The sequence below is a fragment of the Muntiacus reevesi genome, chromosome 9 (assembly GCF_963930625.1).
Source record: "Muntiacus reevesi chromosome 9, mMunRee1.1, whole genome shotgun sequence".
NCBI classification, from domain to species: Eukaryota; Metazoa; Chordata; class Mammalia; order Artiodactyla; family Cervidae; genus Muntiacus; species Muntiacus reevesi.
In genome coordinates this window covers 10,290,943-10,352,962 of record NC_089257.1, presented here as the reverse complement: position 1 = coordinate 10,352,962, position 62,020 = coordinate 10,290,943, and the positions used below count along the sequence as shown (strand labels likewise).

Below are 62,020 nucleotides of genomic sequence, written 5' to 3'. Positions count from 1 at the left end.
CAACAATAAAAGAGGCGACTCTACACATGGATATCACCAGATGGCCAATACTGAAATCAGATTGATTATATTCTTTGCAGCTAAAGATGGAAAAACTCTATACAGCCAGCAAAAACAAGACCTGGAGCTGACTGTGGCTCAGATCATAAACTCCTTATTGCCAAATTCAGACTTAAACTGAAGAAAATAGGGAAAACCAATAGACTATTTAGGTATGACCTAAATCAAACCTCTTACAATTGTACAGTAGAAGTGAGATATAGATTTAAGGGACTAGATCTAATAGAGTGCCTGATGACCTATGAATGGAGGTTCGTGACATTGCACAGTAGACAGGGATCAAGACCACCCCCCCCACCCCCACCCCCATCCCGGCAAAAGAAAAGCAAAAAGCAAAATGGCTGTCTGAGGAGGCCTTACAAATAGCTGTGAAAAAAAAGAGAAACAAAAAGCAAACGAGAAAAGAGAAGATATACCCATTTAAATGCAGAGTTCCAAAGAATAGCAAGGAGAGATAAGAAAACCTTCCTCAGTGATCAGTACAAAGACAGAGGAAAACAATAGAATGGGAAAGACTAGAGATCTCTTCAAGAAAACTAGAGATACCAAGGGAACATTTCATGCAAACATGGACTCAATAAAGGACAGAAATGGTATGAGCCTAACAGAAGTAGAAGATATTAAGAAGAGCTGGCAAGAATACACAGAAGAACTGTACAAAAAAGATCTTCACCACCCAGATAATCACGATGGTGTTGTCACTCACGTAGAGCCAGACATCCTGGAATGTGAATCAAGTAGGCCTTAGAAAGCATCACTAAGAACAAAGCTAGTGGAGGTGATGGAGTTCCAGTTGAGCTATTTCATATCCTAAACGATGATGCTGTGAAAGTGCTGCACTGAATGTGCCAGCAAATTTGGAAAACTCAGCAGTGGCCACAAGACTGGAAAAGGTCAGTTTTCATTCCAATCCCAAAGAAAGGCAATGACAAATAATGTTAAACTACTACACAATTGCTCTCATCTCACACACTAGTGAAGTAACGCTAAAAATTCTCCAAGCCAGGCTTCAGCAATACTTGGACCGTGAACTACCAGATGTTCAAACTGGTTTTAGAAAAGGCAGAGGAACCATAGATCAAATTGCCAATATCCACTGGATCACTGAAAAAGCAAGAGAGTTCCAGAAAGACATCTATTTCTGCTTTATTGACTATGCCAAAGCCTTTGACTGTGTGGATCACAATAAACTATGGAAAATTCTGAAGGAGATGGGAATACCAGATCACCTGACCTGCTTCTTGAGAAATCTGTATGCAGGTCAGGTAGCAACAGTTAGAACTGGTCATGGAACAGCAGAATGGTTCCAAATACGAAAAGGAGTACCTCAAGGCTGTATATCATCACCCTTCTGATTTAAGCTATATGCAGAGTACATCATGAGAAACGCTGGGCTGGAAGAAGCACAAGCTGGAATCAAGATTGCCAGAAGAAATATCAGTAACCTCATATATGCAGATGACACCACCCTTATGGCAGAAAGTGAAGAAGAACTAAGGAGCCTCTTGATGAAAGTGAAAGAGGACATTGGATATGTTGGCTTAAAGCTCAGCATTCAGAAAACTAAGATCATGGCATCCAGTCCCATCACTTCATGGCAAATAGATGGGGAAACAGTGTTAACAGTGACAGACTTTATTTTGGGGGGGCTCCAAAATCACTGCATATGGTGACTGCAGCCATGAAATTAAAAGATACTTACTCCTTGGAAGGAAAATTATGACCAATCTAGATAGCATATTAAATAGCAGAGATATTATTTTGCCAACAAAGTCCAGGTAGTCAAGGCTACGGTTTTTCCAATAGTCAGATATGGATGTGAGAGTTGAACTATAAAGAAAGCTGAGCACCAAAGAAGTGATGCTTTTGAACTGTGGTGTTGGAGAAGACTCTTGCAAGAACCTTGGACTGCGAGGAGATTCAACCGATCCATCCTAAAGGAGATCAGTCCTAGGTTCATTGGAAGGACTAATGCTGAAGCTGAAACTCCAATACTTTGGCCACCTGATGCAGAGCTGACCTATTTGAAAAGATCCTGATGCTGGGAAAGATTGGAGGGGGGAGAAGAAGGAAACAACAGAGGATGAGATGGTTGGATGGCATCACCGATTCAATGGACATGAGTTTTGGTAAACCCCGGGAGCTAGTGATGGACAGGGAGGCCTCACGTACTGCAGTCCATGGGGTCACATAGAGTCGGACATGATTGAGCAAGTGAAGTGAGCTGAACTGGTTGTCCAGTGGTTGAGACACTACACTTCCAATGCAGGGGGTGCAAGTCTAATCCCTGGTCCAAGAATTAAGATCCCGTGTCACACAGCACAGCCAGAAAAAAAAGTACTGATATTGTTTCAGGTTAAACAGTGTGATTTGAGAGCCAAAAGCAGAAACAATGATAAAGATGTCAGGTACCAAAATGAATCTTGTAAGACAAAAGATCAAAAGAGAATGAGGAAGAGAACACAGGTGGAGCGTATGAAGACATTATGGTATAATAAGTTCTATATTATATGCATTCTCAACCTACAGGGGAAATATTGTATATATTCAGAGCCTAAATATTCTTAGGAGAAGGAAATGGCAACCTACTCCAGTATTCTTGTCTGGAGAATCCCAAGGGCAGAGGAGCCTGGTGGACCACAGCCCATGGTTTCCCAAAGAGTCGGACACGACTGAGCAAGTAACACACACAAACATTTTTAAGGACTGTATATAATTACAAAGATGTAATGCAAGAGCAACATATTACAAGGACATGCAGTGTGGTGCAAGAAGACTGTGTGGTATTTCTGAGTGGTGAATTGAGCATATTAACCATTTGTCATTTAGTAGCTAAGTCATTCCCAACTCTGCGACCCCATGGATGGCAGCATGCCAGGTTTCCTGTCCTTCACAATCTCCCAGACTTTGCTCAAACTCATGTCCATTGAGTTGGTGATGCTTATCCAACCATCTCATCCTCTCTCACCCCTTTCCCCTACTGCCTTCGGTCTTTCTCAGGATCAGAGTCTTTATTATATTAACTGTAGAGTAAGCAAAAAGTTAGACACCAACATATCCCTACTTAAAAGTCTTCCCTACAGCCTGGTAGCTTCTGATATTCACTGGAGACTGACACCGTTCACCATGACTTATTTGTGACAATACAGATAAACCAGAAAGACCTTTAGCATGCAAGAATAAGATTACCATCCATGAAAAAGCAAAGTTGAACCAAGTCCTGGACAAAGAACAAGTGTCATCACAATTCCTAAAATAGGAAGATATAAGAAAAGATAATTAAACATTTTATGTGATCTATTATGACCATAATTTTGAGACAAAAAATCCATTTCTGTTTGTGAATTAATTTATGTGAAAATAATTAAAAGAAATAACAAAAATGGGAAGATTAATTTGTGGTTGCTATAGTTTTTGTGAAGTACACTGTTATTGACAGTGTGTTAAGCAATCTATAGACGTGGTGGTGGTTTAGCCGCCAAGTCATGGCTGACTATTGCGACTCCACGGACTGTAGCCCCCCAGGCTCCTCTGTCCATGGGAATTCTCCAGGCAAGAATCCTGGAGTGGGTTACCATTTCCTTCTCCATCTATAGACATTATTTACTGCTAAATAGTTACATTAAATCCATTTTTTAAACTCAAAACAAACAGCACTTAATTTGAAAAATATTTTCAGATAAGATGACTATGACTTTGAGAAGAGTATTCGTCAAAAACTTCCAGCTAATAAATGATAAAAGTTGAGATTCAAAACAGAAATTTGATCAAAAGCTCACACTCCCAAGAACTAAACAAAATTGCATAGCGTCAAAACATGTTTAGTTCATATTTTCATTACACAAAATTCAACTAAATTTAAATATTTATAGTGCATACATAATTGATCATACAGGTTGTATAATGACTGAATAAATTTGGACTTAGCCACAAGATTAAAAAAAAAAATACCCTATATTGAATTTGATGATGTTTTAACAGCTTAATTAAAGTAGGCATATACAACATAAAATGCACCTATTGTGAGGAAATAAATAGTAAGTGAATTAGTAGTTTATTTTAGTAAATTTATAGCAATTGTGCAACCATATCATTATCCAGGCCATTCCAGGCCATTTCAAAGTTGCAAGTTTATAAAGTATATGTTTATAAAGAGTTGAGCATATACAATCATGTTCTAGTTGTAAATATTTATTTTGTCACCTAATAAAGTTCCTTTGTGCCTGTTTCCAGGTAATTTTCACGTTCATGCATACCCCAAGGCAGCTTGTGATCTATATTCTGTCTCATATATTTCCCATTTTAGGAATTTTCATTTAAATGTAGTCATACAATGTACAGACTTCTGTGTCTGACTTCTTACACTAATAAAAGATTTTATGTTTTGTTCATGTTGTAGCATCTATTAGAAATAATATTATTTTGTTTCTGAATCGCATTTGCTTATATGAATATGACATATTTGTTTATTCATTTATTGATTGACAGACATTTGGGTTATTCTATTTTTTGCTTATTATGAATACTGTTGCTATGTATATTTGTGTAACAGTCTCATGTTCATATTTTTATTTTTGTTGGATTGCTACTTTGGAGCAGAATTGCTAGGGTGATTGGAGAGTCTATGTTACCTTTTATAAAAATACCAGAAAGTTTTCCAAAGTTTTTATTCTTACAGAAATATAAGGGTTCAGCTTCTTTGTACCTTAGCACTTGCTATGGACAGTAATTTTGGTTAGTGTCATTCTAGAAGGTTCGTAGTGACACCGTTCTGGGGTTTTAGTTTGCTTTTCCTTAATGTCTGATGATTTTGAGCTTGATCTCACTATTAAATCTGCAGCTGAGCTGCTAGTCTACTGGTTTTACCAACCAGTACTGTGACCTCACATTATCTACAATTTTAATGTTTCTAAGAAAAGTCACTGAGATCACATTTGCTTTGAAATTCATCTCTAGAAATGGATTTTTTCAAACTCCACATCAAATCAAATCATCCCACATCTAGCAGCAAAGCTGTAGATCCTCATGATGCTTCCAAAGTGACATTTCTAAATAGCCAATAGATTTGATTTATTCAAGCTATAATTTTACTTATTGTAGCCATATTTATAATTGATAGTGAAAACAACCAAGTATCCTCTAATAGGTGAATGGATAAACAAATTGTAATACATCCATACAATGGAATACTATTCATAAATATAGGGGATTGAGATATCAAGGTACAAGTAGAGATGGGACATTTGTTTAGTTGTAGATCCACTTGTAAATTTAATTATTTAAAATAAAAGAGGCATTGTATATTCCTAGAATATTTAATATATCCAAAATACAGTTTCTGCCTATATAATTCCTATTCTGATCATCACCTATAGAATATAATCAAGCTGCTATTTTTAAGTATTTAATGCCTTCATTGGAAGGACTGATGCTGAAGCTGAAGCTCCAACACTTTGGCCACCTGGTGTGAACATCCAGCTCATCGGAAAAGTCCTGGATGCTGGGAAGATTAAAGGTAAGAAAAGAAGGGGACGACAGAGGATGAGATAATTGGATGGCATCACCAACTAAATGGGCATGAGTTTGAGCAAGCTCCAGGAGATGGTGAAGGACAGGGAAGCCTGACATGCTGCAGTTCACGGAGTCACAGAGTTGGATATGATTGAGTGAGTGAACCACACCTTAGATATTTCAGTGAAATTTTTAGCTGTAGATATGCACTTCTTCAAAAACAGCGACTCATGTTATTAAATCTTCAGTTAGCCTTCGCATGCCAGTAGAGCAAGACTGTAATTTTTCTGATGATCTCCCTTACATTATGCTCTGAGGTAAACTCCTTTGGGACAGAGATACTGACAAAAGCATGCAGTCATCTGTTACCCAAACCATTAGGAGGAGAAATTGGTGCGGCCTCCACTCAGGTCGGTTAGAAGAATGACGCATTTCAAAATGTTGGGCTATGACTCATAGATGTGTAATAGTTCACATCTCAAGGTAACAATCTTAAAAATTAAAGAGCATAATATCAACACGCTAGGCTATAGTAAAACAATTTGAAATACATTTTGTAACCTAAAGATAATGCTTTATCTGTATTTATATTAGTTTTGGTGAAATTATCAAAAACATCTAGTTTTCAAGTGAACAATTAAAGAACTAGAAGGAAGTGAAGAGATAGTTTAGTGCCTTTTAAAATATATATTGTGGTTGTGAGTTGTTCACTCACTAAGTGGTGAATGACTCTTTGTGACCCCGTGACTGCAGCATGCCAGGCCCCCCTATCCTTCACTATCTCCTGGAGTTTGCTCAAATTCATGTCCACTGAGTTGGTGATGCTATCTAAACATCTCATCTACTCCTGCCTTCAATCTTTCCCAGCATCAGGGTTTTTTCCAACAAGTCAGCTCTTCACATCAGGTGGCCAGAATATCAGAGCTTTAGCTTCAGCATCAGTCCTTCCCATGAGTATTCAGGGTTGATTTCCTTGAAGATTGACTGGTTCAACTTATATACATGAATCAATTAAACTTCAAAAAGTTCAAGTGAGCTTCCCAAGCTCATGTAGCTAATTAAAGACAGAAACACGTCTAGAAGGTAAGGTTGAATAAGCATGATGTATGTATATGTCTAGAATTTGTAGAAATTATGCATGTACTTAACTAGTTCTTGAGCACCTAAGCTTAACTAGAAGCTGAGCATGGAAGAATTGATGCTTTTGAACTGTGGTGTTGGAGAAGACTCTTGCTGTCCCTTAGACTGCAAGGAGATCCAACCAGTTCATCCTAAAGGAAATCAGTTCTGAATATTCATTGGAAGGACTGATGTTGAAGCTGAAACGCCAATACTTTGTCTACCAGATGCAAAGAACTGACTCATTTGAAAAGACCTTGATGCTGGGAAAGATTGAAAGGCAGGAGGGGATGACAGAGGATGCGTTGGTTGGCAGGTATCACCGACTCAATGGACATGAGTCTGAGTAAACTCTGGGTGTTGGTGATGGACAGGGAGGCCTTGGGTGTTGCAGTCCATGGGGTCTCAAAGAGTCAGACACGACTGAGCGACTGAACTGAACTGAACATTAGTTGCTTTTTTACATATTCTCTGCTTGAAACTTCCCTTGTCTTAAATCCTTCCTTGTTAATTTTGACATGCATATCCAGGGAAATCATCCCTTAACCTTCCCCTCCTCAAATCTTCTAGGTTTCAGGCCTCCTCTCATATATGTTTTGGTGCACCACACTGAGCTCCATGAGGTTATTACACAGCAGCTCACTATTCTGAACAGGCTTGACTGCTCTCTTCCTGTCTTTACTCCCTGATGTCTGAACTCTGACTTTTATTTGATGTCACCTCAAAACACAGAAAGATATTTAATAATATGGAGTCAGTAAATATGTTTTAATGCATTCAAATTGCAAATTAATGACTTATGTTGCTCTTATATATGTGTATATATTTATTATTAAAAAATAAAAATTACAGTTTAGACTCTATGAGGAGATTTGAAAAAAGCAGGCGCATGATTGACCACATTGCCATCTATGTCAAAACTATGCTTTCTATGTTGGAAGGATTATATCAGATAATTGTCATCATTATGTGCTTAGAGATATACTCCAAAATGAAGGATATAACTTAAGAATAAGGGGAAGAAATGGTTAAATACAATTAGCATGGTATGAATCTTTAATTAATCCAGATAAGATTTAATTTCCTGTTACCCTTGTGGCTCAGTGGTAAAAGAATTGGCCTGCCAATGCAGGAGACCTGAGTTTAGTTGATCCCTTGGTCAGGAAGTTCCTCTGGAGGAAGAAATGACCCTCCACTCCAGTATCCGTGTCTGGGAAATCCCATGAACAGAGGAAGCTGGCAGGCTACAGTCCATGGGGTCACAAAGAGTCAGACACAACTGAGAGACTGACAATTTACCTAACATTTAGAACAGACTTCCCTGAAAAATGATTTTAAAAAAATAACAAAAACAAAAGCACAGAGAACAAGGTTGTAAAGCACAAAGTATCAAAACTCTATCAATGAAAATGGTATAGAAACATTTTGGTTTTGTAAATTCAAGAGAAAATATAAATGGAGTATGTCTGAACGGATTTTACAACACAAATATGAAATATATTAACTAAACTTGGGAAGCAACTTCAAAGAAGAGGTGATAATTAAGCAGTTTTCCCTTTGTATATTTTTCTTGTGGGGAGGTTTACTAGGAATGGCAAAGGCAATGGAAAAGAAGCATGGCAAATCACGTTTCTATTGACAAAGAGGCCAGGGGGCATCCCTTACTGGTTGGGAGAGTTGAATGGAATCCGAACAATAAGACTATTTTGGGACAAGATTATGAAACATCACATATGTTTTAAAATATAATTCACACCTTACTTTTGATAGACAGCAAAATGATATCTATATATAAATGTCACAAAGTTTTGTGTTTTGGAAGGAGGGAAAGATGAGTGAGAGGAAAAGAGGCCAGAAAAATTTAAAAAATGTGAATAAGGCTTTTTTTTTTTCCCCCTTCTGGTCTAGTCTACTGTCTTTTCTTTCAGAATCTAAGTAATATTTGGAAATTAATAATTCTCAACATATATTCTTGAATGAGGGAATGAGTGAACTGAAATAGGCTCCTAAAGAAGCAGCAGTTAGACATAATCAAGACAAACACTAAGGATAGGATGTGCACAGTCTTGGGTATAGATCAGAGTGGGAGGTGTAGCCTACCTAGATCTGTTTATCGATAAGTTGCTTATCTGTGTTTGTGAAAATGGTGATGGTGGGGATGGGCTAGATTATAGTTTTTAATATTGTGCTTGTAACGGCCTCATATAATGAACTCAGTTTTTAGACTCTTGGCCTGTATAATTTGGACAAAATAAAATAGAACAGATTACAATACAACACAAAGGACCATGCAAGGTAAGCGATGCCAGGCAATGAGTATTATTCTAGATGTAATTGTTAGCTCTACATCATAATGTAAAAGGTATTTATTTCTGTGATTTGTAGTCAAAAAGTTTAAGTCGGAAAGCTAGTAGTCTAGAGAAGTGGCTTGGTCTGGGCAGTTCTATGAGCAAAAACATTATTTTGTCTCTTTTCCTTTCCTTTTTTTATTTACTAAAAAATTATATTTGCTGTTTAAAATGCAAATTATTTTCATTTCTTTTGATCATGTAAATTCCTGCTTTAGAGATAAAAATGTGCAATATTATAGCAAAATATCTGGAAATAATTTGCTTCTTACAATAGATCTAATAAGATATACTATAGTGATAGCATAATAATAAGGTGTAGACTCAAGTCAGAAACACACAGATTTGAAGCACAACTAATCATATTCAGACCAGCCTGCTGACTTTGTTTGGGAAGCTTGTTTTGATCTACTCTTCTTCATATGCAGAGTGAACATAATGATATGATTTTAGGTTTAAAGTTTTGGTAAAACAAATGAAGTAAATAAATTCTTCATTGTAGCTTCCATACTTACCTATTTTTAGTATTGGCATTATTAACATAACTATGAAGAGAGTCTGTAATTGATAGTGACCTTTTAGTGATAAATTATTAAAGGAAAACATAATGCGGAACTATGTTTCTGCCAGCCTTGGAATAGCATGGAGTTCTGTCTGCACAGGTGCAATGACAGATACATCAAAGAAAAGTGCCACTGCAGAATATTTCCTTTATGCTGTTAGTGCTAACAGCTTCTCAATAAAAACATAATAGCCATGGACTTCCAGTGGTTAAGACTTTGCCTTTCAATGCAGGGAGTACGGGAACCCAGATGGCGCTAGTGGTAAGAAATCTACCTGCCAATGAAGGAAACTCAAGAGAAGTGGTTCTGTCCCTGGGTTGGGAAGATCCCCTGGAGGAGGAAATAGCAATCCCCTCCAGTATTCTCGCCAGGAGAATCACATGGATAGAGGAGACTGGCAGGCTTCAGATAGTCCACTGGATCACAAAGATTCAGACATGACTGAGAGTCTGAGCAATAACTGGATACAATGATATAGAACAGATTAATTAGGTAAGATACCACTTGACTCGAGGCCAAAAAAAATAAAATAAAATAAACATAAAGCAGAAGCAATACTGTAGTGAATTCACCAAAGACTTTAAAGAATGGCTGAACATTTTAATAAGTCAGATTAAAGTTGCAGATAGCTCAATGTTCAGGAAATTTCAACAGAAACCAGGCTGTTCCACAGCTCCCATTTCTGTATAAACAATGAATCCAGGAGAAGAGAGCTATGCCTTTCCCACATTTATCTGCTTCTACTCTCCATCCCATGCAAAGAGTTGACTCATTGGAAAAGACCCTGATGCTGGGAGGGACTGGGGGCAGGAGGAGAAGGGGATGACAGAGGATGAGATGGCTGGATGGCATCACCGACTTGATGGACACGAGTTTGAGTAAACTCCTGGAGTTGGAGATGGACAAGGAGGGCTGGCGTGGTGAGATTCATGGGGTCGCAAAGAGTCGGATAGGACTGAGTGACTGAACTGAACTGAACTGAGCTCTCTATCCCATTCCCAGAATCCCTGTATGCTAACTATATGTTAGCATTACATCTCCTTCAGTTCAGTTCAGTTCAGTTCAGTTGCTCAGTTGTGTCCGACTCTTTGCGACCCCATGAATCGCAGCACGCCAGGCCTCCCTGTCCATCACCAACTCCTGGAGTTCACTCAGACTCATGTCCATCAAGTCGGTGATGCCATCCAGCCATCTCATCCTCTGTCATCCCCTTCTCCTCCTGCCCCCAATCCCTCCCAGCATCAGGGTCTTTTCCAATGAGTCAACTCTTCTCATGAGGTAGCCAAAGTATTGGAGTTTCAGCTTCAGCATCAGTCCTTCCAATGAACACCCAGGACTGATCTCCTTCAGGATGGACTGGTTGGATCTCCTTGCAGTCCAAGGGACTCTCAAGAGTCTTCTCTAACACTATAGTTCAAAATCATCAATTTTTTTGCACTCAGCTTTCTTCACAGTCCAACTCTCACATCCATACATGAGCACTAGAAAAACCATAGCCTTGACCAGACAGACATTTGTTGGCAAACTAATGTCTCTGCTTTTTAATATGCTGTGTAGGTTGGTCATAACTTTCCTTCCAAGGACTAAGCCTCTTTTAATTTCATGGCTGCAGTCATCATCCACAGTGATTTTGGAGCCCAAAAAAATAAAGTCTGACAATGCTTCCACTGTTTCCCCATCTATTTTCCATGAGGTGATGGGACCAGATGCCATGATCTTAGTTTTCTGAATGCTAAGCTTTAAGCCAACTTTTTCACTCTCCTCTTTTACTTTCATCAAGAGGCTTTTCAGTTCCTCTTCACTCTCTGCCATAAGGGTGGTGTTGTCTGCATATCTGATGTTATTGATATTTCTCCCGGCAATCTTGATTCCAGCTTGTGCTTCCTCCAGCCCAGTGTTTCTCATGATGTACTCTGCATATAAGTTAAATAAGCAGGGTGACAATATACAGCCTTGACGTACTCCTTTTCCTATTTGGAACCAGTCTGTTGTTCCATGTCCAGTTCTAACTCTTGCTTCCTGACCTGCATACAGGTTTCTCAAGAGGCAGGTCAGGTGGTCTGGTATTCCCATCTCTTTCAGAATTTTCCACGGATAGTGATCCACACAGCCAAAGGCTTTGGTGTAGTCCATAAAGCAGAAGTAGATGTTTTTCTGGAACTCTCTTGCTTTTTCGATGATCCAGTGGATGTTGGCAATTTGAAATCTGGTTCCTCTGCCTTTTCTAAAACCAGCTTGAACATCTGGAAGTTCTCGGTTCACGTATTGCTGAAGCCTGTCTTGGAGAATTCTGAGCATTACATCTCCTTACAAGATATCAAAGCATAAAAATATCACTTATATAATGGCAACTTGAATTTAACTCTTTTTTTTCCTACTTCCTCATGCAGATGTCTGGAAGAGATATGGCACAAATCAACTGCACTCAGGTAAAGGAGTTTATTCTCGTGGGCCTCACGGATCAAGAGGAGTTGAAGATGCCCCTCTTTGTCCTGTTCTTATCCATCTACCTCTTCACAGTAGCAGGCAACCTGGGTCTGTTCCTAGTCATCAGAACAGATTCAAGACTCCACACGCCAATGTACTTCTTCCTTAGTAACCTGGCCTTTGTTGATTTCTGTTATGCTTCTGTCGTTACACCCAAAATGCTTGGAAATTTCTTGTACAAGCCAAATGTTATTTCTTTCAACTCATGTGCTGCCCAGTTAGGCTGTTTCCTCACCTTCATGGTATCCGAGTGCTTGCTGCTGGCTTCCATGGCCTACAATCGATACGTAGCCATTTGTAGCCCTCTCCTCTATATGGCCTCAATGTCCCGAGGAGGAGTCTGTATTCGGCTCGTAGCTGTCCCCTACAGCTATGGCTTTCTGATGGCGCTGTTTCACACCATCTTCACTTTTCGTCTCTCCTATTGCCACTCGAACACCATCAACCATTTCTACTGTGACGACATGCCTCTTCTCAGGCTCACTTGCTCAGATACACGTTCCAAACAGCGATGGATTTTGGCCTGTGCTGGTGTTACCTTCATCTCCTCTGTTCTGATTGTCTTTATCTCCTACATGTTTATTATTTCTACCATCCTGAGAATGCGCTCAGCTGAGGGAAGATGCAAAGCCTTCTCCACATGTAGCTCCCACATGCTTGCAGTCACCATATTCTACGGGACCCTCATCTTTATGTACTTACAACCAAGTTCTCAGCATTCTCTTGACACAGATAAGATGGCCTCTGTCTTCTATACAGTGATCATTCCCATGTTGAACCCTTTAATTTACAGCCTCAGAAATAAGGATGTAAAAAATGCCCTGAAAAAAGTCATCACCAGGCTCTGTGTTCACAACATCTAAAAATGATTTGAATAAATGAACGTGGACTTTCTTTCATGGTACATTTTTTTTTTTAGTTAACTATGAAAAACTAGTCAAATGACTTGACATTATTTGGTGTTCAATAAAGATTTTTTCAAACTAAAATAAATTCATTCTCTGAATTCTTTGTAATCAAATGACTTAGAATCATTAACTTATATGTAGAAAGTATCATAGAAACTTACATGCCATTTCTCAAATTTTATATAGGCATATATATATATTTACACATAAAAGTATATATATTTATATATTTATAAAAATTCATTTCATCTGATATCAACATAACTAGATATATGCCAAAGGTAGACAAAACTGAGTTCCCTTTAGTACTCAGTTTAAAATTATAAGAATGCTTTAATAATGTATCTTAGAATGCTTTTGTAATGTATCCTGAATTAAACACTAATTAGAGACAACTGTATATCAGTGATTTCAGTCTGAATTGGTTTTTCACCCAGGGGCTATTTGACAATGCCTGGAAATATTATTGATTTTCTCCATGACAAGGTGGTGTAAACGAGTAGCCTTGCTATGTAGACAGCCAAGGGTGTGGATGTGTTAGTCACTCAGCCGTGTCTGACTCTTTGTGACCCCATGGACCATAACCTCCCAGGCTTCTCCATCCATGGAATTCTCCAGGCAAGAATATTGAAGTGGGTTGCCATCTCCTTCTCCAAGGGTGTGGATGCTGCTACTATAGTGGACGTGAAAAATTCGTCACACACAAAGCAATTATACTAAGTTTCAGTGCTTCATTTATGCTAAGTTTCAATGCTGAGAAAGTCTGCCCTCAAGTGTTTCCTAAGAACTGCAGGCTTCATCCTGGTCAGACTGGTGAATGGCGTTACTAAAGCCTCCGACGTGCTTGGCCACTCAGTCGTGCCCGACTCCCTGTGGCCCCGTGGACTGTAGCCCACCAGGTTCCTCTGTCCATGGAATTTTCCAGGCAAGAATACTGGAGTGGGTAGCCATTTCCTTCTCTTGTGTCTCCTGCCTTAACAGGCAAAATCTTTACCACTAGTCACCTGAAAAGTCTCCTATAGACTTGCTGATTTTCCCTTTTATTTTTTCATCAACTATTAAGTGCCATTAAACTCCCAATTGAATTATGCTTTTCTGTTCACATCTGTCACTTTTTATTCCATAAATCTTGAGCTGACTGTGTCACTTGTTCATGAATTTATAATTGCTAAGTTTACTGTGTTTTCCTGTTATTATTATTAAAAATCCAACTTTGTTTACTGTAGTCCTATTTTTCTATGACTTTAATACAAAATTTCAGCTCTTCTATAGCTACTATCTGTGTGGAATCATTTTCTATCATTTTACTTTTAAAAATATATGTTTATGATTTTTTTTGGCTGCACTGGTCTTCATTGCTGTGAGCTGGTTCTCTCTGGCTGTGGTGAGGGGTGCTACTCTCTAGCTACAGTGTCCAGGCTTCTCACTGTGTGACTTCTCTTGTTACAGAGTTCTGGCTCCTGAGTGCAGTATCAGAAGCTGTAATGCACAGACATAGTTGCCTTGAGGCATGTGGAATCTTCCTGGAACAGAGATTGAACCCATGTCTCCTGCATTCGCAGTGGCAAAAACTGAGTAAAAATTGTGTCTCTTTTAGACAGCCAATAGTTGGATTTTGCCTTTTTTAAGTAACTAAATATATACGCCTCTTGATTGGTGTAATTAGTACCTTTCTCCTTTATGACATCTGGAGGGTTTGTTAGAACACATATTGCTGGATCGGCGTTTATAAGTCAGTAGGTCTGATATAGAGCAAGAAAAAAAATTGCATTTTCAACAGTTACTTATAGTTTCCAAGTGTTGAATGAGGTCACTGGGAGGATTTGACCTTTGGTTGACTCTTGATCCGGACCTGGACAATCAGAGGGTCCTCACTATCAATCCCTCCCTCCATCTCTTTGCCTTTTCTGTCTGTCGCTTCCATGGCAGGAGCCATTGTCAAAGATGCAGCCTGGAGAGCCTGAGGTGTTGAAACCATCTGGATGGTCTGCATGAGTGAACCCTAAGTCTTCTTTATGAACTTTTAAGAGTCCAGGGATGTTGAACATCTTTTCATGTGTTTGGATAAGGAAGCTGTGGTACATATACATCATGGAATATTACTCAGCCATTAAAAAGAATTCATTTGAATCAGTTCTAATGAGATGCATGAAACTGGAGCCCATTATACAGAGTGAAGTAAGCCAGAAAGATAAAGAACATTACAGCATACTAACACATATATATGGAATTTAGAAAGATGGTAATGATAACCCTATATGCAAAACAGAAAAAGAGACACAGAAGTACAGGACAGACTTTTGAACTCTGTGAGAGAAGGTGAGAGTGGGATGTTTCGAAAGAATAGCATGTATATTATCTATGGTGAAACAGATCACCAGCCCAGGTGGGATGCATGAGTCAAGTGCTCGGGCCTGGTGCACTGGGAAGACCCAGAGGAATCTGGTGGAGAGGGAGGTGGGAGGGGGGATCGGGATGGGGCATACGTGTAACTCTATGGTTGATTCATGTCAATGTATGACAAAACCCACTGAAAAATTAAAAAAAAAAAAAAAAGAATCCAGGGAGTCTTTGTAGAGATTTACTCATTTTATAACCACCCAAACCAAGACTCAGGTATATTCCCTTGCTATTTAAAATCGCCACTGACCAATATGCGATGATCTGCTTCTTTCGTTTCGCCCCACCCTCCATGTATGCTTGTCTAGTTTCAGATTTCACCTGGGAAACTCTCATGTTTGCAAACCAATACCAAGTTATCTTGATGTTGCTTGTCCAGAGCTCCACTCTGATAGCCATTGCCTCAAACGATCTCTTTACCATATCTGTATTCAGCTGGTGGCTTTTCTCTCTTAAGAGTAAGAGCCTATATTTCTTTATTGGAGAACTGCATCAGGTTTTCTGAAGCTGTTATACCTGCTTGCCATGTAAGACAGAAGCAACTGGAAATTTACATCCCACGGGGAGTAGCCCTTAGCCAATGATTGATATGGGCACAGGAGTATATAGGTGGCCCTTGGACATTGCAAGTTTGAACTGCACAGGTCTACCTACATGAGAATAACTTTCCCTTAGTAAAAATATCACAGTACTACAAAGTCTCTGATTGTTTTAATCCAATGATGAGGGGAGGAATCATTGATACAGAAGGCCAATGCTAAGTTATACACAAATTAATCTATATATTTATGAGTTACAGGTTGTTCAGGGTCAGCTGTATATATTCAAGCTCCTTTGCCCACTCAGATCAACTTGAGCTATCTCTCTCCAGAATTCTTCCCTGGAATCTACCCAAAATTCTTATCATGGGGACTTTGATACTATATCCTTGCTTGGCTTACTTTCTTACCAGGTTCCACTTCCCGTTCAATACAATAGCTATTCTTGGGAAAAATTCTTAGCAAATCACGTTTACACCAATCATTGATTCAGTGTCTCATTTTGGGGGAACCCAAATTAAGATGGTATTATGAATTTTTGCAATATATTATTTGTGTAATTCTCCAGAAAGAAAAGTCCTCTTGATAGTCATATATGTTGAACATTAAAATTGTTTAACATTCATCAACTTTTTCAGCCTACTTAATATGAAGTACTTCTAGCACCTCTTCTTATCACAAAAAGGGCTCAGAAGTTTAAAAACAAAGCTTTGAAAAAGCAAACATCTGAAGAATTATTTAGGCTATGTTGACAAATCTAGTTTCCTCTTAGCTATGAAGTTCTGAGTCCTTTTTCTTCTGGAGCCTTCCTTGCTAACTCAGATGGTAAAGAATTTGTCTGCAATACAGGAGACACAGGTTTGATCCCTGGGTCAGGAAGATCCCCTGGAGAAGGGAATGGCAACCCACTTTAGTATTCTTGTCTGGAGAATCCAAAGGATATAGGAGCTTGGCAGGCTGTAGTCAATGGGGTCTCAAAGAGAGACTGAGACTTCATGACTCTTTATTGACTGAGTGACTTCATTTTCTTTCTTTTCCTCTGGAAAAAGAAAGCTAACTGAATGGATATGGATATCAGGAGGTATGAATTTGACTTCTGATAGAACCACTAACTTTATTTCATATTTAAGATGCGAGCTTTCTCATTGGTAAATGGTTGGGTTGTGTTAGAAACATGATTTTATTTTTTGTAGAATTATTTTGGTTAGAGCTTTTTATGTTATTAATAATAATATCAGTGTGTGCATGTGTGCTAAGTCGTGTCTGACTCTTTGCGACCCTGTGGACTGTAGCGAACCAGGCTCCTCTGTCCTTGGGATTCTCCAGGCAAGAATACTGGAGTGGGTTGCCATGCCCTCCTCCAGGGGATCTTCCCCACCCTGAGATCAGACCCGCATCTCTGCATCTCCTGCATTGGCAGGTGGGTTCTTTACACTAGCGCCACCTGGGAAGACCTGATAAACAATAATAACTAAAATTAGTCTGGTGGAGTGGGGTGATAGAACCGAAGCTCTGACCAGTTGTTCCTCTTAATACATTTTCCAGAGATCTTCCTTCAGGTCACTCAGAAACAACGTGAGTCACTGCCACGAGACCAAGCTGCTTTCACAGCACTGTCTGAAAGCTGTGAGCCTAAATATAGTCTATGGTCCCACGCTGCTTGCTAGCTCTCTGATTTTCAATCTTTTTACAAGCATCATAGGAATTCTGTTTTGACAAGGGAAATCTCTCTAACCAGTGCTGTTTCTGACCTGTCCTTAAATCTCCTCCAATCCTCGCAATATTAATGTTCAGTTGTTCTTCCAATTATAAACTTTCTTAAATGTAATATCATTCATAAGGGTGTAAATTCTACCAGGACTCCTACCAGCCTGAAAATTGCAAAACATAAATTTGAAAAAGAAACTTTAATTTTTTTTTTTTTTTTGCTTGTTTGTTGGCTTTTGGCCATATGGCTTGTGAGATTTTAGTTTCCTTAGCAAGGATTGAATCCAGGTGCTCAGCAGTGAGAAGCCAGATCCCTAGCCACTGGACCCACCAGGGAATATCAGAAAAACCTTATCTCTTGAAAACTCTGAGATCTAGGTGACTAGCACTGCTTGGAAAACAGTTGTGATTTTCAAACTGTTAAGTATAATTTGCTTTAGTAATGCTGTTAAGGAAAACATGAAATTGTGAAAATTGCTGTGTGGGTCTGATTTAAAATGTGTTATTGAAATGAGGTTAACTTTATTGATGTGTTTTTGGGGATTCAAGGTTTCAATGGTCACCATCTGTCGTAATTTTTGTCATGATCTATTCCACAAAGAAGTTTCTAAATAATTGTTGTGACACATTTGCTTTATTTACAGAGGCTCAATTCCCAAGTTCTCCCAGATCAGTCTCTTGTGACAACTCAGAAAGGAATGTGAGATGAATTGAGTCCCCATGGTACTTTCTCATGGAGAGGGTATGAAATCTTTTTTCAGGTTCTAATGGGCTTTCACATGAAGATCTGGGGAGAAAAAATAAATAAAAAAATCTCCCAAACTTTCTCTATACAACTGAAAATCCCATTGATGAGGACTGTTTTCCAGGGAACAGTTGCTAAGAGCACTGTCGAATTGCATGTTTATCTGTAAAACTCTTGCCTCAATGGCATGCTTTACTCATTTTCAAGCTTATTTGTCAAGTTTCTCTCCAGCAGTGAGAAATCTTGTTTTACTACTTAAAAGTCATTTAATTACTGTTCAACTCCAATATGCATGTACAGCACTTTCAGAATTAACTTGAACCACCATGAGAAACAGATTTATAAACCATAATGCAAAGTTTATATCCAGCTCCTTTTGTTTGTAATTTTACAGTGTCTAATCAAAGAATCATTTTCCAAAGTTACTCATAACAATAAATCCCCCATCTTGACTGTGATTAAGGCATACATTTATAATGCAGCTAAATATATTTGAGTGCATTTCTTCCTGGCATTGGCTGACAATCTCATTAACTTTTTATTAATTTACATATCATTTAGTTTTTGCAATATACAGTTCTATGAATTTATGATAATTGCATAGAATCAAGTAACAACCTGCTAGGTAACGTGCAAAACAGTTCCTTCACCTTAAAAATTCCCTTAATGCATCTCCTAGTCAAATACTCTCCCCTCCCCAAAACTTTGATCAGCTGAACTGAACTCTTTCTCCTAAAGTTTATGAAATGGAAAGATAAATCTTTCCCTGGGAAGAGTCTTTGATGATGTATATTTACACACATATAGATATATACATAACTAATATTGAAATAGCACTATAAAAACCCAATACTAATAAGCTGTAGTTAATAACTCCTCTTTATTGTCATTTGAAGTCAATCTAATGTATTTGCATGCAGAGATTTATACAGATTTCTACTTAGTTAATTTTCCAACATCCCTATACCAAGTAGAAGTCAAGCCATTTTACAGTAAAACATAAATGAAACCAGAACATTTTTTCAACTGTATTAAGTATGTTTGTCATTTAAAATAAAATTAAGTATGGCATAGTTACAGAATAATTATGCAATTTAATAAGCATAATTCATGATAATTCATATAATCCTGATTGATGGTGACAAATCGTGATCATGTCAAGCTGTAAAATGCAAGGATTTGCTGCTTTTCCTGTTCACTGAACTACATATGTTAATGCAGTGTACAAACAATGTTAGATACTAACACTGCCACTCCCCAGCAGCCATTTTATTAAAGTCCATATTATCACTGGAAATTTATTTCATAGAAAACTACATGGTAAAATTTATATACAAAATCACTATACAAAGCGGACTAATCCCTCCCTGTGTCCTCACAAACCATATGCAGGATAATCTGGTTATCCAACATTAATCCAGAATCCTTAGGGACGCAAATTTTCCTTGCTTTGGAGATCACCTTTTGCATCAAATGTCTTACTGATCCTCTCATTTATGTCTTTTAGTTTCACTATGTGTAGCAGTTTTGTTTTTCACCTCCTATCTATTTGAAATCTCTGGAAGATATAATTAAATTATCTGGTGCATCCTCCATTAAATGCTGGACATCATAAATTACTGAGAAGGCAACAGAAATTGCACTATATTGGAAAAATAAATATAATTCTATAATTCCTTTCTCTTTCATCACCCCCTCCCACCAACCCAACAAAAACTTTTTCAATGTAGAGAATTATTGTTTCCATAAACATGCTGTCTTTGTCCATTCAAGCTACCATAACAAAATACTATAAAAATGAGTGTCTTTTTTTTTTAACAATAGAATGCTATTTTCTCATAATTTTGGAGGCTGGTAAGTCCAAGATCAAGGTCCTCACCAATTTAGTTCTTTGTAGGAACTCTCTTCCTGGATTGTATGTGGTTGCTGTCTAACTGTGTTCACGTGGCTTCTTCTGTGTGTTTGAAAGAGTGTGATGTTGTGTGTGTTTATGTATAAAGAGAGAGAGAGCAGGCTGGAGTCTCTCCTTAAAGGCCACTAATTCTATCATGAAGACACCGTTCTCATTATCGTACAACCCTGCCTCCCTAAAGACCATCTGCAAATACCATCACCCTGGGTTTGGGGCCTCAATCTATGAACTCAGCTTATAGCAGACACACTGTTCCCAAATAAATGTTAAAACCATTTTCTATCTGTACACCTTTGTTATTGACACAGAAGAGCTAAGAAGGCTCTCTGGGAGAGTGCTCTTAGACTAGGTCACCAAGGAAATCAAGTGATGATGGACAGAGACAACTGAAAGAGGAAATGAACACTTCATGAATATTTCAAAGAATAGGACAATGATTTTCAGAAATAGATTCTTGAGGGAGTTCTCCAAATTCTTTGAAAGAAATGTAGTTAGAAAGTTCACAAGGTAATTTTTATCTTTCTTCCAAGGATAGATTTAAACCCTTTTGTTGAATAAAACAACAATGTAACAATTAAAACAACAAATAAGAGTAATTCAAAAGCTAGAAAATCTTAGGGCAATAATATCATAGGCGGAAGTGTAGACCTGAAGTTCTTCAAAACAGGATATTAATGCTAATTGATCTCCAGCCTGCCTTGGAATTCATTTCAGGTATTGGCTCTAAGCTTTCCGATTATTTTACTTGCATCATACTCTAAGTAAGAAAGATCCCTTGGGATACATCAGTGGCAAAACCTTGCAGTTTGCTGATGCCCAGACCTATGTGGAGAAGAAATAGGAACACGATCTACCCAGGTATAGTTTAGAAGAGTATATTTAAAAATTGACATAAAAATGAACAGTTTTAAAGTGAGTTAGAATAGACTCAATTTTAAAATAAAATATTTTGGATGGCATTTTGGAAACAAGGGAAAATAATGTTTCCTCGAATCTTACTTTAGTTATGCAGCCATGTGGTCTTGTATAAAATGGATTTTTAGTAGCTTGGAATGAAAAATTTATTTAAAATCTTTGACATAGAATCTATTCAAACATTTAGATGTTAGGCACTTAACTGATTAGATTGTAAACTATGTCAAAACTCTCCTTTCCATTTTAGCAAATCTAGTCATTTTACCCAGAATGAGAGATGAGCACTTTAAAATTAAATCATCAAGGTGACCTTTAATATATTAGATACAAATAAAATATTAATTATGAATGGGAGCATAAATTGAAATAGTATGACAAAAATTAATATTTATTTATTTATTTTATTTTTTTGTATATATATATATATTTTTTTTATTTTTCAGTGGGATTTGTCATACATTGCTATGAATCAGCCATAGAGTTACACGTATTCCCCATCCCGATCCCCCCTCCCACCTCCCTCTCCACCAGACTCCTCTGGGTCCTCCCAGCCCACCAGGCCGGAGCACTTAACTCATGCCTCCCACCTGGGCTGGCGGTCTGTTTCACCACAGATAATATACATGCTGTTCTTTCGAAACATCCCACCCTCACCTTCTCCCACAGAGTTCAAAAGTCTGTTCTGTACTTCTGTGTCTCTTTTTCTGTTTTGCATACAGGGTTATCGTTACCATCTTTGTAAATTCCATATATATGTGTTAGTATGCTGTAATGTTCTTTATCTTTCTGGCTTACTTCACTCTGTATAATGGGCTCCAGTTTCATCCATCTCCTTAGAACTGATTCAAATGAATTCTTTTTAATGGCTGAGTAATATTCCATGGTGTATATGTACCACAGCTTCCTTACCCATTCGTCTGCTGATGGGCATCTAGGTTGCTTCCATGTCCTGGCTATTATAAACAGTGCTGCGATGAACATTGGGGTGAACGTGTCTCTTTTAGATCTGGTTTCCTCAGTGTGTATATGTACCACAGCTTCTTTATCCATTCATCTGCTGATGGGCATCTAGGTTGCTTCCATGTCCTGCCTATTATAAACAGTGCTGCGACGAACATTGGGGTGCACGTGTCTCTTTCAGATCTGGATTCCTCAGTGTGTATGCCCAGAAGTGGGATTGCTGGGTCATATGGTAGTTCTATTTCCAGTTTTTTAAGAAATCTCCACACTGTTTTCCGTAGTGGCTGTACTAGTTTGCATTCCCAACAACAGTGTAAGAGGGTACCCTTTTCTCCACACCCTCTCCAGCATTTATTGCTTGTAGACTTTTGGATAGCAGGCATCCTGACTGGCGTGTAACGGTACCTCATTGTGGTTTTGATTTGCATTTCTCTGATAATGAGTGATGTTGAGCATCTTTTCATGTGTTTGTTAGCCATCTGTATGTCTTCTTTGGAGAAATGTCTGTTTAGTTCTTTGGCCCATTTTTTGATTGGGTCGTTTATTTTTCTGGAATTGAGCTTCAGGAGTTGCTTGTATATTTTTGAGATTAATCCTTTGTCTGTTTCCTCATTTGCTATTATTTTCTCCCAATCTGAGGGCTGTCTTTTCACCTTACTTATAGTTTCCTTTGTTGTGCAAAAGCTTTTAAGTTTCATTAGGTCGCATCTGTTTATTTTTGCTTTTATTTCCAATATTCTGGGAGGTGGGTCATAGAAGATCCTGCTGTGATTTATGTCGGAGAGTGTTTTGCCTATGTTCTCCTCTAGGAGTTTTATAGTTTCTGGTCTTACATTTAGATCTTTAATCCATTTTGAGTTTATTTTTGCATATGGTGTTAGGAAGTGTTCTAGTTTCATTCTTTTACAAGTGGTTGACCAGTTTTCCCAGCACCACTTGTTAAAGAGGTTATCTTTTTTCCATTGTATATCCTTGCCTCCTTTGTCAAAAAAAAGGTGTCCATAGGTTCGTGGATTTATCTCTGGGCTTTCTATTCTGTTCCATTGATCTATATTTCTGTCTTTGTGCCAGTACCATACTGTCTTGATGACTGTGGCTTTGTAGTAGAGTCTGAAGTCAGGCAGGTTGATTTCTCCAGTTCCATTCTTCTTTCTCAAGATTACTTTGGCTATTCGAGGTTTCTTGTATTTCCATACAAATTGTGAAATTATTTGTTCTAGTTTTGTGAAAAATACCGTTGGTAGCTTGATAGGGATTGCATTGAATCTATAGATTGCTTTGGGTAGAATAGCCATTTTGACAATATTGATTCTTCCAATCCATGAACACGGTATGTTTCTCCATCTGTTTGTGTCCTCTTTGATTTCTTTCATCAATGTTTTATAGTTTTCTGTGTATAGGTCTTTTGTTTCTTTAGGTAGATATACTCCTAAGTATTTTATTCTTTTTGTTGCAATGGTGAATGGTATTGTTTCCTTAATTTCTCTTTCTGTTTTTTCATTGTTAGTATATAGGAATGCAAGGGATTTCTGTGTGTTAATTTTATATCCTGCAACTTTACTATATTGATTGATTAGCTCTAGTAATTTTCTGGAAGAGTCTTTAGGGTTTTCTATGTAGAGGATCATGTCATCTGCAAACAGCCAGAGCTTCACTTCTTCTTGTCCTATCTGGATTCCTTTTACGTCTTTTTCTGCTCTGATTGCTGTGGCCAAAACTTCCAAAACTATGTTGAATAGTAGTGGTGAGAGTGGGCATCCTTGTCTTGTTGCTGATTTCAGAGGAAATGCTTTCAATTTTTCACCATTGAGGGTGATGCTTGCTGTGGGTTTGTCATATATAGCTTTTATTATGTTGAGGTATGTTCCTTCTATTCCTGCTTTCTGGAGAGTTTTAATCATAAATAAGTGTTGAATTTTGTCAAAGGCTTTCTCTGCATCTATTGAGATAATCATATGGTTTTTGTCTTCCAATTTGTTAATGTGGTGTATTACGTTGACTGATTTGCAGATTTTAAAGAATCCTTGCATTACTTGGATAAAGCCCACTTGGTCATGGTGTATGATTTTTTTAATATGTTGTTGGATTCTGTTTGCTAGAATTTTGTTAAGGATTTTTGCATCTATGTTCATCAGTGATATTGGCCTGTAGTTTTCTTTTTTTAGCATCTTTGCCTGGTTTTGGAATTAGGGTGATTGTGGCCTCATAGAATGAGTTTGGAAGTTTACCTTCATCTGCAATTTTCTGGAAGAGTTTGACTAAGATAGGCGTTAGCTCTTCTGTAAATTTTTGGTAGAATTCAGCTGTGAAGCCATCTGGTCCTGGGCTTTTGTTTGCTGGAAGATATTTTATTACAGTTTCGATTTCCTTGCTTGTGATGGTTCTGTTAAGATCTATTTCTTCCTGGTTCAGTTTTGGAAAGTTATACTTTTCTAAGTATTTGTCCATTTCATCCAAGTTGTCCATTTTATTGGCATAGAGCTGCTGGTAGTAGTCTCTTATGATCCTTGGATTTCAGTGTTGTCTGTTGTGATCTCACCCTTTTCATTTCTTATTTTGTTAATTTGGTTCTTCTCTCTTTGTTTCTTAATAAGTCTTGCTAATGCTTTGTCAATTTTGTTTATTTTTTCAAAAAACCAGCTTTTAGCTTTGTTTATTTTTGCTATGGTCTCTTTAGTTTCTTTTGCATTTATTTCTGCCCTAATTTTTAAGATTTCTTTCCTTCTGCTAACCCTGGGGTCCTTCATTTCTTCCTTCTCTAATTGCTTTAGGTGTAGAGTTAGGTTATTTATTTGACTTTTTTCTTGTTTCTTGATGTAAGCCTGTAATGCTATGAACCTTCCCCTTAGCACTGCTTTTACAGTGTCCCATAGGTTTTGGGTTGTTGTGTTTTCATTTTCATTCGTTTCTATACATATTTTGATTTCTTTTTTGATTTCTTCTCTGATTTGTTGGTTATTCAGAAGCGTGTTATTTAGCCTCCATATGCTGGAATTTTTAACAATTTTTTTCCTGTAATTGAGATCTAATCTTACTGCACTGTGGTCAGAAAAGATGACTGGAATGATTTCAATTTTTTTGAATTTTCCAAGACCAGATTTATGGCCCAGGATGTGATCTATTCTGGAGAAGGTTCCGTGTGCACTTGAGAAAAAGGTGAAGTTGAATATTTTGGGGTGAAATGTCCTATAGATATCAATTAGGTCTAGCTGATCCATTTTATCATTTAAGGTTTGTGTTTCCTTATTGATTTTCTGTTTAGTTGATCTATTCATAGTTGTGAGTGGAGTATTAAAGTCTCCCACTATTATTGTGTTACTATTAATTTCCTCTTTCATACACGTTAGCATTATTAATTATGAATGGGAGCATAAATTGAAATAGAATGACAAAAATTAATATTTAATTCTTTATCACCAAGCATGTAGAAAGGGTTATATTAAGAAATGAATAAAAAATTCATGGCTCACACCCAAGAAATTTACAATCTATCAAAAGAAGAAATATGGAAACAAATTTCAAATGATATGAAAATAAATTATGTATAATATGTTTCCAGAACACAAAATGAAAACTGGTAAGTATCAGAGGAACTGAAATTTAAAGAGATCTCTTTTTATGAAAGGTTGAGTTTTGATAGGCTTTGAAGAATAAATAGGAGTTTTTCTTCCATCTCTTTAATATCTTTCACCTTGTAGAGATAAGCATAGGATAAAACACATAGAAAGTAGGAAAAAATGGAAATTCATATTGCAACTGAAGATTGCAAAATAGTTATTCTAATTATTGTGTGGTGACTGCAGCATAAGAGATGTGAGTGAAATCTGAATATAAAATATCATGAGTTGTATCATAAAAGATCATATATAATATATTTTCAAATGTATTGTCAACTCTATGCATGTGTTACATTTAAGATAAGATCAAATGTCATACTGAAGCACTTCTAGCTGCTAAACAGTGAAGTCTTAGCTGCTCTCTTGGAACTTCTAAAGCAAACTTCCAATCAAATACTTGCTGATTTCAAAGTGGAATTCATCTATCTGTGTGACCACTAACCAGGCTTTTAAACACTCTGATGACCTGCTTCATGTGTTGATCAATACTGTTAAAAATCATCTTCTTCCCATAGAAAATTGTAGAAACAACCATATGTGTGCACTTAAAAATTATTTTTGCTTTTGATAAAATAGATACCACTTTAAATTAGGAATATGAGGAACAAACTGAATTTTTGACATGCTAAAACTAATGTATTTTGAGGGTGACAGAGCATTCAAGTAAAGACCTCCCAATTTCATTCTTTCTGCTATGCCCTTCTTGGCATAAATCTCAATGAAACGGCATTTTTCAACATTTATCTGTTATTAGAAAATCAACTGTTCATTACTGAGACTCTATTGCAATTTTTTTCTCATAGGTATAATAGAATGACTGAAATCAAATTTTACATTTACTTTTTAATTTTTATTGGAATATAATGTTTATTAATTTATGATATTGTAATTTTCAGCAAAGTGACTCAGTTATACATGTACATATATTCAATCTTCTGTAGATTCTTTCCATATAGGCCATTTGGAGTATTGGGTAGACTACCCTGCATTATAAGGTAGGTCCTTGTTAGTTATCTAGTAGTGGGTGGGCTCCTGCATCAGAAAAGCACGTTTGAAATCCCCTGTGCTACAGACAGCCTGGCCGAGCTTACTTCAGTTGCTTTACCTCTCAATGTCCCTTCCTTGTCTATAGGATGGGAATATAAGAAGCAAATAGGACTTCCCTCATGGTCCAGAGGTTAAGAATCCCCCTGCCAATGCAGGGGACATGGGTTTGACACCTGGTCCAGGAAGATCCCACATGCCCTGGGACAACGGAGCCCATGGGACACAACTGCGGAGCCTGTGTCTGCAGCAGGGAAAGCGGCCAGACGGGAGGCCTGGGCGCGCAGAGGGGAGCCCTGCTCAGCGCTCACCGGCCAGACGGGAGGCCTGGGCGCGCAGAGGGGAGCCCTGCTCAGCGCTCACCGGCCAGACGGGAGGCCTGGGCGCGCAGAGGGGAGCCCTGCTCACCGCTCACCGCCCAGACGGGAGGCCTGGGCGCGCAGAGGGGAGCCCTGCTCAGCGCCCACCGGCCAGACGGGAGGCCTGGGCGCGCAGAGGGGAGCCCTGCTCACCGCTCACCGCCCAGACGGGAGGCCTGGGCGCGCAGAGGGGAGCCCTGCTCAGCGCCCACCGGCCAGACGGGAGGCCTGGGCGCGCAGAGGGGAGCCCTGCTCACCGCTCACCGCCCAGACGGGAGGCCTGGGCGCGCAGAGGGGAGCCCTGCTCAGCGCTCACCGGCCAGACGGGAGGCCTGGGCGCGCAGAGGGGAGCCCTGCTCAGCGCTCACCGGCCAGACGCGAGGCCTGGGCGCGCAGAGGGGAGCCCTGCTCAGCGCTCACCGGCCAGACGCGAGGCCTGGGCGCGCAGAGGGGAGCCCTGCTCAGCGCTCACCGGCCAGACGCGAGGCCTGGGCGCGCAGAGGGGAGCCCTGCTCACTGCGAGCTGAGAAAGCCTGAGTGCACTGAGGAAGACCAGGGCAGCCAAAATTTAAATATATATATATATATATATATATGTACATATATATATATATATATATTTATTTTTTAAAAAATAACAAACAATCCATGAGATAACTAAAGTCTTTCATGAATTTGCCCATCTTCAGCATTTGCATTATTAACACATTTGTGAAGATTACGTAGCAGTCCATGGTGGCCTCCCTGCAATAAGTCATGAGTATAGAATAGATGGCTAGAGCATGCTGTTCATTGCTCTGTCAGCACTGCAATGATGTGGGGTTTGTATCATATATGCAAGTCTCTCAGAGTGATGTCACTGCAGGGGCTTCATTTTCCTTTATATTATTAATGGTAGGATATTTTTGATAAAAGCAATAGCTTTTATGTTTTTAAAAAATAATGTTAAATTTTAAACAAAATAAGAGCTTTGAGCAGAGTCAGTGTGGACTAAATTCTATCTTCAGCTGTTAATTTCATAAAATGCACTTGATTTGGGGGAGATAAACATGTCTCTCCTATAAAACGTCTTCATTTACTGTTTTTTTTTTTTTTTAATTTTTTAATTTTTTTGTTTACTCTTTGTCCCATCGCCAGACTCAAGGATGCTAGCACTTTCACTGTTAGCCTTTTCATGTTGATAATAGCAATTGTTTTAAAGGATATTCAGACTTGAATTTAATTAAGTTGGATTTCATTATCCTCTCTTCACCCAGACATACTGAAGACACATGATCCAGTTAAATTGCACCCAGGTGACAGAATTTATTCTCGTGGGCCTCACAGGCCGTCAGGAGTTGAAGATGCCCCTCTTTGTCCTGTTCTTATCCATCTACCTCTTCACAGCAGCAGGCAACCTGGGTCTGATCCTAGTCATCAGAACAGATTCAAGACTCGACACACCAATGTACTTCTTCCTTAGTAACTTGGCTTTTGTTGATTTCTGCTATTCTTCTGTCATTACACCCAAAATGCTGGGGAATTTCTTGTACAAACAGAATGTCATCTCTTTCAATGGATGTGCTGCCCAGCTGGGCTGTTTCCTGGCCTTCGTGACTGCCGAGTGCTTGCTGCTGGCTTCCATGGCCTATGACCGGTATGTGGCCATCTGTAACCCTCTCCTCTATAGGGTCGTAATGTCCCCGGCATCTGCGTTCAGCTTGTGGCTGCCCCCTACGGCTACAGCTGCCTGGTTGCCCTATTTCACACCATCCTCACCTTTCGCCTTTCCTACTGCCATTCCAATGTCATCAATCATTTCTATTGCGACGACATGCCTCTTCTCAGGCTCACTTGCTCAGACACTCACTCCAAGCAGCTATGGATTTTTGCCTGCGCTGGTCTCATGTTCATTTCTTCCCTTCTGGTTGTCTCTGTCTCCTACATGTACATTACTTCTGCCATCCTGAAGATGCGCTCCGCTGAAGGCAGACGCAAGGCTTTTTCCACCTGTGGCTCCCACATGCTGGCAGTCACCATATTCTATGGGACCCTCATCTTTATGTACTTAGAGCCAAGTTCTAATCATTCCCTTGACACAGATAAGATGGCCTCTGTCTTCTATACAGTGATCATTCCCATGTTGAACCCTTTAATCTATAGCCTTAGGAATAAGGAGGTAAAAGGTGCCCTGAAAAAAGTCATCATGAATAGAAACCAGGCTTTTATGTTCATGAAATTAAGAAAGTGACTTGAATGAATAAAAACAGAATTTTACTCACAGTCTGATTTTTTTCTCTTAAGCTACCAAAATGCCTATTCGTAATACTGGATTTCTACATGTCTGTTCATTGTGTAATAAAATTTTCTAAAGGTTTTCACTTAGAATGAGATTTCAGATATAAAAGTGTCCATTAGAATTTTCACCTATTCTCTCATTTTCAAATTAAATTATATTTAAAAAATAATTCTTTGTTCCAATAAGACTTTATACCATTTTTTTTTATTTCTCAAATGAATATTGCATAACAAACCATTATCTGGATATAGAACTACTTATAGGACAAAGATTTCACCCTTCCACCACTTTAAAATCCCTGGTTCAGGATTCTCCAGTTCCGTTAATCATATCCCATATGAAGAGCAAAGATGCACATTTTACTTCTTTCCCTGATTTGCTAATTTCTTAGAAAAATATAACATTATAAAACTGTTCCATAAATCAAGCATACTTCAATAAAAATAATTTTAAATTAATGAATGAATTAATAAAACTGTGCCATATTTATACATTTAAGAAATTGTCTTTATTTTTTCTTTTTTCAAATTGTCTTTGTTGAGAAGAGTAATACTACATCCTAAGTTTACCTGAGTCACTGATTTAACATGGCCTGGCATCTGGTCTGATCTCTGAAGACTAATTTTTAAGTGAACTCCTTTTTTTAAAGCCTATGAGATCTTGTTATATTTTTTCAAGGTATCTAAAAAGGTGTAACTCAAGAATGGAGTCCCAGGAGTATCATATATTCTAAATTAATATACACAAAATAATTGAAACATTATAGATCATTTTCCAGTAGCAAGGATCCTATGCAGTTATACTGGGCAGATCTTAGGTAAGTTGGTCATTAATGGGTAAGGTATAGTTTATAATATGATGAGCACATCAGGCAATGCAGCTTAGTTCTGAAAAGAACACATTCCTTGTAGTCAAAGGATGGACTTGAACTGTGTGTGGGCTTCCTGTAGCTTATTTGTCAATTAAATAAGGACAGCATTACAAAATTTGGAGTCTTCTAAATATTGAATACTCAAAAGAGTAATAATAAATCATAAACATTTGCACATCATATCTCTTGCTAAAGAACCTGAATTCTAGTCCCAACTATACTATACTTGAGAGTCCAATTTATAAATGAGGATTAGTGTACACAACAGATAGCTGTGATATAGATAGATAGATAGATATAGATATACAGGTATGCATGTATAATTTCAGATAAGTGTAATGATAATTTAAAAGTTTGCAATTACACAGAAAATGGTTTTGAGTTTGTAATTTGCATATCATTTTAATATATGTTAATGAACATGTGTGTGTGTGTGTGTGTGTGTGTGTGTGTGCACGCTCATTTGCTCAGTTGTGTCTGACTCTTTGTAACTCAGTGGACAGTAGCCCACCAGGCTGCTCTGTCCATGGACTTGTCCCGGCAAGAGTACTGGAGTGGGTTGTCATTTCCTTCTCCAGTGGATCTTCCTGAGCAAACAATCAAATCTGTATTTCCTGCATCTCCTGAGTTGGCAGGCAGATTCTTTATCACTAGCACCACCTGTTAAGACCATATGTGTGAGTGTGTGTGTGTGTGTGTGCCATTTGAATGTTTAATGAAACATAACCAGAGAGTGTAAATACAGTATATATTTTGGTGAATCATAGAGGTACAGGGTTGACTTAATCTACAGTTCTCAAAGTTTCTTTTCTTGTCTTTTCTTTAGACACATTTACCCATTATTTGAACATTTCAGTGGTTCCTGCAGCAGATTATGAGTCTGTATTCTATATACTCAAAGCCTGTCATTAATGTCTTTGAATTCACACTGTCCTGTCTTGGCAAGATGGAACTTTTACCATGGCACAGCTGTTCAATTAAAGAGCATGATCCTTGGTGTCAGAAAGCCCAAATCTGAATGCCAGGCCTGACCTTTGAGGAATCAAAGCATTTCAGACATGTATGCTTCCATCTCTTCAACAGTGTGAAGGTGAAACTAATACCAAACACTAAATCTATTGTCATGAGATCAAGACTATAGATGAATTTTTTTCTAAATGTCATTCTACCAAAAATAATGTGAAACTATGAATTTATTTGACTGAAATATAAATCACATGAATATATAAGATGCATATAGCAATTTAATATTGCTAAGCTCAATATTAAATTAAGCTCTGTGTTTAAAGATTTTGTTTATCATATGAAGTGGAATTCTGAAAACTACATTTTTACTTTTCTTTGAAGTTTCACATTTTTGTGAAAATTATAATTTTCATTACATAGCATTGTAATAGAAGACATTGTCACAATCATAAATAATTCAATATTATCTTTTCACTAAACATTTTTAGATACACTTTCATACTTTATACATAACTATATTTCACCATTTCCTTCATTGCATTGGCTAGCACATTAAGAATAATATTTAGTAAGAGTCATGATTGTCTTAATTCTAGTTGAAATGCCTAGTGTTTCATCTTAATATATTACTCTTAATATATTCACAGCCATCTCTTTAACTCTTGAAATATTTATCCTGCTATACTAGCTATGATGCTGGAATTTTGTATACATGATGTCCTATATTTTAATTCAAGATATTCTGTCTTCCTTAACAAGTATCCTGACTACTGAGTGTGTTGGAATTCCTGCCTGCAGCAAATCCCTTCAAATCCAAAGCAGGCAGCACTGAAATCTGAGAATGGCGCATTGACCAGTGAGGATTTATCTTTCCAATATGGTCACCATAAAATAAGCATGAGTGAAGACCTTAATCCACAAAGTGAAAGATTATCTGCAGTGGATGTTCTGGAGATAACAGTATGATATGCTTCTATATGCAATTCATGGCCAAGCACAATAATTCAGAAATAACTGAATTCAACCTCTTGGGACTCACAGACAGTCCTGAGCTTGAAGTCCTTCTTTTTGGGATTTTTCAGTGATATACTTAATTAGTGTCATGGGTAATCTTGGGTTAATCATGCTAATTCGTGTCAGTCCTCAGCTTCATACAACTGTGTATTATTTCCTTACCATCTAGCTTTTGTTGATTTTTGCTACACCTCCTCAGTCACTCCTAACACTCTGGTGAACTTCCTCCAGGAAACTAAAGGATATCCTCACCTGCTTGTGCCACTCAGTTGTTTTGCTTTATCAGGTTTGTGGTTTGTGAATTTTATTTGCTCCCAGTCATGGCTCGTGACAAGTATATGGCCACGTGTAATCCTTTGGTCTATACCATTGTCGTGAACAAAAAGGTCTGTATTCAGATGGTGCTTAGCACATATCTATATAGCTTCCCTGTGGGACTCCTACAAGCAATTTTTACATTCCACTTAATTTCCTGTCATTCAGACATAATAAATCACTTCTACTGTGATGATGTCCCCTTGGTTGTCCTGGCCTGTCATGAAACCCATTATAAACATATCAAAAACCTGTTACTGTTCACACTTGCTGGGTTCAATATCTTTTCCTTTCTTTTTATAGTCCTTGTCTCCTATGTATTTATTCTATTTGCCATTCTAAGGTTTAAATCAGCTGAAGGCAGAAAAAAGGCCTTTTCTACTTGTGCTTCCCACTTGACTTCCATCACTATATTTTATGGTTTGATCATCTTCATGTATATGCAGCCAGAAACAAGCCATTCCTTGGATACTGATAAAAGATCTTCTGTATTCTATAAAGTGGTGATTCCCATGCTAAATCTTCTCATATACAGCCTGAGGAACAAGGAAGTAAAACATGCTTTGAAGAGAACTATGGAAGAAGTGTATTCTACTATGATATAAGTGATCCATGCTTTAACTGAAAGCCTTCACATTTAGGAGGCCAAAAAAAAAAAAAAAGCAAATAAACAAAAAACAAAGTTTTTCTGCATGATCATGCCTTTAGGAACATGCTTTCTAACACTGCAATATTTAAAAAGTGAAAGTGATAGTGTTGTTTCAGTCCTGTCTGACTCTTTGTGACCCCATGGACTGTAGCCCACCAGGCTCCTCTGTCCAAAGAATCCTCCAGGCAAGAAGACTGGAGTGAGTTCCATTCCCTTCTCCCATGGATCTTCCTGACACAGGGATGGAGCCAATCTCCCACATTGCCGGCAGATTCTTTACCATCTGAGTCACCAAGGGAAAGTTAACATTAATACAGAAGATACATTTATTTTCTAATTTTATTATTTTGTAAATTATAAATTCTGATAATGCTGACTATGCATTGGAAAGACTGATGCTGAAGCTTAAGCTCCAATATTTTGGCCAACTGATGTGAAGAGCTGATTCACTGGAAAAGACCCTGATGCTTGTAAAGATTGAAGGCAGTAAGACGAGAGGACAGATGAGATGGCTGGATGGCATCGACTCAATGGACGTGAGTCTGAGAAAACTCCAGGAGGTAATGAAGGACAGAGAAGCCTGGAGTGCTCTAGTCTGTGGGGTTCCAAAGGGCTGGACATGGTTAGTGACTGAACTACAGCAGCGATATTGAAAGATACGAGGCTGAAATAAATTCAGTTGCAAATAGTGGATTAAATTTTCTTTTTCAAATCTCTCTCTTTTTTTCCTAGTGGAATTTTGACTTGAATGCTTCAATTCACAAATCTTACATGATAAAAAACCCTATCATCTTCAGATTGCTAAAGCAGCTTTCAATTATTAGTATAGCATAAAATACACTCATGCACACACACATACACAACACACACAGAGTTAGAAGAATCTGAAAAGAACTGTCGATTCTAAAACTCTAACATGGACACTGATATCAACACTGACAGAAAATCTCACTTAAAAAGACTGAAACAGTAACTTGAATTTTAACAAGAGAAGCATGTCCTTCTGCACAGGGTAAGGTCTATAGATTTAATAATATAGTTAATTTGCTGATTTTTACTGAAGTTATTTGGTCTTTGAAAAATGTCCTTGCTTTGAGTAACATATACCTATGACTATAAGAAAATAATTACACTGAATATATAAACTACCTTGGAGAATATAGTTATTTTAACAAGACTAATGAGCAGAATATATCTTTCCATTTATTTTGTCTTTAATTTTACTCATAAATCTCATTGATTTCTGAGAAAAGTCTTTGGCTAGATTTATTCCCAGATATTTTATTCTTTTTATTCAATTGTTAATGATACTATTTTCTGAATTCTTCTGATGGTTCATTATCGCTATATAGAAATATAACAGATTTTTATTTATTAAATTTGTGTCCAACAACTTTATTCATTGATGAGTTCTAACAGTTTTTGGTGACCTCTTGGGATGTTTGATATAGAGTATCATATCATCTGCAAACAGTGGCAGTTTTACTTCTTCCTTTTAAAAGGAAGATGTTTCGTTGAAGGTTTTTGCATCTATGTCCATCATGGATGTTAACCTATAATTATCTCTTTTAGTAGTGTCTTTATCTCGTTTTGGTATCAAGGCAATACCTGCCTTGTAAATTGAGGCTGCAGGGAAATGCAAATCAAAACCACAATGAGATATCACCTCACATGTGTCAGAATGACTATTACCAAAATGTAACAAATAAGGAATGCTGCCAATAAAACAGAGAGAAGGAGACCTCTGTGCACTGCTGATAGGGATGCAAATTGATACAGCAGCTACTGAAAAGGGTAGGAGACCCCTCAAAAACTAATGGTAGATATCATAGGGTCAGAACTCCATTTCTGGGTATCTTCCTAAGGGAAACAAACTGCAATTTGAAAAGATATATGCACCTTTATGTTCACTGCAGAGTTATTTACAATAACCAATTTATGAAAGCATCATAAATATCCATCAAAGAAAAAGGAATTTTACTCAGCCATAAAAAAAAAAAAAAAAAATGAAATCCTGTCATTTGTGATAACATGGATAAACCTAGGGGGTATTATGCTAAGTGAAATGTTCGATAGAAAGAGACAAATACCATACAATTCAACTGACATGTGAAATCTAAAAATCAAATTAACACAATAAAACAAAGAATAAGCAGTTTCTTGAGGAAAGTGGAGTGGGGAGATGTGTGAACGAGGTGAGAGATCTTAAGAAGGGCAAAGTTCCAGTTACAAAATAAATGAGTCGTTGTGTGAAACGCAGCAGCATGGGGAATAAACTCAATTACGTTGCAAGACATGTGCATGGTAACAGACAGTAACTGGACAAACCACGGTGACTGTTTTGTAGCGTATAAGAGTGTTCAGTCACTGCCGGGGTCCAGCCTCGGCAGGATCCAGGGGGTACCCTCAGGATGAACAGCGTCGGAGAGAGAGGCGTGACACGTGAGACCAGGCTTGATAGGGCCAAGTCTGCGAGGGGGAGAGAGAGAGAGACAGAGAGACAGAAACAGAGACAGAGAGACAGAGAGAGGCCAGACTGGGGGTGTGCAGCAGAGTCTGGCAAATCTTTATGTTTTACTGTAGCTTTTATATTCTAAGTAAGTACGGTTTTAAGGGGAAGATAGTTTAATATTACATCGGCTTATCCTTCAAGAAACCAGGGTGTTTTCTGCATACTTCTTTGTGAGAGTCTTGTACATTATCTTCTGGCCTCGGGGCCTACTGACATTTTATGACCTAGGTGAATGCAAAGCTGTTTTCTTCAGTAATCTATTCTGTAATGAACACAACAAAGGTCAGTCCTTTTGCAGGAGTTATCAGTTCAATTGACCTAAAAGGTTTACCACACAAAGACTCTGCAGCTCTGGTGAGGCAGCCCCTGTTTAGCATTCCTGGTTAAAATGAACAATTCTAAACTCTTATTTTTCTAAATCTTTAACTATCACTACTTTTAGAATAATATTTTTGTGTTCTCTAATAGGACTTCCTCACCCCCGAAGGGCTCTGTGCCTATCAGGGCCTTTTGTGTGATTAGGTTCTTTATGCTGTTTATGATTAAGGTGTTTTGAGCAGTCATGTGCATTAGTACGCATTTGCCAAGCAGGCTAGAATGCCAGCAAAGGGGTCTAAATCGAAACACTCCTTTCATCCTGGATAATCTTAAAGGATACCACCGTCCGGGGGACATATTGATTAAAGTTCTAAGTTGATTCTGTTTGGAGAGAGATCGGGGAAGGCCTTCTGCCTGTGTCACAGAAATTAGGGAGTAGTCTAAAATAGCAAGCATCAGAAATACAGAGATCTTCTTTAAGGTGAGCGCTGGGGCAGCTTTTTGAAATCCATGAAGTCCTGATCCGCCTTGCTTGTCAGGTCTTCTCCTCATGACCTTGTTATAGGTGGGATCTCGTGTGCTGGCTCCCGGCAAGTCACCATGTTGTGTGGATGGAACCAACCTAGTGTTGCAAGCCAGTTATTTTGTTATTATTGTCCAGTCGCCCAGTTGTGTCTGACTCTTTGAGATCCCCTTGACTGCAGCATCCTAGGGCTCCCTGTCCCTCACCATCTCCCGGAGTTGGCCCAAGTTCAAGTCTATTGCATCAGTGATGCCATCCAGTCATCTCATCCTCTGATGCCCTCTTCTCCTTCTTCCTTCATCCTTCAATCTTCACCCAAATCAGTGACTTTTCCAATGAGTCAACTATTTGCATCAGTTCAGTTCAGTTCAGTTCCTGTCGTGTCTGACTCTTTGTGACCCCATGGACTGCAGCACGCCAGGCCTCCCTGTCTATCACCAACTATGGGAGTTTACCCAAACTCATGTCCATTGAGTCAGTGATGCCATCCAACTATCTGATCCTCTGTCACCCCCTTCTCCTCCTGCCTTCAATCTTTCCCAGAATCAGGGTCTTTTCCAATGAGTCAGTTCTTTGCATCAGGTGGCTAAATTATTGAAGCTTCAGCTTCAGTATCAGTCCCTCCAATGAATATTCAGGACTGATTTCCTTTAGGATGGATTGGTTTTATCTCCTTGCAGTCCAACAGACTCTCAAGAGTCTTCTCCACCACAATTTCAAAGCATCAATCCTTCAGCGCTCAGCTTTCTTTATGGTCCAACTCTCACATCAGATGACCAAAACACTGGAGCTTCAGCTTCAGCATCACTCCTTTTAATGAGCATTCTATAATTCAACTTAAAAAAAAAAAGAAAAAAGAAAGAAAAAGTAGGTACTGGGGTAAAAGCAAATGAGGGTTATCTCTGAGAATAGAGATTATAGGCGATGGTTAATTTTTACTTTAGGTTTATCTGTGTTTCTATTTGTGTGCAATGAAAAACATTGTTTGTATAATTAGAGAGAAGACAATAAATATTATAAAAATAAAGAGGTATCATGTCTTTGACAATCAAAGAGTTCAAAGAAAAAAATGTGTTAAAATGGTTAACATTTAAGGAATATGGGTGAAGGTTGTACCAGAATTCTTTGCAATGTATTAGCACTTTTTCTTGAAACTCTGAATTTATGTTAAAATAAAAAGTTAAATAAGTAATCTAGCATTTGCCATTTAATTTTAATTTAATGCTTTAATTGAACAACATTTTTAACACATTTCTTATTTTGATGTTTTGATTCATAATCCTTTGTAACTTTAAAAGGCTATAACTTCTCACCAGTAATACCTAAAAGTAATATATGTTTCCTTAAGAAAATAAACAAAACAATTCATCCATCTTCCCTAAAGTTTATTTTAACACAATTGCCTTTTCTTTACAAGGGCTTATTACTAAGATTGTAGTTTTCATTTGTCACAATCTGTTACAAAGCAATATACTATACTTTTTAAGAAAACTTTAAATGGCAATTTTTGTATACTATTTTTAAATGGCTGTATATTTGTTAATAACTATGATCAGCCTTAAAATTACAGCCACAGTAATGAACATATCAAGGTCTCTTCTCAAGTATTCAACTTTTTTAAGTTAGGAGGATAAATACAGCTCTGTTAGACTCGATTTCATTACTTCATGTTGGGAGGTAAGTACTTCGCAGGCATGACAGAGGAAAACCAACCTCTGTGTCCACTGTATCACTTTTATTGTGCCTGAAGTGCCTCCTGAAATGTCAATCATACTATTGATTTGAACATTAATCTCAGAAGGAAGGAATAAAAGTTACTTATTGGGAAAGTCAATTTTATCCAATGGTTTCCAAAAACTGCTACTAAATACAAGGCCCATGGATGTAACATTTATTTTAAATAAATTTGTAATTTTAATATAAAGCCAATGAGACAGACTTCAAAACAAATAATCAAAGCAGACATAGTAACTAATCAAATTGTTTTCCCAACAGAGATCATTAAAATTTTCCTTACTCTAGATTCTTTAACTAAACATAGTTGAAAAAGTGATCTACCATTTCATGGAAAACAGTTTTTCCCACAGTTACTAAACATTAAATAATTATGTTCTTGTGCATATAATTATATTGTCTTTCAATGTTTGTTAAAATGAATACAGTGCAAAAAGAAATTTCCCTGAGGGACTATACACACAAAATACAAAGTTGTCTCAAAAATACCCAGGTAATTTAAAATGTTACTGGCCTCACAAAGATTCCTTTCAGGTACACTGAACTATTTAGGGGTTTGTTACTGAATTGAATGATGATATATTGAATATTGAAAAGCATCAGGTAGTAGAAAAATGTGCTCAGTCTCTTTTACTGGGAAAGAATTTGGACTTACAAAAATCTAACTTTTATCCACTTAATCATTAAAGGATAATTATTGACCATCTTCTGTATACTAGGTACAGTGGAGGTAATGATTAGATTGAACATAAAATATAAATATTATTGCTTGCCAAAAGGACTTGAAGCTTAGGATGTGTTATAGACATATTGATAATTGTCTTCAATATAGTGTGGTAAGTATTATGAAGGAATCAGTGGCTGCAAGAATGTATATATGAGGAAGACTTAAACTGCCTTGAAATCATCTAAGAGGAAGTGATTGAATAGAGTAGAGAAAATTAAGTAGAAGGAAAATCAGACCAAAAAAATGAATGATGGCAGAGGAAACGTGTTCTAGGAAGAGAATAAAGGATGTATAAAATTTTGTCTCATATTTAAATATATACTGCAATTTGGAATACCTCTGACATAGAAACTAGATAAAAAATGCTTCAGGAGGCACCTGATGTGAGATGCAGAAATGAAATTTTTAAGGGCTGTTTTAGCTGTGAAAAAGAACTTGAAATTTATCCAAACGGCAATGGGGAGACACTAAGGATTTAATCAGGAGAAAATAAGAATAAAGTTTCCGTAAAGTTTCATATAAGCTGAACATTGAGGAACAGAGAAAAATAAGACTAATTGGAGGCAAGACTAAAAGTTAGGTTTCACCTGCAAAAAAAATAAACAAAACACCACTGTGCTTGGACTGATAAAGCAGTATATATGACCAGATTTGAAAATTGTGTAAGGGATAAAATTGTTAGTGGTGTTGTTTAGTCACTCAGTCATGTCTGACTCATTGGATAGCCCACCTGTAGCCCACCCAGCTCCTCTGTCCATGGGATTTCCCAGGCAAGGAGAGTGGAGTGGGTTGCCATTTCCTCCTCCAGGAGATCTTCCCAACACAGGCACTGAACCTGCATCTACTGGGTCTCTTGCTTTGCCAGGCAGATTCTTTATCAGTAGTAAGGGGTCAAATTGAACATTGGCATGAGGATCAGGAAAGCATAGTACAAGAATTGCTCTCTGACTTGGAGAGCAAATGGATAATGGCACTGTTCATTGAGACTCTTTGTGACCCCATGGACTAGGGCCCGCCAGGCTCCTCTGTCCTTGGAATTCTCCAGGCAAAAATACTGTAGTGGGTTGCCATTTCCTCCTCCAGGGGATCTTCCCTATGCAGGGATCGACCCCACATCTCTTATGTCTCCTGCATTGGCAGGCAGATTCTTTACCACTAACGCAATCTGGGAAGCCCTTTCATTGCGTTAGAAAATATATATTCCAAGCCTTGAGTTTTGGGTCCCATGTGCAAAAATATCAAGTTCTTTTCTGTGTGCAATACTTTTGGTGAATATCTAAATGGTAATTTCTGAGAGATATTTAGATGTATAAAGGTGGAGCAGAAAAAAAAGATAGTTGGAAAAATAATTTATTAATATATTTGTTCATAATCAGCATATAGATGTCTATTGAGCACATAAGATTGGATAATTGATCAAGAAGGTATCAAAATGAGAGGAAGAAGCTTTGGAGAGAACATGAAGAACATGCCATCTAAGGTACAGTAATAGGAACAGACTCCAAGGTTGAGAATCAAATGGGCAAATAAACTCAAAAAAGATTGCTTTGCTTTAGAGCCCAGACTTGTATTCAATAGACTTCAGTGCTACAGTGCTGCCACAAAATGCAGGTTTCATTGGATTTGAGAATAGGAAAGTTGATAATAAACATGCTCAGGGATTTTTTTTGTTTTTTATGGGAAAGAGAGGTGGATTGCAGCTTGATATGTCATAAATGGAGCTTCCAGGGTGGCACTAGAGGTAAAATAGTCTGTCTGTCGATGCAGGAGACATAAGAGATGCAGGCTACATATCTGAGTTGTGAAGATCCCTTGGAGTAGGAAATAGCAATCCACTCCAGTATCTTTGCCTGGAAAATTCCATGGACAGACGAACCTGGAGAACTACAATCCGTTGCGTCACAAAGAGTCACTCTAATGGCAGAAAGTGAAGAGGAACTAAAGAGCTTCCTGAGGAGGGTGAAAGAGGAGAGTGAAGACGCTGGCTTAACACTCAACATTCAAAAAACCAAGATCATGGCGTCTGGTTCCAATGCTTCATGGCAAATAGAAGAGGAAAAAGTGGAAACTGATTCTTGGGGTCCAAAATCATTGTGGATGGTGACTGCAGCCTTGAAATTAAAAGATGCTTGCTTCTTGGAAGAAAAGCCATGACAGATCTAGGCAGCATATTAAAAAGCTGAGACATCACTTTGTTGACAAAGGTCCGAATAGTCAAAGCTATCATTTTTCCAGTAGTCGTGTATAAATGTGAGAGTAGGACCATAAAGAAGGCTGAGTGCCGAAGTACTTATGCTTTCAAATTGTTGAGCTGGAGAAGACTCTTGAGAGTCCCTTAGACTGCAAGGAGATCAAACCAGTCAATCTTAAAGGAAATCAACCCTGAATAGTCACTGGAAGGACTTATGCTGAAGTTGAAGCTCCAACACTTTGGCCACCCGATGTGAAAAGCAGCCTCATTGATAAAGACCGTGATGCTGGGAACGATTGAGGACAGGAGGAGAAGAGGGTGAGAGAGAATGAGATGTTTGGATGGCATCAATGACTCAAAGACATGAATTTGAGCAAACTCTGGGAGCTAGCGAAGGACAGGGATGCCTGGCATGTTGCAGTCCATGGGGTCACACAACTTAGTGACTGAAAATAGTTATAGATATATTTGAGAAATTGGGGACAGATACCTGTTCCAATAAGTTTGGTTGAAAATAGGTGGGGGGAACAGAAAGAGGAAGGAGTAACCAAGATAAGTTTTCAAGGGGATGTCAATCCAAATTTAACATGGGAGGAGCTTTTTGTTTATTTTGCCATGTTTTTTACTGTCTTGAAAATCTATAAGGTGTATGTGAAGTAACCTGAGACAATACAGTGATAAAGGAAAATCATATTAACTTGTCCTCTGCCCTGTTAAGAAAGGATGGGAACAAATTCAATTGTACCAGTTTTTGAGCATTGAGAATCCACCTTGGGTCTGTATAAATCTTCTGTGAAATGAGGTTCTTCTAAATGCTGTCCAAATGCTGTTCACTTGGAACCATTTGATACTCCAAAATAGAGCTTAAAAACATACATCTTAATTATTTAAAAACATTTTACAATCTGGAAAAATGTTCACTGGTGTGTATTTTCCCAAAAGATAGCCAGAAAATTTCACAATGATATTTTCCTAAATATCAATATTATGTATGTATTGAAAAATAGAATATGAAGATAAACTAAATGAAGAAAATTTTAATATTATACCAAACTGGTTCCCAAAAGATACACACTGTTAGCATTTTGATTTTTAACTTACACTTTCCATGTTTGATTTTGCTAATTTTTAATATTTTTATGAAATGATAAAATGACAGTTCTGTGAAAGAAATTTACAACTTAAGAAATTATGTTAATGTATTTGCTATCAAAGTCACTTTGCTATATCCTGAATGCTTTTTTTTTCTTTAAAGAAAAGTACAACACAGGCATTGCTATTGTGTTTTTTTAATTATAAAATTTTAATTGAAATTCTCCCTTTCTTCTTTTGCAGCTTCTTAGTGGAATTTCCACCTGGACCAAATGTTTTTTACAGTAAATTCACAAGTAAATCTACACATAATTCAGAGTCCTTATCGAGATTCTATTTTAACTGAATTTAGCATAACATTCTGGAGAGAGAGGGATACCTTCTCACACTTCCTTACGAAGTCAAGATTATTCAGAGTGTGTGCTCCGCTAGAATTTACTGTAGAATCATTTATTTCATGGCAGAAAGCAATCACTCAGTGGTTACTGAGTTCATCCTCTTGGGCCTCACAGATAACCCAGAGCTTCAGTTCATTTTCTTTTGTGTTTTATTGTTGATCTACTTGATTACTGCCTTGGGTAATCTTGGTTTGATTGTGTTGATACAAGTGAGTCCTCAACTTCACACACCCATGTATTTTTTCCTCTGTCATCTGGCTTTTGTGGATTTTTATGGTTCGTCCACCATCACACCAAACACCCTTGTAAACACTTTTCGCAAAATTAAAAGCATATCACTTTATGCATGTGCCACTCAAGTGTGTGGCTTTATCACATTTTCAGTTTGGGAATTATTAATGTTGTCTGTCATGGCTTATGATCGGTATGTGGCCATATGCCACCCTTTACTCTATGCAGTTCTCATGCCTAGGAAACTCTGCATCCAAATGGTCACTAGCTCTTATATTTATGGAGTCCTGGTGGGATTCATACAAGCAGTGGCTACATTTCACATGACTTTCTGTGGCCCTAATGTGATCAACCAGTTCTACTGCGATGATGTTCCCTTGATCGCTCTGGCCTGCTCTGACACTCGAGTCAAAGAGCTGATGTTATTAGTCATTGCAGGCTTCAACGTCTTCTGTTCCCTTATCATTGTCCTCATATCCTATGTGTTCATCATCTTTGCCATCATAAGGATGCATTCTGCTGTAGGGATACAGAAAGCCTTTTCTACCTGCGCCTCTCACCTGTTTTCTATTACTATGTACTATGGGACCCTCACTTTTATGTACCTGCAACCCAAGTCAATCCACTCACTAGATAAAGACAAATTTGCCTCAGTTTTCTATACTGTGGTGATTCCTATGCTAAATCCATTGATCTACAGCTTGAGGAATCAGGAGGTAAAAGATGCTTTGAGAAAAATTATTGAAAAGATGTATTTGAATAAAAAATAAGAATTGTGTTGTTCCTAAATATATGCTGGGTATAGATTACAATTCAGTTCAATCGCTCAGTCGTGTCCAACTCTTTGCAACCCCATGAACTGCAGCACACCAGGCCTCTCTGTCCATCACCAACTCCTGGAGTTCACCCAAACTCGTGTCCATTGAGTCAGTGATGCCATCCAGCCTTCTCATCCTCTGCTGTCCCCTTCTCCTCCTGCCCCCAATCCCTCCCAGCATCAGGGTCCTTTCAAATGTGTCAGCTCTTCTCATGCGGTGGCCGGAGTATTGGAGTTTCAGCTTCAACATCAGTCCTTCCAATGAACACTCAGGACTGATCTCCCTTAGGATGGACGGGTTGGACCTCCTTGCAGTCCAAGGGACTCTCAAGAATTTTCTGCAACACCACAGTTCAAAAGCATCAATTCTTCTGTACTCAGCTTTCTTTATAGTCCAACTCTCACATCCATACATGACCACCGGAAAAACCATAGCCTTGACTAGACAGACCTTTGTTGACAAAGTGTCTGCTTTTTAATATGCTATCTAGGTTGGTCATAACTTTCCTTCCAAGGAGTAAGCATCTTTCAATTTCATGGCTGCAATCACCATCTGTAATGATTTTGTAGCCCAAATAAATAAAGTCAGCCATTCTTTCTACTGTTCCCCATCTATTTGCCATGAAGTGATGGGACCAGATGCCATTATCTTAGTTTTCCAAATGTTGAGCTTTAAGCCAACTTTTTCACTCTCATCTTTCATTTTCATCAAGAGGCTCTTTAGTTTTTCTTCACTTTCTGCCATCAGAGTATAGATTTAGGACATTTTAAATCAAGGCTTGTACAATGATTCAGTATCAATGAGCAGGGGAGCCTTGTTCTCTGCAATTCAGATTTCTGATGTCTTATTTCCTCCTTGAAAACATATATTTCCCTATTTTGACTTACACATAGTAGATATCTCATAAATATTTTAATGGTTGAATTTAAAAAAAAAAGAGAAACTATCCATTCTCTTTGAACATAAAATGTTTTGTCAATAGAGATGAAAATAAAGCACTTTAGAACCATAATTTTGTCTCATTTTTCTCTAATATTGAAGATTTTAGGCTATCTTGAGAGACATGAGCTATACAAATAATATAAATACCGTGTAAATTTTTTCCTCCATGTTGAACCAAAGTTAAATATAATATGTTGCTTGGTTAAAGTGTTTTGATTTTAAAATGTCCATAAAATGAACTTATTATTATCTTTACTGTGTTGCATTTATATGGTTGGGCATTTTTTGCAAGGCTTTATTATTTAGAGAAGTTTTATGTTTACAACAAAATTGAGAGGGAGATGCAGAGCTTTGTCTTATACGCCTTCCTGTCACAGATGTATAACTTCCCAGTTATCAACACCACTCACCAAAATGTGCACTTGTTACAATAGATGAATCTTCATTGGTATATCTTAATAACACAATGTCCATAATTTACCTTAGGTTTTACTTTATGTGTTGTGCATTCTATGATTCTGGTCAAATGTGTAATGATTTAATCCATCATTGTACTACTGCACAGAGTATTTTCATTGCCCTAAGTATCCTCTCTGCTCTGTCTATTCATCTTGTCTCCACTGCCCTCACCCATGGCAAACATGGATTTTTCTGATCATCTCTGATGTTTTGCCTTTTCCAGAATGTCGTAGAGTTGTAGTTATATAGTACGTAACCTTTTCTGGTTGTCCTTTTTTACTTAGCAACATGCATTTAAGGTTCCCCTGTGTCTTTTCATAGCTAATAGCTCATTTCTTTTAAGTTTTGAAAAACATTCATTTGTCTGGATGTACCACAGTTTATTTATCCATTCACCTACTGAAGGACATCTTGGTTGCTTCAAAATTTTAACAATTATGAATAAATTAGCCATAAATATCTTTATGCATATTTTTATGTAGATTCATGTTTTCAAATCCTTTGAATAAATTGCTGATTTGTATGGTTAAAAAATGTGTTTATTTTTGTATGAAATAGCCAAACTCTTCTGGTTGAACATTTTAACATGATCATTTAAGCAATGCCCCTTCTATATTCAACCTGCACTTTAGCTCCACTGATTACATTTGGGTGCAGTGACATAAATTTTATGTTGGATAATTACTGGGAAATTAATTGCCTGATCTCTGTTAATTTATTTTAACAGCTTGTGCAGTTTCTCACTGGCAGTGACATTATCACTGGACACAGAAGTTCTAAATATGCCATATGAATTTCTGTGTTTCATATATATTTTTCCTGGCTCCATTGTGCATGGGTACCCCTAATTTCTTAAGTAAATCTGAGTTGATTATTTTAACTGGCAGACTAAGCCCTTCTTGTCTCCCAGTCTGTTGGTGTGAAATAGTCACAGATTCCAATTCCTTAAAACACTAATTGAGCTGCTAGTGCAAATATTTGCCATCTGGGATCCTCATCCTGCAATCCAGAGAACCCTATATTATAGGAATAGGAGACATAAAATCAGAAAATCGGTCACAGGATGTAATGATGAGAAGGATCAATTCTACTATCATGTCTTTATTTCCAGACCCATGATCCCATGCTCTTAGGGACACTATAACTTATGTTCTCATTGGTTCATTACCTACAGTGTATCATGGAGGATGGTGCACCAATGCAGCCAAATCATTTTCTGAGCTGGTGACTTGCCTGTGTCGTCAGGTTGCCATTCATAAGTCCAATCAAGCCAACCGAGTCTTGACAAGAGGTAAACGGTTAAGACCATTCATTATATGCCATGGCCATGTCAAACTTTCATTGCTTTCGAGTGAGTGTATTTCTTCTGAGGGAATATTGTATGGATTATTATTTCAAGAACAAAATGCCCTGTAAACTATTGAAAGATGACACATCCTAGGATAATGGGCCTTGGGAAGAAAAATTCCTTTTCAATCTATTGATTTCAGTGAGGACAAACTGCTGTCCCATCCAACATTGAAGGGATCTGATATAACAGTTGTATTGTGTGCTTCTGATTTTTATGAAAAATCAGAGACATACCCTCTCAAAAGAGGGGCGCCACACTCAGTACTTGGCATAGGTCTCTGCCTCTGACAGATTGGGCACTCAACATTGGCAGCAGTAGGAAGGAGCCATGTTTTTGGTAACTCATGGTCTTCATTCCTGACACTGTGACTATACTGTCCAGGGTGTCCTGGGGCTGTGAGGGAGAAGAGAAGGTGGCGAGTATGCCTGTGATGGGTTTTCCAATCCTCATCATTGCAGACCTCTTCTGCAGTAGTCACTCCTTGCTGTTTAGTCACTAAGCCATGTTCTATTCTTTGTGGCCCCACAGACTGTAGCCCACCAGGCCCCTCTGTCCGTGGGATTTCTCAGGCAACAATACTGGAGTGAGTTGCCATTTCCTTCTCTAGGGGGTCTTCCTGATCCAAGGATCAAACTCTTGTCTCCTGCTTAGCAAGCAGATTCTTTACCACTGAGACACCTGGGGAGCCCAGTGACTCCTTGTCAGTTAAAAAAAAATCAGCATGCTTCGTGCCTCTTTCACAAGTTCATCTAAAGTCCTCTTCTTCACAGTGCCATGCTCTTGGACACTTGATATCCTCAGTCCCATAAACAAGGGTCCAGCACTATTTGTCCCGTCTATGGATCAGAAAGTGAACATGATCTTCAGGCCAGTCTCCCCATTTGAAATAGAAGACCATGTTCTTCTGAGATAAATGGCTTTCACCGCTATCAGTCAGGACCACCTCTATTTCCTACATGGTGTAAAAGCCTTCTTTGCACTTGGCTCAAATCTTATTTGTGCGTGTATGCTCCGTCATGTCAGACTCTGTGACTCCGTGGACTGTAGCCCACCAGTCTCCTCTGTCATGGAATTTTCCAGTGGGTTGTCATTTCCTACTCCAAGAAATCTTCCCGACCTAGGAACTGAACCCCCATCTCTTGCAACTCCTGCATTGGCAGGCAGATTCGCTAACACTCTTGCCACTCCAATCTTATTTGGAACCTCTTTCTTTGAACCCTCTTAAGCTCCAATTTCCAGTTTTAAATCCTGAAAGATGATGCTGTGAAAGTGCTGCACTCGATGTACCAGCAAATTTGGAAAACTCACCAGTGGCCACAGGACTGGAAAAGATCAGTCTTTATTCCAATCCCAAAGAAAGGCAATCCTGAAGAATGCTCAAACTACCACACAATTACACTCATCTCACACACTAATAAAGAAATGCTAAAAATTCTCCAAGGCAGGCTTCAGCAATATGTGGACTGTGAACTTCCAGATGTTCAAGCTGGTTTTAGAAAAGGCAGAGGAACCAGATTTCAAATTGCCAACATCCACTGGATCATCAAAAAAGCAAGAGAGTTCCAGAGAAACATCTATTTCTGCTTTATTAACTATGCCAATGCCTTTGACTGTGTGGATCACAATAAACTGTGGAAAATTCTGAAAGAGATGGGAATACCAGAACACCTGACCTGCCTCTTGAGAAACCTGTATACAGGTCAGGAAGCAACAGTTAGAACTGGACATTGAACAACAGACTGGTTCCAAATAGGAAAAGGAGTACTTCAAGGCTGTATATTGTCACCATGCTTATTTAACTTATATGCAGAGTACATCATGAGAAATGCTGGGCTGGGAGAAGCACAAGCTGGAATCAAGATTGCCGGGAGAAATATCAATAACCTCAGATATGCAGATGACACCACCCTTATGGCAGAGAGTGAAGAGGAACTAAAAAGCCTCTTGATGAAAGTGAAAGAGGAGAGTGAAAAAGTTGGCTTAAAGCTCAGCATTCAGAAAACTAAGATCATGGCATCCAGTCCCATCACTTCATGGCAAATAGATGGGGAGACAGTGGAAACAGTGTCAGACTTTATTTTCTGGGCTCCAAAATCACTGCAGATGGTGATTGCAGCCATGAAATTAAAAGACACTTACTCCTTGGAAGGAAAGTTATGACCAACCTAGACAGTACATTAAAAAGCAGAGACATTACTTTGCCAACATAGTCCATCTAGTCAAGGCTATGGTTTTTCCAGTGGTCATGTATGGATGTAAGAGTTGGGCTGTGAAGAAAGCTGAGTGCTGAAAAACTGATGCTTTTGAATTGTGGCATTGGAGAAGACTCTTGAGAGTCCCTTGGACTGCAAGGAGATCCAACCAGTCCATCGTAAAGGAGATCAGTCCTGGGTGTTCATTGAAAGGACTGATGCTGAAGCTGAAACTCCAATACTTTGACCACCTCATGCGAAGAGTTGACTCTTTGGAAAAGACCCTGATGCTGGAAAGGATTGGAGGCAGGAGGAGAAGGGGGACAACCGAGGAAGAGGTGGTTGGATGGCATCACCAACTCGATGGACATGAGTTTGAGTAAACTCTGGGAGTTGGTGATGGACACGGAGGCCTGGTGTGCTGCAATTCATGGGGTCTCAAAGAGTCGGACACAACTGAGCGACTGAACTGAACTGAAGCTCCAAATACTATTTGGGACCCCCTAATTTGGAACTCTTAGCTTATTAAACTGTAGCATGGACTGTGTGGGAGTCTGTGCAGCAGAGACAGGCAATATAAAATCTGCATCCCTTGTTCATATAATTTGTTACTAACATCTCAACCTAACTTAACCAGGTTGTAAATGAATGATTTCCATTTGATGGATTGTTATTGGGTTGGACTGAAATTTGAGTTGGTGGATCCTGTAATGTCCAGCACAGAATAAGCAGCAGATGCTAAATGTTTACTTGCTGTCTCATCATCTGGCACTGTTTCTACTAGGGTGCACTAGAACGCAGAAAACCATTTTATTTCTTCATCAAAGAACTGGCTTTTCTCCATGGTCTGTGCAGTAATGCTGATTTCAGTTTTCCAGAGACTCAAACATCATTCTTTCCCAACACAGATATTTCCAATATCTTTGGATCACTTGCAGAAGCTACTCTTTCTGAGATTAAATCAAATCTGGCAGTCCTTTGCAATATCCAGCATGTAGTTCAGAGCTATTGTCTCTGTGACCTGCTTTATTCAATAGAATGCTTAAAAGTGTACAACTTCTAAGGCTAGAACCTTTTTCCAGAGAAATTTTAAATGTTTGAACTCAACCACCATGTTTTCATTGGAAGCCCAAGCCAGACACTCATCACGTGGACCACATCCGACTGTCTGCTTCATCAAATATAATATCAGCCATGTGACTGAGTCTTCTAGGACCACACAGCCAGCCTACTGCCCAGCTGACACCACAATGTGGAGAGAGATTTTCCTTAGCCCACCAGATTATGAGAGATAATAAATCATTTTTGCTTCAAGACTCTAAAACTTTGAAGGGTTTTCTTCAAAAAAGTAATTAGATGAAGCAATAGTGATCATAGAATGGATTGCAAAAAATTTTGCAGTGAAATTAACTCTAATAAGAAATCTGGAAGATAAACTTTATGATTTTGACAGAAAGAAAATGTTTAAAATATTTTCCTAAAATAATTGAGGAGTATATTTTAGACACTCATAGCCTTGTTCATGCTGATAGATCTCCTTTCAACTTTCTTGAATTTCTATCAAGCCTCTAAGAAAAACCACAGAGTTAAATCATTACAGATTGGTTAGAAATAAAATGCAAACAAATATGATGACTTCTGTACAATTTATGTTTAAGGTTCTTTGTCATTTATGCTTTTATTCTACTAGAGAAAATGGTGTTATAAAAATCATAACAACTTCCTAGGATAAAATATCCACATTTAATAATAATTGTTCTTTCTTTCTTTGTAATAAGCATTGTCTATGAATTTTCTATCTTGTATGTCTTGTATGTATTTCTATTTATCACTCTATACATGTGTGGAATGAGGAGAATTTGTTAGAGAGTTTGAAGAAAAGAAGTGCTCATTTCTCTCTGATTTGCATGCCTTTAAGTGCTTTCCATTAGACTTCAGGAAAAAATAAAGTTAGTTTTAAATTATTTTCTTCTTTGAACAGAATGTTCAAACAACAATTTTCTGAGACTGAATTAAGTGTACCTCCAAGCTTCTAAACTCATGGCTTAATTGTTATTTCCTTACAACCCAACAGACAATTGAGTGGGTTGGAGATGTAAGGCTGGATCTTTGGTGCAGTATAAACTATTACTTGTTAGCCTTGCAAAGTCCAACAGCACAGTTAACTCATTGCTTTAATGTGCACTGACTTCTTATCAAATTAAAAATTTAATAGGGCTCATATGCATGTGTGCGTGCTAAGTCACTTCAACTGTGTCTGACTCTTTGCAACCCTGTGGACTGTAGCCCACCAGGCTCCTCTGTCCAAGGGATTTTCCAGGCTAGAATACTGAAGTGGATTACCATGTCTTCCTACAGGGTATCTTCCAAAACTAGGGTTTGAACGCCTGTCTTTTATGTCTCCTGCATCGGCAGGAGAGTTCTTTACCACTAGTGCCCCTGCAAACTCCAATAAAGCTCATACTAAAGTATAAAAAGTAAATAAAAGCAGCTAAACATTTCTGAGTTATTTTCCCACATGTTAAAATAATCTTTGCTGGTAATTATTAATGTTTTATTTTACTTAGATTCAGCATAATGATCAGAAATTTCAAGTCATCAGTCCCTGTCTGTCAAGCAAACTGAGTCCCAAAAGATTAACCGTGATGATTGTCTATGCTTGTGAGACATCATTACATTGTTTTGCTCAGAAATTGCTTAAAACTATGCAACACAGGGAACACATTCCGGAGGGACCAACAAATATACAAAATACACTCACTACAGTTAAATGATCCTAAATTTTGTTGGCATTGACAGAGTTTGCCACAAGGTACATTGGATGCCTTTTTGGTTTCATTGTGAGTTGCTCAAAGGCAGCAGGCAGTGAGGGAACATCAAGGTAACGGAAGAAGTAGAAAAGGGTTTAGGGTAACACAAAACTTGTATTTTTTTGTTCCATTATTCTACTAGCATATTTGGAGTTTCTAAACAGTGCTAGCTCCTACAAGGTTTGGGGGAGATGGAAAAATAACCATCTGTTTTTTCACAAATTTGAAATTTAGATTATTTTACAAAGTATTTAACAGGTGAATGAATTGTTAGACGTAACCCTTGAGAAGTAATGAAACACCTCTAGCAAGAAGTGAAATCTCACCTGAGATCTGATGGATACACAAAAAGATAAAGCCAACTAGATTGTAAAGACAGAAGGAAGAGTGTCTGCTTCAACTATGTACAAAATTCGTGGTCACATCTGAGAAACTGATAGTATCATGATGGCTGAAGCCTGGGAATTATGTGAAAAATGTCACAGAAGTGAGACCAGTGTGAAAAGAAGGGATTCCTTATCAAAGGTTAAGTTAGCCAACATTTTGTACTCTATTCTATGTCAATAGGAAATAGTAAGCTATGATTTGCATGTTAGAAAGTACACTCTAGTCACAGTGAACAGAGAAAGGATGGATAAGATAAATGTTTGGACAATAATACGGTAAGTCATGATAGAGGCCTAAATTACAAGTAAACAGGTTTGAAAAAAAAATACGTTAAATAATTAGTGTGTTCAGTATCTAATTTTTATCAGTGGAGTTTAGAAAGATATATGAAATTGAAATATATTTTCTTGGCTTTGTGCCTGAATAACTGGCTGGAAGATGACACCACTCACTGAGTTAGAAAATGCATGCTTCAAAGCAGATGAAAAATATAGGATGGATTTTGAATTGCTGAATTCTCTTTTGAGCATGCTATATTTAGGTACTTTGGGAATACCTAAATGAAGTTGTCTGGGAATCTCTTGAATATATACCTGGAGATCAGAGGCAAAATCTGGCCTAGAAATTTAGACTTTTGCGACACAAAAGTGACAACCATCCCCAGAACATTTGATGAGAGCTCCACAAGAGTGTGCAAAAAATGACACAAGATGGCTTAGGAACGAAATGTAAAGTAATGCTTTAATTAAAACATAAACACAGGGAATGGAGCAAAAGTGGACAGAACGATGGGATTCTTATGATTTGCAAGCCAAACCAAAACAAAACAATGGTTTTCATGAAAACTAATGTCAATGATATCTGGGGCTACAGAGACGACATAAAAGAAATCTCCATTGCCTAAGGGAAGAAGGAGATTGTTGGTGAACTTGGAATTAGTAATTGTATTACAATTATGGTGAGAACAATTTCAGAATACAAGATGATACATAAATGCTAAAGATGAAGCAAATGACTTTCCAGGATGTTTAGTACTGAAAGAATGAAGAGGAGAGGGGTTGATGGATAGAGGACAAGGGAAAGAAGTCGCAGGTCATTAGTAATGATTTCAGCATGTATCTTGTTTTTAAACTGATGGGAAGATCAAATAAATTAGTAGAGGATGAACATATGGGATGAACAAAACAGCTTGGGAACCAAAATATAATTTTATATGTTAGAAAGAGAAATGTGTATGTTGTGAATAGTCATTGTGGCAATTGATCACAGAGTCTAAGCTCTTTAGGGTGAGCATTGAATAAAGAAACTGACAGCAGATAAAGGATACTTAGGGTTAAAGTGATTGAGTGAATACATACAAAGTTGTAGTGTCATAACTGATGTGAAAGGAAAGTTCAGAAAGTTGTGGTCATAAGATAAGTTTTTGATTTTGGATAGCTACTATTATCAATGGTCACATAAAGTAAGCTTCAAAATGGAATCACGGGAGTAGGATGCTCAAGTGGAATAGCAGTGGAGTCGCTGATTCCAAGATCAAGGATCTAAGAAGCCAAGGTATGACATAAGTGGTGCTCATGACATTGATGGCAAATTTGTGGAAGATAAACACAATGGCATCAATACCAGAGCCTTCAGTGAATAAGAGGGCGTGATCTGGATGCATACGTGTTGACAGTGAATATGGGGATAAGCCTCTAAGCATCAGGGAGGTGTACCTGAATGCAAGACCTGGCAAAAAACTTCCCTGATGCTTAGAGGTTGTCAGATTTGACATATGTGGATAGTTTCAAATGGAACAGCTTTTGGAAACCTGGAGAGAAATACATTTTCAAGGATGACCCAAGTTTCAGTTTAAAGAGAGGAAACTAAAATGACTGAAGATATTGGTGAGTTTGGTAACGTCAGTTACAGACGCCAACACATCAGAGAAATACAAGTACCAGAAAAATTAAGAGCCAGGAAAGGTAATGATCTGAGAGCACAAGTCAATGAGGCAATGGAAAAAGACCTCACCTTAAAATATTGCAAAAAGAATAACCTACAGTCATTGGTATGATGGGATTGCAGAGTCACTTCTTTTGAGAATAAGCCTAAATCTGAATACTGTTAATACTAATGAAATGAAAAACCAAGAGTGTGTGCGCAGTCGTGTCTGACTCATGGACTTTAGCCAGCCAGGCTCCTCTGTCCATGGGGCGTTCCAGGTAAGACACTGGAGAGGGGTGCCATTTCCTCCTCCAGGGGATCTTCCGACCCACGGATCAAACTCTTGCCTCCCACATCCCCTGCATTGGCAGGAGGATTCTTTGCTCCTGCGCTGCCGCGTGGGAAGCCCATTTTAAGAGCTAAAATTTACTCACTTCGCACATACAGCATGAAAGGCACTTCTTATAGCACTTAAGGTGGTCAGACTTAGAGATCGCCTTTCCAAATGTTCTGATTAATGGGGAAATTCTTGCCTCTATGAAAAGAGCTCATTTCTATAAACTATGAATTGAGGTCAGGGGGTTCAGCACTAGTTCATGAGCTATTTTGCTTCACCCCACACTAATCATGAAACAGGAAGAGGATTTAAGCTCTCACTTTCAGTTTCCATATCTGAAAATGAAGACGATAGTTTATCACCAGCTGATAGGGTTGATGGAAAGATGATCTGAGATAAAGTAGTAGAAAAATTTAAAAAATCAAACTGTTTCTTTTAACAAGCCAGAAACCGGTTTTTAGTTCTACAAAATTTTCTTGATTTTTTTCTTCTCCTGTTTTGCATTTAGATATTAGGAGACACTTGATAAATATGTTTTATGAATTATTTTAATGTATTTTTAATCATCCCATGCATATTTCAGAAAGAGCAAGACTATCTATGTTTCTAAGGGTTTTTCTCCCTTTAATTCCCAAATATTACATAGTAATTGAAAGAAAACTAGAAGTCATAGTAAGAGAACAAAATAAAATATAATTGTCCTGAACAGTTGATATAGAGATGGTCAGAATTTAAAATTACCTTTCATACTACCCCTTCTGAAATTATTTTTTTAATTTATTGTTTTCTGTTAATTAACAGTTTTCAAAGAATCAGCATATTTGTTTAAAGTATTTCAATAATTAAAAAAAAATTGTGCTCAAATAGCTCTGCCTTTATTTTCTTTTATTAAAAATAGATAAGAAATTATTCAATTATGTTAGATTTTAAATAAAATGCCATCTTTCTATCTTTCCAAACCCCAGAGAATTTCATACTTTGGAAATTCTGCAGAGAACAAATCACTTCATTCTGAAACCAGAATTTGCATGGAGAGTCACCTTTGAATGTGTCCAACACAAGATCAGGGTGGATCAGAATCAGTTCCAAACATCTGCTTGATTATTTCTAAGAGAGACAAGAAGACTCAGACTGTGTGCTCTAGGGGGTTTTATTGTTAGAAAAAAAAAATTATTTCTCTACCATGGCAAAAGGCAATTATTCTGCAGTGGGTGAGTTTATCCTCTTGGGACTCACAGACAATCCAGAACTTCAAGCCAGTCTCTTTGGTGTATTTCTAGTGATCTATTTAGCTAGTGTCCTGGGTAATCTTGGTTTGATTGTGCTAATTCAAATCAGCCCACAGCTGCACACACCCATGTATTTTTTTCTCAGCCATCTGGCTTTTATTGATTTTTCTTTTACTTCATCTGTCACCCCAAACACCTTGGTGAATTTTCTGTGTGAAGTTAAAAGTATAACATTTTATGCATGTGCCGTTCAGGTGTGCTGTTTCATCACGTTTGTAGTTTGCGAACAGTATTTGCTTTCAATCATGGCCTATGATAGGTATGTTGCCATCTGCAACCCTTTACTCTATGCCAGCCTCATGCCTAAAAACTCTGCAATCGGATCATTGCTAGCACATATGTTTATGGATTCGTTGTGGGTCTTGCACAGACAGTTGCAACATTCCTCTTGTCTTTCTGTGGCTCCAATAGGGTCACCCACTTCTATTGTGATGATGTTCCCTTGGTCGCGCTGGCTTGCTCTGACACTCAAGTCAAAGAGCTGATGCTGTTAATCATCGCTGGGTTCAACACGCTCTGCTCTCTACTGATCGTGGTCATTTCTTATATCTTCATTCTCTTTGCCATTCTGGGGATCCGTTCTGCTGAAGGAAGGCAAAAAGCCTTTTCTACCTGTGTTTCCCATCTCACCTCCATCACCATATTTTATGCAACAATCATTTTTATGTACCTCCTGCCCAATTCAAGTCATTCTCTGAACACAGATAAATTTGCTTCGGTGTTCTATGTGGTGGTGATTCCCATGTTAAACCCATTGATCTATAGTTTGAGGAATCAGGAAGTAAAGAATGCACTGAAGAGAATTATAGAAAAGTTGCATTTGGCTATCAAATAACTGAAAAATCAAGGACAGGGAGGAATCAGAGGACTTGGAGTTGTGGCTTATCTAGAGTCAAAATGCTGATAAATGATAGAGCCAAATTCCTCACTTCCAGTGTTCTTATTTACTCAATGTTTTACTCACTCTGTCATTCTTTGTGATTTACACGTGAATGGCATTTTGTTAATTTTGAGATGTTAAATTGTAAAAGGAGAAAGAGACAGACAAACAAGGAAAGACAGAGAGAGAAACAGAGACAGAGATATCTTAACCTGTTTGAAAACACATCTTTATAATTAAAGAAATGGAACACCGGGCATAGTGACTTTGTCTGAATTCTGTGTCATATGGGTCATGCTAAGATAGACCAACATTTGGTATCTTATATTTCAAGTTTGCTGCATAGATAATCTGGAAAATAAGGCAAAGTTTATTTATTTATTTTTTCCATTTATTTTTATTAGTTGGAGTCTAATTACTGTACAATATTGTAGTGGTTTTTGCCATACATTGACATGAATCAGCCATGGATTTACATGTGTTCCCCATCCCGATCCCCCCTCCCACCTCCCTCTCCATCCCATCCCTCTGGGTCTTCCCAGTGCACCAGGCCTGAGCACTTGTCTCATGCATCCAACCTGGGCTGGTGATCTGTTTCACCCTTGTTAGTATACTTGTTTCAATGCTGTTCTCTCTGAACATCCCACCCTCGCCTTCTCCCAGAGAGTCCAAAACTCTGTTCTGTACATCTGTGTCTCTTTTTCTGTTTTGCATATAGGGTTATCGTTACCATCTTTTTAAATTCCATATATATGCATTAGTATACTGTATTAGTCTTTATCTTTCTGGCTAACTTCACTCTGTATAATGGCCTCCAGTTTCATCCATCTCATTAGAACTGATTCAAATGAATTCTTTTCAATGGCTAAGTAATATTCCATGGTGTATATGTACCACAGCTTCCTTATCCATTCTTCTGCTGATGAGCATCTAGGTTGCTTAAGGCAAAGCTTAATAGCAAGATTTTTTTTTCCCCAACACTCTGAATAGTCTTCCTAACACTCCTCTTCTTTCGTTCAGCTCAAAGAGTAGCACCATCAGAGCCACCTTGACATTGAGCCCTTGGTAACACCGATCCTGACACTGTGTCAGTTTAGTCCACTGGAGCTCTTTCCTGCCATATAAACTCCTTGCTTGTTCTGTATCAGTTGTGATTAAGAACACGGACTCTTCCTTCACACAGTTTGGCTAACAATTTTAATTTTTCCAAATAATAGCTGTTATCTTGGGTAAATTATTATATTTCACATCTCTTTTTCTTGTTTTCTTCATCTATAATAGTAATAGTTCCTTTGTCCTGGACTGATTGTGAAGATTAAATAAGATTATGACTATAAAAGGCTTACATAATTAGTAGTACATGCCAAGCGCTTCATGAGCGCTGACTATTACACCTAATTAGTAACATAATTTTCAGCATTGCTATTGCATGCATAGCCCTTTTAGAAAGAGTTGGCAACGTGATTTGCTTTATTTTAAAATCAACAAAATGAAAATATAAAAGCTAACTAGTTATTGTATTGTCATCATTAAAACAATTTCATTCCTTTTCATTTTTGTTTCAAATTGATATAAATTACTTGTTTAAACTGTGCATATTTGCAGTGCTCAATTTGATAAGTTTTGAAACATCACCACAGTGAAAATGCTGAACGAGTTTGTCCCTTCCCCCGAGGTTCCTCCTGCACTGACCCTGGGCAGCCACCAATCTGGTTCCTGTCACTATGGATTGCTTTGCGATTCTTAAATGCATGCTGCATGCTAAGTTGCTTCAGTCATGTCTAACTGCTTATTTCCTACAGTTTTATATAAGTGGAATCAACAATACAAACTGTTTAAGACAAAGAAATTTCATATCTCAGAAGTGCAAACAGCTTCATGTTGAACATTTGGCATAATTATTCTCTGAAAGTGCATTGCCCACGCCACTGGGATGCCGTGCAGCGCCCACACCACTGAGCTTTCTAAGGCCACTCCACCTCCCACGCATGCGTGCATGCTGTCACTTCAGTCATGTCTTTGTGACCCTATGAACTATAGCCCGCCAGGCCCTCTGTCCATGGAATTCTCCAGGCAAGAACACTGGAGTGGGGTGCCATGCCCTCCTCCAGGGGATCTTCCTGACCCAGGGATGGAAGAGGGGCCCAGGCTTCTCCTGCATTGGCAGGCAGGTTGTTTACCACCAGCACAAACTGGGAAGCCCATCCTGCCTCCCACTGCCCCTAAATCTCATCGCAATTGCTTTTATTAATTGTGCTGGGGTATAGTTGCTTTGTAATATTGCATTAGTTTCCTGCCAAACAGCAAAGTGAATTAGTTACACACATATCTATGCCCACTCTTTTTCCGATTCACTTCCCATTTGGGGGCCACAGAGCTCTGAGGAGAGGCCCCTGTGCCCTATAGCAGGTTCCCCCAGGTATCTGTTTTACACACAGGAGTGTGTGTAGGTCAGTCCCACCTCCCAATGCACGCATGTATCTTTCCCCCCTTGGCAATCATGTTTCTTTCCTATTTCTGTAATTCCGTTTCTGTTTTGCAAACAAGTTCATCTGTACCATTTTCGTAGATTCCACATAAGGGCCATGATACATCTGTCTTTCTCTTTCTGACTTACTTCACTCACTTTGACAGTCTCCAGGTCCATCCCTGTTGCTGTTAATAGCATGGCTTCATTCTTTTTCAAGGCTGAGTAATATTCCATTGTGCATATGTACCGCACCTTCTTTATCCCTTCCTCTGCTGATGGACATTTAAGTTGCTTCCGTGTCCAGGCTATTGCAAATCGTGCTGCAGTGCACACTGGGGTGCATGTATTCTTAGAATCTACACTTTTCTTCAGATATATGTCCAGGTCGGCTTCCCCAGTAACTCAGCTGGTAAAGTTGCCCAGGAGACCTGGTTTCGATCCCTGGGTGGGGAAGATCACTGGAAGGAGGGCACGGCGACCCACCCCAGTATGCTTGCCTGGAGAATCCCCACGGACAGAGGAGCCGGGTGGGTCACGGTCCACAGGTTTGCATAGAATCGGACGTGAATGAGCAACTAGGCACACACCCGGCAGCTGCAGTTTTATTTACTTTAAGGAACTTGCATGCTGTTCCCCACAGAGCTTATACCAGCTCACATCCCCACCGGCAGCATAGGCGGGCTCTTTCTTCTCCACACCCTCTCTAGCATGCACTGCCTGTAGATATTTTGAAGATGGACAGACATTTCTCCAAAGGAGACATATAGATAGTTAAAAAAAAAAAATATGCTCAATATCACTAATTGTTAGTGAAATGCAAATCAAAACTACAGTTGGGTACCAATGACAACCCACTCAAGTATGCTTGCCTGGAGAATTCCATGGACAGAAGAGTCTGGCAGGCTACAGTCCGTGGGGTCTTAAAGAGTTGGACACAACTGAGCGACTATCACTCACTCACTCACTTACCTAAATTGACCATTTTAAACTTATTTTTGAATTGTCATTTTAAATTTAGCTTTTCTTTGTTTTGTGAGCATATTTGAAACTGAATTTTTTTGGTTCTTCCATTCCTGCTATTAAAATAAGCATATATTTTCTTGAAACAAAATTTAAGCTATTTTTGTTGCATTTAGTAAGGATTGCATTAATAAAACATTAATTTATTTAGTTCCAAACTTTTTAAAGTTAAAACAGAGATAAAACCAGTTGAATATTCTGTGTGTCTGATGCTGGATGAAACTCTTTAAATGAATGGCGCATCAGCTAATTTTTATAACACTCTACTGAGACGGGTATTTAAAAAATAAAAAAGTCCAAAACAGTTTATGTAGTTCTTTAATAAGCATGTGGCTAATAACTAGAGAAAAAAATGAATTTAAATTTGTTAAAACAGATTTTTAGTGACTATTCTAAACATTTTTAACTATGGCATCAGAGAAGATTCTCGAGTCCCTTGGGTTGCAGGGCAATCAAAGCAGTCAATCCAAAAGGAAAATATCAGTCCTGAATATTCATTGGAAGGACTGATGCCGAAGCTGAAGCTCCAATACTTTGTCCACCTGATGCAAAGAGACGACTCATTGAAAAGACCCTGATACCGGAAAAGTTTGAGGGCAGGAGGAGAGGCGGATGAGAGAGGATGAGACGGTTGGATGGCATCACCGACCTGATGGTCATGAGTTTGCATAATCTCCAGGAGTTGGTGATGGGCAGGGAAGCCTGGCGTGCTGCAGTCTATGGGGTCACAAAGAGTTGGACAGGACTGAGCGACTGAACTGAACTGCTTTTGAACACTGATCCAAATTCATTTAAAAACTAAATTTAAATTATTTGCTTAATTAGAAAAATAATTTCAAAGATAGATGGAGCCTGAATCTGGCACAATGAATGAATCTTTCATGGGGTTCACATACTCTGGAAAAGAAAATGGAGGGAAATTGACCACACTTGGGGCAAAAGCTCTTTTCCTTTATCATTTCTTTGCCTTCCAGTGAGGTTAATTTCAGAAGTTTCTAAGAATATTCTATCATCTCCCAAAATCTAGATTCTTAATAGTTTCTAAAAGGTCTAACCATATTTCACTTCTACACTTTGGTGTTACTTGGTCCCTTTGCTATTACATAACTGCTTTGGCCTGGAATATAAGGAAAGAATTTTAACAGCTCTGAGGTACAAGTTTTTCATGTAAGTTGAGATATTCAGGAGAAATGAACTCTAATGGTCCTCAGCCTGGGTATTACTTATATAATAAAATATCAACATCTTATGCTTAATTTAATTATCTAAAAACCAAATTAAGTGACAAGAAGGTCTAAGGGAAAAAAATCAGTCTGTAAATATATAATCACTAACGGTTTTTCTTCATAGATAACACTGTAATGTTACTATGAAGCAGTCAAACTATATTAAAATGTGGGCTTCTCTGAACTAATATGCAAATAAAAAAATATAATTGAGGGAATATGAGGTACTTATAGGTAAGCAACAAAAAATTAAACTCATCAGAATATTTACATTCTAAACATATTCTTGTAAATCTAGTATTTCTACAACAATTTATTTTGTTAAATTAATAAATCATACTTTCAAAACAATTTAACTTCATATGTTTTCTACTTGTCATTTTCAAAAGGGTAAAATCGGTTAAAGCTCACTTTCTTTATTTTGTAAATCCTGATTTTCACATTGTTAAACTTAAATGCATACGACTTATTTCTCAGCATTGGTAAAAGGATTAAATGAGTTGATAAAATTCAAAATTAGGCTACGCAATAGCAAGCCCTCAATAAATATCAGGTATTTTTCTTCTTTTTCTTTGTTGCTAGTAAATAAATTGTATAAGTGAGTGATGGTCTTTGTTTAAATATATCACATAAAAATAAGTAGTAAAGAAAGTGTGCTGTCCTTTTTAAAATGATTCAATTGTCACTCAAGAAACTGAAAAGAATTGAGAGGAGCTTGCTTTCTATACCAAAGCGTCTGTTTTCTTCCTCAGGTTAGGGTAATTTTCTGCTTTTTAAAAAATACATATACAAATATATTATTTTTGAAATTATTTCCATTATAGGTTACTACAAGATATTGAGTATAGTTCCCTGCTACACAGTAAACCTTTGTTGCATGTCTATTTTTTAATTAGAAAT

The 62,020-nt window shown here is 38.0% G+C and overlaps 3 protein-coding genes and 2 pseudogenes across 3 annotated transcripts; all 5 read left to right on the top strand.

The window, feature by feature from the left end:
* The first annotated feature begins 12,006 nt into the window (after positions 1-12,006).
* LOC136175559 (olfactory receptor 8U1-like) lies at positions 12,007-12,951 on the top strand. Its single transcript, XM_065945827.1, has one exon. The coding sequence runs from the start codon at positions 12,007-12,009 to the stop codon at positions 12,949-12,951; it is 945 nt and encodes a 314-aa protein (XP_065801899.1).
* Positions 12,952-28,465: 15,514 nt separating this feature from the next.
* Positions 28,466-29,424, top strand: LOC136174940 (olfactory receptor 8U9-like; annotated as a pseudogene).
* A 2,782-nt stretch (positions 29,425-32,206) lies between these two features.
* Positions 32,207-33,243, top strand: LOC136175558 (olfactory receptor 5AL1-like; annotated as a pseudogene).
* Positions 33,244-42,841: 9,598 nt separating this feature from the next.
* On the top strand, positions 42,842-43,783 carry LOC136175164 (olfactory receptor 5AL1-like). Its single transcript, XM_065945479.1, has one exon. The coding sequence runs from the start codon at positions 42,842-42,844 to the stop codon at positions 43,781-43,783; it is 942 nt and encodes a 313-aa protein (XP_065801551.1).
* An 11,635-nt stretch (positions 43,784-55,418) lies between these two features.
* On the top strand, positions 55,419-56,359 carry LOC136175065 (olfactory receptor 5AL1-like). The gene is given in 2 exon segments (XM_065945379.1): positions 55,419-55,830; positions 55,833-56,359. Coding segments are annotated over 2 exon segments (939 nt in total).
* The last annotated feature ends 5,661 nt before the right edge of the window (positions 56,360-62,020 follow it).

What these genes read in the sequence shown, in the direction of transcription:
- LOC136175559 (XM_065945827.1), top strand. Translation starts at nt 12,007, where the DNA reads ATGGCACAAATCAACTGCACTCAGGTAAAGGAGTTTATTCTCGTGGGC.
- LOC136175164 (XM_065945479.1), top strand. Translation starts at nt 42,842, where the DNA reads ATGGCAGAAAGCAATCACTCAGTGGTTACTGAGTTCATCCTCTTGGGC.